This window comes from Rissa tridactyla, chromosome 2 (genome assembly GCF_028500815.1).
Source record: "Rissa tridactyla isolate bRisTri1 chromosome 2, bRisTri1.patW.cur.20221130, whole genome shotgun sequence".
NCBI lineage: Eukaryota > Metazoa > Chordata > Aves > Charadriiformes > Laridae > Rissa > Rissa tridactyla.
In genome coordinates, this window is record NC_071467.1 from 162,928,525 (window position 1) to 162,998,691 (window position 70,167).

The 70,167-nt window shown below is 48.2% G+C and overlaps 2 protein-coding genes across 3 annotated transcripts; one reads left to right on the forward strand and one right to left on the reverse strand.

The window, feature by feature from the left end:
* Positions 1-4,910: 4,910 nt before the first annotated feature.
* GARS1 (glycyl-tRNA synthetase 1) lies at positions 4,911-32,764 on the forward strand. Its single transcript, XM_054192022.1, has 17 exons — positions 4,911-5,160; positions 8,676-8,777; positions 11,685-11,787; positions 12,625-12,766; positions 13,755-13,843; positions 15,307-15,383; positions 17,129-17,274; positions 18,346-18,495; positions 20,109-20,271; positions 21,164-21,328; positions 23,964-24,076; positions 24,541-24,681; positions 25,867-25,952; positions 28,134-28,243; positions 29,637-29,730; positions 30,620-30,810; positions 32,418-32,764. Exons 1-17 carry the CDS (start codon positions 4,981-4,983, stop codon positions 32,541-32,543), a joined length of 2,178 nt encoding a protein of 725 aa, XP_054047997.1. The 5' UTR covers positions 4,911-4,980; the 3' UTR covers positions 32,544-32,764.
* A 24,308-nt stretch (positions 32,765-57,072) lies between these two features.
* Positions 57,073-63,551, reverse strand: LOC128906360 (zinc finger protein 252-like). 2 transcript variants are annotated; one of them, XM_054193486.1, is made up of 2 exons: positions 63,423-63,551; positions 57,073-61,419 (listed from the first exon to the last, which is right to left on the reverse strand). In XM_054193486.1, exon 2 carries the CDS (start codon positions 61,122-61,124, stop codon positions 59,214-59,216), a length of 1,911 nt encoding a protein of 636 aa, XP_054049461.1. In that variant the 5' UTR covers positions 61,125-61,419; positions 63,423-63,551; the 3' UTR covers positions 57,073-59,213. The 2 variants fall into 2 exon arrangements, with proteins under 2 accessions (XP_054049461.1, XP_054049462.1); XM_054193487.1 differs by lacking the exon at positions 63,423-63,551 and adding an exon at positions 61,836-61,880.
* Between the last annotated feature and the right edge of the window lie 6,616 nt (positions 63,552-70,167).

Below are 70,167 nucleotides of genomic sequence, written 5' to 3' on the forward strand. Positions count from 1 at the left end.
AGCGGGGGCGGGAGGGAAGGAAAAAGGGAGGATTTTGTCTCGGCGAAAGGCAGCCTGGAGGCGTCGGAGCCTTGGAGGACCGTCCTCGCCGTCTCCCCGCATTGCGAAAGACCCTTCTGCTTGGGCTCGGGTGCCCCTCGGTTTTGCAAAGCATCCCGGCACGGAAACTCTGGCCCACGCTGCGCCTCCCAAAAACCCAGCGGGAATGCTGGAAAGCCGGGAGGCCCCGTGGCGGGGCCGGGAAAAGCGCCGGGGCTGCGGGGAGTGGAGCGGCGAGAGCCCGGCTGCCATCTAGCGGCACCGGGGCGCGGGGTGCGCGGGGTGCGCAACCCCCCGGCAGCCCAGGCAGAGGAAAACACCCCAAAGCCAAGCCCAAACCCCTCCGACACCCTTTTGGCCCCCCATCCTTCTGCACGCAGGGGGGTCGGTTTCCGTTTTGGGGGGGTTTCGAGGGGTTTCTGCCAGCGGGGTCTTGTGCATCTGCCAGGAAAATGTGCCGAGACGAAGCGCAGTGGAGCAGAAATGTATTTGCAAACCGAGGAGCCAGGCTGAACCCAGGAGCTATGGGCTCCTGCCTGTGGGTATTTTTTTTTCTCCAGCTCCTGCACAGCTCCTGTCCCTCTCCTTTCGCCTCTGCAGGGGATTTCTTCCTCCTTTCCCTCCCTTAAAAGAAATCCCCCGTGGCTGGACCAGGGCTCTCCCCTCCTCTCCATCCCTTCCCATCTCCTCCGGCCTCCCTCCTGCCTCCCATTTTGTGGCCTCGCCGCTCCTCCCCTGTTGCCAGCTCCGATGGGGACCCAGAGCAGGGGGGACACACAGCCACCCTTCTATTCTCCCTTTGGCGACCCTGTATCTCGTTAACATCCCCCAGACCTTCCAGGGGGTGCTGATTCCCCTCTGATTCTGCACCCAAAAGTTTGAAAGCTGAAGGGGGGCGGATGCCTGAACCCCGTCTTCCTTTGCCTCTTCCTGCAAATTCCCTCATGCAATAAGTCCCCCGTTGCCGTTGTGCTGGGGGCTTGGCTGTGCTGTGCCACGGGGGTGACATGTCCCATTTTATCCCCACAGCATAGGCTCTGGGAAGGAACCCTAAAAGAGGATGGTGTAATGCGCTCCCTGCGGTCCCAGCCTGCCCCACGGGGTCCTTTTGGGGGGGCTGCAGACCAGAGACCCAACATGGGCATCCTTAAACTGCCTCTGCAAGGTGCTTATCGAATTTAAAGAGGTACAGAGCTGGGATCAGGTTTAAAAGGAGGCGAAAAGCTGGGCTCTGGACAACCGTGAGATGTTAACCAGCCCTGGGGGCGCTGGTGGTTCACCCACCCACGAGGGTGCCAGAAATGAAGCCAGCGCTTGGTCCTCCTAGCAAATCAGTGCGAGGCACAGAGTCCTCTGCAGCATCAGATCAATGGAGACCCTCTGCGCTGGAGGGGGGCTGAGAAGTTTGGCAGCACCTCGGGACCCAAGGGAGATGGGGGAGATGGTACAGGCACATACGTCAATGTGCGCTCACAGCCTAGAAAGCCAACCACATCCTGGGCTGCACCAAAAGAAGTGTGGCCATCAGGGCGAGGGATGGGATTCTGCCCCTCTACTCTGGTCTAGTGAGATCCCACCTGCAGTACTGCGTCCAGCTCTGAGCCCCCAACATAAAAAAGGACATGGACCTGTTGGAGAGGGTCCAGAGGAGGGCCATGAAGATGATCAGGGGGCTGGAGCGCCTCTCCTAGGAAGACAGGCTGAGAGAGTTGGGGTTGTTCAGCCTGGAGAAGAGAAGGCTCCATGGAGACCTTATAGTCCCTTACAGTATCTGAAGGGTGCCTACAAGAAAGCTGGAGAGGGATTTTTTACAAGGGCATGTAGTGATAGGACGAGGGGTAATGGCTTCAAACTGGAAGAGGGTAGATTTATATTAGATATTAGGAAGAAATTTTTCACTGTGTGGGTGGTGAGACACTGGCACAGGTTGCCCAGAGAAGCTGTGGATGCCCCCTTCCCTGGAGGTGTTCAAGGCCAGGCTGGATGGGGCTTTGAGCAGCCTGGTCTAGTGGGAGGTGTCCCTGCCCATGGCAGGGGAGTTGGAACTAGATGATCTTTAAGGTCCCTTCCAATCTAAACCTTTCTGTGATTCTATGATTCTATAGTGGGCCTGTGCCCTGGTCCACAGACCCTCTGTCAGCAGTGGATGCATGAAGTCCTTCCATGCAGCTCTACACTGATATAAAGCTTTATTTTTAGCTCCAATATTAGCTTCTTGGTAATTTCCAGAAATATGTAGCTCTTCCCAAGGAAATCAGCTTGGAACAGGGTCCAGCTGACCCCGGGTATGACCCACTTCTGGGGGTCCGGTTTGCTCACGGTCTCTCATTTGCAGCTATGGTTTGGTGCAAAACACAGCCTAATTTTGCTCCCTTCCTGCACAACCTAGCAGGAATCTAGCAGTGTCCCTGGGGTCTGAGGACCCTAAATGGTCTTCAGCAGTACCATTGCAAAAGGGATGGTCGGGGTTTCCTTGTGTGCTTCCTTCCCACCTCTAACCTTGCTCAGGAGATGTGTCCGCCCTTCTTTTTCTTCTCTGTTTTCTTCTTTTATTGCTTCATTCCTTTTTGAATATTAAAAAACAACACAACTCTAGAAGTTCAAGTTGACTTCACAGTCCAACCCTCGTGCGAGCCCAGAGCATGGGCAATCAAACGTGTCATGAAGGATTTACTCACAAGGCCAGGTCCTGCAGCTCAGTCTTGCTCTCAGCCAGATGCTTTTCAAAGTCCTTTGGGGGAAGAGCTGCACCCCAGCTGGATGAGAATGGGCAGGGGTTGTGTTGAGGTTGCCGTCCCCAGCACTGGGAAGCAGTCCCAGGCATGTTTCATCTGCAAGGAGAGACATTGGTGGGGCTAGCAGCGTGTGTGGGGAAGGATTTTATCAGGGAAAAAGGCTCAAGGCACCAGCCTGGCCCATCTCCATCCTCAGCTGCAGCTCCACAGTGCTGCCCTCAGGATCAAGCCCACTCTGCTACGGAGAAAGGGAGGAAATCTAGCAGGGTGAAAAAAAGACATTTTGGTCCTCCGGGTTGAGCACAGGAGAACCAAGCTGCTCCGGCCACGGGGTTTTCCTGTTTCTCTGGATCCAGCCCACATTTCCTCCATTTTCCCAGCTGGTTTGCCCTCTCCCGATTCCTCCACACGAATCAGTTTCTTCTGGGGCTGATTCCACTATCTTCACATCTTAGATCACTGGGACAAGATAGAAGTGGGTTGTGTGTCCTTCCACTCTTATCCACATTGGATTAATTAACAAAAATAATCAGGAATCGAGAGAAGCTCAGCATTAACCTCGCACTAGAGTGGTTTCCAAGTAGGTATGCCAGCGAAATAAAAACAGCAATTTGCAGCTAAATAAAAATAACAATTAAGCATTTGAAATACAAATATACCATTCAGAACAAGCAGATAAATATTCAGATGCGTTCATTACGAGGTTGAGGCTGTCTCTGAAATGAACAGACAGGTACAAAATAGCAGCCTGAATACTCCAATTAAGCCAACATGGCATCAGTGCCGATGCTCCTGGCTCTGAGAGGTGGGAGGGAGCAAAGGGGAGATGGTGAGGAGGATGGGGGCAAGCGTGCATGGAAAGCATTGTTGGTTTTTTTTTAAATTGGTCTTAAATTTTGTTTTATGTAACCAGCGTTTGGATTCTCCCTCACGGAGGGCTTTAATTCCCAGGAACGGGAAGTTCAGCCTGGAGAAGAGAAGGCTCCGGGGAAAACTTATTGCAGCCTTTGAGTACTTAAAGAAGGCTTATAAGAAAGATGGGGACAGACTTTTCGTCAGGGCCTGTTGCAATAGCACAAGGGGTAATGGTTTTAACCTGAAACTCTGTCCAGAGATGTTGAAGATGGAGGTTCAGAAATGTTCCCTGGAGGTGTTCAAGGCCAGGCTGGATGGGGCTTTGAACAGCCTGGTCTAGTGGGAGGTGTCCCTGCCCGTGGCACTGGGGTTGGAACAAGATGATCTTTAAGGTCCCTTCTAACCCGAACCATTCTGATTCTATGAAAGAGGGGAGACTTACACTTGATGTAAGGAAGAAACTCTTTACTGTGAGGGTGGTGAGACTGGCCCAGTTGCCCAGAGAGGTGGTAGACACTCTCTATGTTTCCATCCCTGGAAACATTCAAGGTCAGGTTGGATGTGGCTCTGAGCAGCCTGGTCTAGTGGGAGGTGTCCCTGCCCGTGGCACTGGGGTTGGAACAAGATGATCTTTAAGGTCCCTTCCAACCCGAACCATTCTATGATTCCATGTCCCTGCTCATGGCAGCGAGGTTGGACCGGGTGACTTTAAAGGTCCCTTCCAACCCCAAACCGTTCTATGATTCTCCTGTGTCTCTGGCGCTCCTTGTGGCTCCTCATTCTGACATGGGGTTGTCCTTCCCCCCAGGGCAGCCCCACCACCCTGGTGCCTGCAGGGGAAAGCAGGACCTGGCCTCCTGCCTGCTGCCCTCAACCCGGCCCGAGGGGTCTGGCGGTGGAGGGAACGCCGGCGGCTCAGCCAAAATCAAAACACCACCGAGCCCAAAAGCTACAAAAGCTTTTTGGCGCTCAAGTGCTGCGGATGCTGGAAAAAATAACACACCCTCCCCTCAGCGCCCCAGCGCATGGCGGGGGGGAGCGGGGGTGGCTGAGGGACAAGGGGACGCGGTGAGGCGGCCACGTCTCTCTGTGGGTGAGGCGGCCATGTCTGGGTGAGGCGGCCCGCGTCTCTGAGGCGGCCATCTCTCTGTGAGTCGACCCGTGCCTCTCCGTGTGAGGCGGCCGTCCCCGCGCTCCCCCTACCGACCCGCCGCCGCCTCACCGTGCCGAATCTGCGGTGGGGCGGGCGGCTACTGCCCGTGCGGAAAGTGCGGCGGCGGGGCGGCAGGCCGGCTTTACCCCGGCCGGGATTTCATCATGCGGTGGGGAGGGCGGCGCGCCGCGCCTCTCCATGCCGCTGCCGCCCCGTAGCGCCCTGCCCGCCTTGCCGCTGCTGCTCCGCCGCCTGCTCCGCCTCGCCTGCCCGCCCGCCGCCCCGCTCCGCTCCCGGCCCGCCCCGGCCGCGACCCCCATGGACGGTCCGCAAGCCGAGGCGCTGCTGGCGCCCCTGCGGCAGGCGGTGCGGCTCCAGGTAACCCGCCGCGGCCCGGCTGAGGGGAACGGGGGGGGGGTCCCGCTGAGGCGGGCGGCGCCTGAGGGGGGACACCCGCCGGGGAGGAGCCGCCTGAGGAGGGGTCCCGGCGGGGGGACGGGGGTCTCTCTGAGGGAGTCGGGTGTGTGACAGGCCCGCCGGTGGCCCGGGTCTGTGGGGAGGTGGACGCTGCGTCGCCCCCCTTCACCCCGAGCGCTGCCGGCTTGCGTGGGGTGCGCTCCGGGGGGGGTGTTTCCCCCCTCTGGTTCTGTGCGCCGGGGTACTGCAGTGAGCCCACGGTGGAGGGTCCCCCGTGGGTTTGCCCGGGGCTTCTGGCCAGCAGCCGGTTCCCTCGGGTGTCCCCCCGCCGGTGAGCCCGGCCCCGCACCGGGGGAGCGGGCTGGCAGGCGGTGCGGCGGCGGCCGCCCGTGGGGGTGCCCTTTCCCCTCCCCGAGGTGGCGGTGTGTGTCAGGGCTGTCTTGCAGAACTGGATCCCTGCGTCAGTTCCACCTGGCGCTCCTCTGCTGGGCTCCATGTGCCTCCTGTGCCCAACCCAGGGCTGACTTTGTCACGCTTTCCGGGCCCCGCTGCTGGCTCCTTCTTCACATTGTCTTTATGAAACAGCCTGCATAGGTTTCTTCCTCCCACTGGGTTACAGAGCTGAGTTTGTGCTGGGTTTTGGAGGTAAAAGATATTCTTTAGAGTTGCATATTTGCCCGATGCAGTAAGGGATATTAATTCCTTTGCACGTTTTCCATTTCATCATTCTTATTTGTCTAGCTGTCTCCTATTAGCTGGGACTGCATCATGTTCTCTTTCCATCTCCCTCACAGATGAGGCTCTTATCTTCCTTCTCACCTGAGAAGGATTCGGTTGCCGCTTTATTTCCTAAGTGAATCTTGATCCCCTTGCAGTGTATGTTAATGGCAGTGGAGTCCTGCTTTAGCAGCAAGACCTATGGCTGTGGGTTCCCCAGGTCCTCCTCTAAGTGGCTGAATCCATGGCCTTCTGCTTAGCTGCACACATAGCTACGTGCGTGTCCCATGTATTTTTAGATTTGTGCATGTGTTTTCCCATTGAATGAGTGGGATTTATGGCCCTCTAATTATACCAGCACCAGCACTTCAATGAGTTTTTATTATGAATCATTGTAGAGCATAATGCCTTGGCAAGAGGGCTCCTTGTAAATAAAATTATGACCTCTAGAACTAGCCAATTTATTTATTTTCGAATCCTGTGCTGTCATTTGCTTTTGAAGCATCGATGCACCCCTTCTTCCTGGCTGCCTATGTGATTCAGACAAGAGCGTGGGGTGCCAAGGAGAGGTTTGTGGGTAAATTTGTGTTGCTGGGACCACAGATACTGTGTCCTACAGCTGACAGTAGTAATTCTCTGAGATCTTTGCACAAGAGGAAAGGGAGGGAGTAACAAAGATTGGGGTAGTTGATACCTTAAGATGCAGGGGGCCCTGCCTGTCAGCTCGTGGTGAAGCGGTTTAATTAAACCTAAGGGACACAACCTATGGAGAGGAAATTGAGCAGCGTATCTTCCTGCAGCAGTGCCTGATGCAATAAGCTGCCGTGATCCAGGGGTGGATCCCTCTCTGCTTTACTGGTCTATGGGACAAAGCCGCAGCAAAATTTGCCACATCGAGTGCTGCTGTGCACTCCTCCTCTGGGTTGGGCTCAAGATCGCAGCTTTAATTAGATTGAGTCCTGTCAGCAAACATAATTATTTGCTTCAGTTGTGTTGTTTTTTTCCTCCTTGCCTATGTCTGAGGACTCTGTTACTTATAGATCAGGACAAAGAGTTGCTGTATGCTGCTTTTAGATGCTCAGCAATAAGCAGGGCGATAGCTGTGTTGAGTCAGCAGTAGCTGCTTTGCTGCTGCCTTGATGTTTTTCCACTGCCGACCCCCTAGCTCAACAAAGACAATTTAGACTTACTACTTTAAAAGAAAAAAAAAAAAAATCAAATCCCTCCCTCTGCCACGTTACCCAGGAATGGCAGTTGAAATCCTCAGCCCTAGAGTGAAACTTTCACGTTTTGGTATAACTAGTTAACAGGAAGGAAACAGCAGATTTGTTCTGTTCTTGTAGCTGTCGGGGTTAGGGAGCTTGAGAGGATTCTTATTTTTCTTTCTTTTCTTGGTATGTTTGTTTTAGTGCAGTCTTTTGAGTCTTCCTCCCTTTATTAATAAAATTAGCCTTTGAGCCCCTTAGTCTCTGGAGCACTTTTAGCTTTTCTAATCTGATTACTGAATGGCAATCTGTGTATTCTCTTCTCTTTGTTTTCTCAGTTACCTGTAATATTAATGTCAGAAAAGCTCAGAATTTATGAAAAAGCTAGTACTGTGGAAATGTTCTTATCTCTTTGTTTTGTTTTTGTTTTGTTTTTTTTTTCTTTTTTTTTTCTTGTTATTTAATGGAGAAGTGCAAGATGCAAGAAAAATGCTGAACTTGGAGCATCTCATTCATAGAACATCCCACTTGAGAAGGCATTGACATCTTTGTGCTTTTTCCTTTTGGGTCACCTTCTTTGTCCTTCTCAGTAATTTGAGATAGACTTGGTTTTGACTGAAGAAGAGTGGACTGAAACGAAGGCTTTGAATGAATTTATCTCCAAGAGCAAATTGGGCATGACTGCTGAGGATCACGTTCAGAAAAGCCTGCTGTTGGGTATTTAGGGGTTGAGCACTTCCCTGGGGATAAAAGGGGAAAATCGTCCTCACAGGACAAAGAGGCCTTTGTGGAACTGTGACAAGGTGATGGTGGTTTGACCTCAGTGTAAGCCCACTGCAGGGTTTTGCTGCTCTTGCATATTTTGGCATATTTTTTTTCATGATTGTTTTTTATTTTTTATTCCATTCTTTTCTGAAGTTAGCCGAAGTTTTAAAAACAATAACAGTTTTTACAGATAATGCCATGCCTTCTTTGCTTAGACATTGGGCTATAAATGTCTGTCTTCTGTGAGACATTCTTATAAAAAATTGTGTACTTACTGACCATTTTTGAACAGATATGACAGAGGAAAAGAGGTGTAAAATGGTCATAAATTTTGAAGAAAAGGGAAGGGGTAGAAGGAAGAGAAGCCTTATTACCGAGATAGAAAGCACAAAGCCTGTTTATAACCAATAGAAAGCACAAAGCCTGTTTATAACCATCTGAGAATGCACTCAGTGCATCCTCAAAGACAGAAAACTAGGATTTGTGGAAATCTGCTCTGAAGTGGTACATACAGGAGTATATTTGCACGCTGAGATTTAATAACAGATCTGGGATTTAACAGTAGTGGGGGGGGTGAATTTCTCTAATGATGTCTAGTTCTGTTGACTCTCAAATGCATAAGTGTTTCTCGCTTCTAACAGTTCAAGCAGCCTCTTGAGACCCGCATGGAGAGTGGGAAGGCAGGACAAACCCCTCCTTTTGGATTGCCAGGAAGCTGAAAGAAGGAGACTTCTCGTCTATGGCATTCAAAGAAAGAATTATATCTTGTGTTTTGTCTCCTTCTTCTAGGGAGAACTGGTAAGGAAGCTGAAGGAAGAGAAAGCTCCTCAGGCGGATATAGACAGAGCTGTAGCAGAGCTCAAAGCTCGGAAGAGGGTCCTAGAAGCAAAGGTGAGTCTGGAAATTAAATTGGAGTTCCACAGTTTTGTCAGAAAATCTTTGAAATCTCTACTTAACGCTTTTTTACAGTACTGGTTTGGGTTAAAGAGTCATAGCAGGATAGACTGGTTCACTTCTGAAATAGTTTGCAAGTTTCCAACTAGCGGCGATTTCATTCCTTATGTTACACATACATCTGTTAGCGTTAAATCACAGCATATGAATGAATAAATATGAGGTCAGGTTGTTCATAGTCAAAGTTGAAAGTCAATGTATATGTCGTTAATCTTTGTTTATTGTATAGTTGTTTTTTTTTGTACAGTGAGAGGACATGCTGTTCACTGTAGTGAGTTTCATCTTCAGATTCTTTATGCAGCATTTAAATTCCCAGGCTGGCATAGAACATGTTTCTTTGGAAAACATTTTATTTGCTACAGTTTAAACAAAGTTTCTGGAGATGTTTCAAATAGCCTATGGTTTTCCTCAGCCGTAAAGAGAGGGATGTATTGAAATTGTGCCCCCTGTTTTGAACACGATTGCACTCTGAAAAGTCTTTCTGCAAATGAAATGATGGAACTTCAAGTTTATTTTGTCTCTAGATCAATAAACAAGTAAAAATATACTTCCTTATCCTGGAAGCTTCCCTCCCCTTCTCAGACTGAAACAACAAAAAGAAACTCCTGCAGCTTAAAGGCAGTCAGGTGTGCATATTCACCCAGGAAACTGCGAGGCTCTTTATAATTTGTATTTCATATAAAAATTACTGTAGTTGTGGTTTGGTGGTACTCTTAAAAATAAATGCATAAATAAATAAATAAACTAGCACTTGCAACTAACTTACTGTGAGAATGTGAGCAGAGATGAACTGAAACCAGTTGACCCTATTTGTCCTACAGAGTCACGGGGGGCAAACAGTTAACTCTCTCTGGCAGGCCTGGCATTATGGCTAGCTATTTGCATACATTTAACCCAAGTAAAAAAAGATGTCATTTTTACTTAGTATTCAGCATAGAACTGTGCTTTGATACCGGTGCATGAAACCTGTACTGATAGCTAGGTTGTCCATGAGTAAATAGTTTCTAAATGTTTTCTCAGTTCTGTTTCCCAGCCCGCGGAAGCTTGATGTAGAGAGATGTAGCAAGGCAGGTTCAGAGTCTTGGTATCCCTGTGAGCCCCACCTTTCTGTTGGAAGGGTGCCTGTAGGATGCAGGCGTGCTTGCCAGTTACACAATTTGTGTGGGCTGTATCCCTGTCAGTGCAAGAATGACCTTGCAAACACAGCGTCTGCCCTTGTGAGCGCAGCACTCCAATATAGCCTTTCTCTCTTGACGATGTTTCCAGCAATGCATCACAGTCTCTTGCAACTTTTGCAGAAGGCAGCAGTGTGAATGCTCATTAGCTTTAGCAGCTGCTGGTGCAGTTTTCATTCCCTGTGATTCCTACTTAAAGATAGCAGAGCGGCTGTGAATTTGAAGCCTTGAACAGGGCAGAGTGATTGAGTGTTTAAAATTCCATGTCTTTATGTCCTCAAATTATATTGTAAGTCAGTAAATGATTCTGCTCCTATACAGGGTCTTTCTTCCCCTTAAAGGCTAACACAGGCACTTTTCTGCCTTCTGTTTGTGAATATACTTATGTTTATGAATATATACCAGGTAGAAGAGACTGTTTCTTTGAATTCTGCATCAGTTCATTAACTATTCTCTTGGGGCCCTGCAGAATTCTGTACCTAATCCAGTTACTACCGTGCTGCTGGCAATTTCTCCCTGCAAGTTCAGAATTGGGCTGTGTCACTGTTGCTCTCCTGTCCATCTCTGGGCAAAAGCCAGCCTTTCTCTTAAGAAATCCAGATCGTTGTGAAATGTGATTCTATGTTTTTAGGCAGAGCGTGCCAAATGGATTCCCTTTCCATGCTTTAAAAGTACTGTTCTGGTGCTTGCTCTCGTGTGTGTGCTCTCTGCCTTTTTGTTTCTCATGCAAAGTTACTCCTTGGCTTATGCTAATTCATGAGATCAGCAGAGGTATGGTGCTTTTAAAATGAAACCACGTTTATTTGTCTTTATAGATGCTCAAAAAAAGAAAAGTTTGAAATTATTGGTCGTACAATACTTTTTGTTACCAAAAGGCTGTTCAAAATGATAGTGTTAGCCACTTGGCAGGATCTGAATTAATTTATTGAACTTTCTGGCTTAACTCTGCTTTAATTATCAAAATGTCTTTGTTGAAGAACATGTTTCAAGTCTATTGACTTCACTAATGGGGTTGGCTGCAAAAATCATAGGTTTTCAGATAAAACAGTGAGTCTGCTGTAAAACATTTTCGCAGAATCTAATCAGGGCATTTAGATACTCTGTAACTAAATTTTCTGTGTGCACAGGGCCATATTTGTGAAAGCTTGTGTTTTGCAAATAGATATTCTTCATACAACTAGCTAAATACACACCTTTGGCAGAGCACAAGGATGATGTTCACAATCTTCATGGTAAAAACTCGTTCACATGAGGAACACTTAATTGAAAGCTTCATATATTCTGAGAGTTAGATGTTTGTAGTCTGAGATAGTCACTTTAAGCTTTTTTTATAGTTGGGAGAGGGAAATAGGTCAGGATTGCTTTAGAAATGGCCATTTCTCTCCACTGATTGTAAAGAAAGCTGGGGATAACTAGCTCAGACTTAGTTTTCTGAAAGTTAGGGCAGATGATTCAACCTAGAGTTGTAAAATGCTGCATTCAGACAATCCCGTTTATCATTGAGTGCTTGAATGTGACCAGTCCTCTTTGGAAAATGAGCATGTTGGCAGGATACCTTCGCTTCAAAATGGTCTTTACAGACTTTTGACACATAGTGTTGAATGGAGAAGATTTGTCCTTCTGCCAGAAACTGGAGTTATTAACTGTTTTTGGTTCGCTTGAATTACAGGAGCTGGCCTTACAGCCCAAAGATGACATTGTGGACAGAGTTAAAATGGAAGACACCCTGAAAAGGAGGTTTTTCTATGATCAAGCCTTTTCTATTTATGGAGGTACAGATTTGAAGAACTTTACATTTTGATCCCTTGAGGCTAATGTTCTGGTCTTTCTAGCTGTGTGAAATGCTGTACTCTTGCAATGTTATATTAATGCAACAAAAAATATTATTATTTTTTTAAGATGGCTTTAAACTGTCCTGCTGGAGTCTGTAAGCTTTTCAAAAGTTTCTCCCTTCCTAAAATCTCTGTGTCAGGAGGTGGTTCAAAGTTTGTCTTTTACGTTCTGAATGCAAATGAGCAGACTTTAGGATGCAAGTTCTGAGCATTACATTGTAGAAGATGGTTTCTTTGCAGAGGGGTAGGATGTTTTGGCGTTCAAAGACGATCAGCTTATTTCCTCATAACCATTCATCTCTATCTGAGCTCTCCTGGGCAAGGTAATGCTCAAAACTACAGTGAACTTTAGAACCTGTTAACTTAATTGACAATGAACTTTATTGAACAGGTGAACAAATGTGGCTGTTAGACCTCTTCAGATAGCTGATTTGAGGCAGCTTGGGGTGGGTGGGGGCAGCACAGTGCCTGTGTAGTTACTTCTCTTTCATGTAAAATACTAAAATGTGTATAGGTCAGTGTCCATCTAGGTGCTTCATGGAGTTTACTTTCAACTTTATGTCATGGGTCTTTATGTGAAAACCTCTCTACACTGAGACACGTTCCATATTCTGTTTAGCACAGAGAAGCTGATGCTTCATGCTCAGAAAATGACCTTAACGAACTTAAGCTTAAACGAACTGATGGAAACACTGAGAAGGGAGGACGTTTCCTCCAAATAATGCAGGTTCGTACAATCTCACACCTACCATGTTTTTTTATTTTTTCTCTTTGCAGGTGTCAGTGGTCTGTATGACTTTGGGCCTGTTGGGTGTGCTTTGAAGAACAACATCATCCAGGCGTGGAGACAGCACTTTATTCAGGAAGAGCAAATCCTGGAGATTGACTGTACCATGCTCACACCAGAGCCGGTTCTGAAGTAAATATGGGTCTTTTTTTCTGCAGCATGTAATTTCTGGTCTTCTGTAAAATTACCCACAGGGATCTTGAGACTGGGTCACCCAATTTCATACCCTGTTGCAGCACAAAATAATTATAGATGTCAGTGCGCAGGTCTGTGTGAGAAACTGTTGTTCCATAAATCAGGGAGAGCAGTGGGACTCGTGTCTGAGAGTCTAATTTCTTAATGTCTCCTAGCAGTCCCATTAGGTAAGAAATTGCCATTATCCCCTTTTCTAGAAGATCAAGATGACAAGAAAAAGGATTGGGTGGCTTGCCTAAATCTGAGACACGTGGGTCGTAGTTTAGGACAGTAGACAGGTTGCTTGACCATCCTTCCTTTCTCTGTGGAGGGACGGCAATATGCAATGTGTTAATTGAGCTCTGAATGCAAATGATGCTTCTGTAACCCTGGGGATTGAAGCTCTCTTTTTATCCACAGACCAGGTAGAGGCACCATCTTCCAGGATGAGAGCATAGTTCAGACTCTTCACCTCCATGTATCTCCGCTAAGACTACCCACAAGTTTGCTAAATATGTCAGGAGCTTTTGGAATGAGAGTTTGAGCTGAGTCAACTGCGTTACTTAGTATGGGCCACGGCATAACGGGCAGTAGCTTCCATGGATCACTGGTGTAAAATAGTGGGAATCTGTCCACCTGAACTACTGGTTACTCCTCACAACTGCATCTATATCTTGCTTCAATCACGATGCAGTTCCTAAAGGCACTAATTGTCATCTTAGTGACACATTTTTTTAGGTGTATTGATACTTTCTCACAGATGGGATTTTCTGTGGGATGGTACTGCTTAATGTGAATTTATAATCTGAAGCAAGAGCGAGCCCGCAGTTTGGGTGCGTAGTTTGAAGTGCTTCTCTTTGATAATGGTCTGTCTGCTGGGATCACCCAATACCCAGGGTTGTCTGGTGGCAGCTTTCATGTTCCTTTTTTGTATCATCTTTTCTAGGACTTCTGGCCATGTAGACAAGTTTGCTGACTTCATGGTGAAAGATGTGAAAAATGGGGAATGTTTTCGTGCTGATCATCTCTTAAAAGGTTTGGTTTTGTTCCAAGGCTAGGTGGGCTTGGGGATTTCTTGCAGTGGTACGAACACGGGAAAAGTGTCTTTCTCAGGGAAGAGCAGTTGGTGTAGCTAGTCTTTCATACCTGTGTTTCTAGTTCATTAGTCATACGCTATTAAAGATGCTGTAAGTTGTCAGTTCCACCCAAATGCTGTGTTAGTATCTTAAATGAGGTACAGGATCTCGAGTGAAAACATAGTTGGGTCCCTTTTTATGAAATCCTGTGTCATCAGGCCATAAGAGGTTACTGTGTTGCCTAAGCTGAGGGCTCCCTGTATATCAAAGTTCCGGTTTTCTGCCATGGTCTGGTCTTAGTTTTCTTGAGTTTCAGTTGCTTTTTGTTCAGAACTGAACAAATGATTTAATGGTGATCAAAGGGGACAGTGCATGCTTTCCCTATGCAAAGGTCAGTTACATGGCAGCTGCTGACTTTCGTATACCTTAGAACTCAGCTGGCTTTTGGGAAGGCTAAGCAGACTTCAGGCATTTCTTAGGTTTGCAAAGTCCTCACGCTTCTTTCTGGTTATTGATTAAAATTTGTTTAAAAAACAAACCAAAAAAATTCACATGAAGGAATCTTAGAAATAAGAAACCTGTCTGAAAGGCTTTTCATATACAGCTCCATTGGGAAAGGAAGGATTGTTCTGCTCTTGGTTTAAGTGGGTTGTGCTCTCCTAGTTTTCTAGCCTTCTCCTTGGAAGTTAAATATGTAGAACAATCATAGAATCATGTGATTGGCATATTGGCATTAAAGCTGTTTTCTTAATATTCAGTTAGTATTTTTGTTTTATGAAAAAAAAACCCAAAAGAAGCCCATCTAACATCTGCCCACTTTGCACACTGAACAGCATCATAAATGAGTGTCCCTGTCTTTTCTGCAGCCCATCGCTGGTGAACAGCCACCTGCTGTTACTGCTGCTAAAAAGTCAGATTGCTTTTTTTGAATGAGTGGGAAGTCTTGGCATCACTGTCTGCCATTGTATCTCATGGAGGATGTTGTGCTTCAAAGTGGGATGCAGTCTAACCCTACTGTACCAAGTCAGTACGTGCCTCTGAGTGCATTTGGATAAAATTAGCCTTGCTGGCTTGGGATCAGTGGTTGCTTTTAATTTCCAGTCTGCATAGAAAGAAAAAAAGGAGAAAGAGACTACAAAGCCATTGCTTGGGTTTAGAGGAATGAGTATCGGAAAGAAAGTAGGCAAGGACCTGTTGTTTTCCCTGTGGCAGGCCAGTACAGCAAACTGGTGTGGCTCCTCAGCTGTAGATCAGCATTGCCCTGATGACATGAGTGGAATTAACCTGATAGACACTGGCAAGAAAACTGGTGGACATACACTTACGCTCATGCTGGAGGATCCTCCTGAGTTTTCTAGCTTTAGGCTGGGGTCAGTGATGGGGTTGCTGTATAAAGTCACTACATTCTTTTCTTGCTTACAGCTCACCTGCAAAAGCTTATGTCTGACAAGAAGTGCACGGCAGAAAAAAAGGCAGAGATGGAAAATGTTCTAACACAGGTAGGTGCCTGCATGGGGAGGTGAATGCTTCAGGGATGTGTGTGTAACAGGAATTGTGATGCACTGAATCCAGAGGCAGTGTCCCTTCTGTGTCTCTAAAGATGCTCAGAAGTCTTTACCTCAGAGAGACTTGTGGGCTGTATGCACTCCTAAATGCCGAAAACTTACTTGTTAACAAATACGATAAACTTGCTGGTTAACTGCATCTCCCTCCTTCTGCTATTTTGAGGAGTTATTGCTATTATATTAGCCTCTTGAATGTTGGATTGGTAGGGCTGAAGCTCTGTCCTTGGAGATGGTCTGCTCTGTTCCACTTCACACCCTGGCAAAAAGCCTTTTTCTTCTGAATCCCCCCTTTACCTTCGTAAATCCCTTGCTGCAGGATTATGATACAAAGGAGCAGAGGCAGATGAGAAGTTTTGTCAGGGTTTTACTGAATCACCTCAGCACTGAATTGGTATGTTTTAAACTTGTCTCGGCTTTAAAATTGGTATGTCTCAGCTTTGAAGCACTTGAGACCTGTTCCTCTGTCTCTAGCAGCCCGCGCAGATCTTTCCTGTGTTTACTGTGAGAATAGTTGGTGCTCCAGGCTGACATTCCTGAGCAGCTGTGCAGACATTTGCCTTTATTTTTTATTTGTTTTTCCTGCTTTGTTTTTAGTGTTTTTTTTCTCGTGACTTCTAGGGTAAATGCTTCCAGAGCCATGCATAGAATTAATAACTCCTTCCAGAAAGAGCAATGTTTTTTTTTCAGTGTATTGTGTGACTGAACAGCTGTCATTAGCATTTCCACACTGTAACACTGAACTCTGACCATTCTTTAGGGGAATTCCTCTATGAATAAACCCTTTTTTATCTCCTGTCTTGAGTTTTCTCTGATATACGAAGGATCGTGACAATTAATGCTAGAATCGGCTCAGCTGATTTTGAAGTTGAGTGTTATATCATTGCTGTACTGTTCATTGTAAATCTTTTATCGTACTTAAGTCTAGAAACTACATTTATGTGTACATATGCAAAAGGCTGGTACATAAAGGCACAAAACAATGCCAGAAATTGCGGCTTTTTTGCGGTTAGGTTGCAGTTAGATCTGTGGTTCTACTACTGCTTGATTCCCATCTTCTAGAGAAAAAGGGAAGGTAGCGGCCTGGAAGATTATCCCATTTGTGAAATTGTCCAGTCATTACCCAGTTGTTTTCAGAGAAAATGGAAAATATTTTACCAAGAATCCCTGTGCTGCAGATTTGCTCTAAAAGGGAGCACCTTCTGCATAGCTTGAATATTGTGTTTCATGTAGCAGAAAAAAGAGAAATTAATTCAGACAAAGCACTGCAGAAATTTTAGCTTTCTTCTCATTGCTGTGTTTCTTTTCCTTCCCAACACGCTGCTCCCCATGTTTTAATTGAAACTGTTTAAAAGAAGCTGGTGGTGGGTGGTGATGCGGTCCCAATGACTTTTCTTCTTCTTTACACCCACTCTTAGGCTCAGTGCTTGCATTTCTATTTAGACTTCAGACTTTCTGTGGTTGAGTTGGGGACCTATATTACTAAAATGGCTTTGCAGATGTACAGTGTTTTCTTCTACCATCGGTTCGAGCTTTACCGTGCTTGAAAATTTAGGTTAAAAGTAAATATTTTGCATGGGTGATTCAGAGCTGTGGATCATGTGCAGTAAAAGATGAAGAGGACATAATTAATTCATGTTATCTTGCCTAGTAATTCAAGTTCTCCTGTGTTTTGATATTAGTTGGACAACTATGGCCAGCAAGAACTTGCAGATCTCTTTGTGAACTACAATGTGAAATCACCTATCACTGGGAATGACCTGTCCCCTCCTGTTTCTTTCAATCTGATGTTCAAGACCTCCATTGGGCCTGGAGGAAACATGCCTGGGTAGGTATTAATCTCATCTGCTCCCACTCTCCCTTCTTCATTGATCACTTGGAATAAAAATGAAGTCTCAACAGGATTGAAATATGCAATTTCTTCTTGAGTAGCCTTCCCTTGCCTTTCAGTTCCAGTCTTGTCTGGCAGGTTGGCATTCTGGCAGGTTGATGAAAGGTAGAAGAAAAAAGGAGCAGTTGCAGAATCACAAAAATCCTTGAAGCAGCCAGACTATGTGGATCACAGCAATGCCTTTACTGGTTGGAGTTGTTTCCATAAAACCAGTTAATGTTGGGTTCCCAATTGTCAGCGACTTCATGGCTATAAAGAACCTGCTTCAGTGTACCTGTTTCAGAATGAAGTTACTTAGCAGTGTGATGCAGTGGTAGCATCATTTACTAGGTGTTTGTAGTTAGCATGTGAGAATGTACAGGCTATTGTCTTGAGTTGGCATCTCTAAAACTAAAAATGAAATCCCCGTTGAGGAGTGGAGAATAGGATTCTTGCATATCCTCTGGGATGGCATCAGAGATACGTGTAATATGTGTTCTCCAGAGTAGTATATTAAGTAGTCTGTGTAGGTGGTATCCTCTGTGGAAGTCTCAAATCACTGTAGGGGTCGTAGGGGCCTTACACTAAATCCACTTCACAGTTTGTAACAGCAGAGGTGTAGTCATGGTTTGCCTGCAAAATCCACATTTGTAAGCAGCCTGGTACAGCTCCGGCCTACATAGGAAGGGCAAGGGGGGATGCATTCCCTCTGAGCTCTGTGATGTAACTGGCCACTGTATTTCATTTCAGACACCTTTTTCCATTCTGCGTTTGCATCTCAAAAGCAGCCCAAATCATCCAGTTTACTTTTGTGAGTAACTATGGAGTGCTGTGTTTGGGCTCCAGCTGATGTTTGGGGTTTTTTTTCCCCCTCAGTCTGTTGCTTCATTGTTTTGTGTCTGGAGTTAAAAGACTCAAGAGATAAAGTAGCACCTTTAAGTTTTGTAGTAACCATGTTTTTCTTTTCTCACTACTTTCCCCACCCTTTTATCTTCCTGATTTTTTTTCTTCTCCTCTGTCTTCTTTCAGCTATCTGAGGCCAGAAACTGCACAGGGAATATTCCTCAACTTCAAACGTCTTCTGGAGTTTAACCAAGGCAAACTGCCTTTTGCTGCTGCCCAGATTGGAAATTCCTTCAGAAATGAAATCTCACCCCGCTCCGGCCTTATCAGAGTGAGGTACTGCAAATTTCCTCTTTCAACAGAAGGGTGCCTGAGAGCATGTAGCACCTCCCTTTTGTTCCAGTGTTTGCACATGACTGTTTCACATTAGTGCTTTCTCCAGAGGACTCCTGATAATGTGCCCAGTGAGTCTCAGGGTCACGGGCAAAGAACGCATTTAGTTAAGGTTTTAACTATGGGATTCTATCTAAGCCTGGCTGGTGAGAAGTAGAATCGCTGAAATAGCTGTTGTATTAGAAACACCTAGATTAAACTCAGTTTTACTAACAAAATTTGGCTTTCATCATAATCTAAACAAATCATATTAAAAGTAGCTGTGTTCTACAGGACATGGAGCTTTGCTTGTTTAATTATGTTAATGTGATGTACTTTAAATCTGTACTGAAATCTGGAATCCAAACGTGATTGACTTTGCAGCAGCATTTCCTTCTCTCAGGAAACCTGCAGATTCTGCAGTTCTGCAGATTACTACAAAGAGGAAGTTGTGAGATAACTTGACTCGGGACATGTGCTTGTGTCCCAAGATCAGTCAGGCAGGAAAGCTCAGGGTTATTGAGAATTACTTTCAAAGCTTTCTATCTCAGGATAGAAGTGATTATTGCATTTCATTAAGGATAATACCAGTATTTCAGCTGAAGTATTCTGAACAGAAGTCTCTTCCATCTAATTTGGAACAAGAGCTTCTGTGTGGTCAGTGTGGTTGTGTCACACACACAGGCAGTATGTGTTGTAAACTTGGTAATTGATTAATGTGGTGCCATAAATGTCACCAAAAGGCAGTAGCATCATTAGCACTGAGGGAACTCTTTGGCATTTTCTCAGTCCTCCTATTCTCTCTTGCGCATCTGGAAACAAGAACTTTTCTCATTGAAATGCATTTTCAGTCAAATATAAATTATACGCTTGTGGCACATTTATTGGAGACTGTGTTATTATGCTATCATAGCAAATTACATCCTGATGCCAGTGATTTAAAGTTAATGATTACCTAGAGCTTTTTTTAAAGGTTCTTGATAACAAGCTAATTCAATGTAAAGGGATTTCAAGGAAGAAGGCTAAGAATCAATGTATGAATATAGATGTATTAGAGACAAGTTCTTAAAAGAGAATGTACGCTATTAATGAATGTAACAATATCATTATCTCCAAGAAATTATCACCTCATCTGGCTATTTTAGGCACCTCTAATATGCGTTAAGGCTATTGAGTTAATCAGTGGATTAGTCTTCAGTAACCCTATACGTAATGTGTACTTCTAATATGGGCATCCCAGCAGTCTGGAAAAAGTCCAGAGAACTTCTGGAAGTATTTCTGAAGGTGGTATTCTCTGCCCTGAATCACAGTGGTGATGACCATGGCCTGGAAATCTCATCTACAAATTCATTTCTAGATGAATTTGTAGAAAGTTTTATTAGGAATTTTAAGATGAAACTAAATCCAGCGTCGAGACTGGTTCATGTTCCAGTCTGTACATTGTCTTGGCTTTGGGTTTGTATATGTTTTTAAACTACTGACTTGCCTGTGAGAGGCTAAAGCATAATCATTTATTAAAGGGGCTGTGGCTAACATATAAAATATTTAATACAACTGGTTGTTTGTGTTTCCGTTAGGGAATTCACCATGGCAGAAATCGAGCACTTTGTGGATCCCAGTGAGAAAAATCACCCCAAGTTTGAGAATGTGGCAGATCTCAACATCCTGCTCTACTCTTCCAAGGCCCAGGTCAGCGGGCAGTCGGCACATGTAATGCGGCTGGGAGATGCTGTCCAACAGGTAACGTTCTTCTTGCCAGCACATGGAGCTTGCTCTTTTGAGTATTGCTTTCAAGGCTAAATTAACGCACTGTTGTGTTGGTGCCAGCTGGAGTTTGCTCCCAGACATGAGAGTCGGTTGTCTTTAGTCAATCAGTGTGACTGAGATCCAAGCCTGGCCCTTGTTATCAGTAATGAAAGGCTGTGGGTGGTGCTGGGATAGTGGTTAGAGGTTGTTTCACACTTAGCTAATTGGAGAGAACAGTAAGGAATACTAATATCTGCCAAAAGCTCAGCAGTGACTGGGTATCTAATACTCAGCTGCTGGCCCCATCAGTGTATGGCTTTCACGTTGGGGTTTCACTACCTAATTCTCCATGCGTGCAAATTGTGAATGAGTAGGTTTACTAACCCCCTCCACCTCACCCCTCCAAAACCCCGAATAAAAAACCAGCAAAACGCTGCCCCCAAACCGAACAACCATCCCCCCCAAAACAGCCAAAAAAAAGAACACCACCCCCCTGTTGTATTGCAGCTGTGAACTGTAGGGTACAGCTGTCGTGGGGTCCTGGGCCATAACTGCAATTCCCATGCACTGTTGTAATACCAGTGACAGCACTGCCAGATACTGCAGGTTATTTTCAAGTAGATGATCTTCAGAGACAGTTAGTGATGAGTCCTAGAGTAATAATAACTTACTATTTTGTTCAGATGGAGATACTGCCAGGGGTGCTAGTTGAATTTGAAAAGATGTAATAGTTTCGGGGGAGACATAGTACTTTATCACAGGCAGCTGCAAGAAGTTTGTTTGTAACGTGTCAGGTTGTCTGCAGAAGTACAACAAATCATGACTTTGCTTCCTTAGGAATTAATGTCTGTGTGGGTTTTTTTCTTCCTGCCTTTTCCCTTTCCAGGGCGTGATCAATAACTCCGTTCTCGGTTACTTCATTGGCAGAATCTACCTCTTCCTTACAAAGGTTGGTGTATCCCCAGAGAAGCTGCGCTTCCGACAGCATATGGAGAATGAGATGGCTCATTACGCCTGTGACTGCTGGGATGCAGAGTCCAAAACATCGTATGTAAGTGGCAAAGTGAAACAGCAAGTCGCACTCCCTATCAGATCTGTTGATAATGCGGAAAGGGGCTCCGTTTTATTTCTTCTTATTTATGAGTCTGATGTTTCTGTTGAGCCCCACGTTGGTATGAACACAGTTACTGCTGTTGAAATATTCTGAATCCAGGGCTAAAGGGGCAGGTCGGCTCCCTGCAGTGGGCTTGCACAAAAGTTATGAACTGTTCATGCTTGTTTGTAGGTCCATGCTTCAGACTCCTGTGGTGGAGCCTGAAGTTGCCTGTGGACATTGTGCTGGTCGAATTTCATCTGAAATTAAAGGAAAGGTCCCAGTGCTTTCCAAAGACTCTAACCCCTGTAACAGCAGTGTGAAGGATTTGTTTTGCTGGAGGCGTTATTCCTGATCAGATTTCTTCCTGCTAGAATGCTTGCTCTTCCTTTCCCACTTCCAAGCTGTGAGAAATGAGAGTTCACTCCTGCCTGTTCAGACAGCTAGTGCTGGGAGAAAAATTTCCCAAGGATTTTTTTGTCTTCCTACTGAGTCAGTAAGAGCTTTTCAGTTCAGGCCTTGTAGGGCGCTTTGTTTTTCTCTTACATTGTTGGCAGGATTTTGAAAAATGTGTCATTTTTCTTTCAGGTAAACCAGCAGTAGGTAGTTGGCGACAAGGCTGTTAGACTCATTTTAGATTCTCTTGGAGAGCTTTCAGCCTCTTCAGTAAGTCTCAGCCAAGTATATCAGTTGGAATGATAGTTTCAAAAGAAATGTATTAGAAGGCATAGTAACTCGACGATATTGATTATGAAGTCATTCCCCTCTTTAAGGGTACGGAATCTACTTTCTAGGTCAATTCTGAGTTTAAAAAAAAAAAAAGTTATTTCATTATTTTTCCCTCTTGTGTAGTGAAGCACGTGTTCTTCTGCCTGCTTAGCCTTTCCCAGGACTCTAGGTTATGTGCAGATTGCTGAAAATATCTAGAGAACTCTGTGTGGTCTAGTTCCAATAAAGGGTCAAAAGATGGAAGGGATTTTGCTGAGGTCTGTCGCAGTGACCCTAATATGAGCAGACCCCATCCACGGTCCTGCCCAGTTTGATAGCCAGACTGGTAGCGTGCTCAGCCCAAATCGTGTCCACACAGGGAATGGGTAAGACTTCATATGGTTCAGCCAGCCTTATTTATGGGCACGGAGAACCTCCAGCAACCTAGGGCTGAGGAGGTTGTGTGTGGTTGGTGGGTTTTGTCCATGTGGTTTTTTTTTTTTGTTTGGGTTTTTTTTTGTTTGTTTGGGGGGTTGTTTTGTTTTTTTCTGTTTTCTTTTAAGGAGCTGAAACAGGCTAGTAATTTTTCATTACAGCTAGTTAGAGCAATAGCAGCCAGTAAAATTCCACCAAACTTAAGATGAGAAAAAATATTCTGCAGCTCAGATGAGTGATTTGTCTTCATATAGAAAAGACTTGAAAAGATTGAAGGAATGGCTTCCTCTGAATGTAGATAGCTGACTTCCATAACTTCACAGGCTCTCTTCCCAGCCAGCCCAAAGCAGGCTGGACATGTGTGGGTCACACCATGTGAATAAGATTAATAAACTTTGCAAGCCTTGTCATGGATCAGGACGACGCTCACAGAACAGTACGTCCAGCAGCTTAAAGCAGAAGTGAAGACAGCAATCCCAGGGCCATGACAAAGCCATGCCAGACTCAAGCTGTGGTTTGTCACTTGACTCTGACCAAAAATGTTTATACCAACTTGCAGCACTCAGTAGGAAGAAGTTAACGGCTCTGAATAGCTTCAAATCCATTCTGTGAAGTTATTACATAAACCTAGATTTTGTGTTTTCTGAGTAGCTGTAGTATCCTAATGGTTTAACTTGTATTAAAAATTCCCCAAGATGTTCTGGAACACCGTGATTTTTCAAGCACAGAGATTTCTTCTGTTCACATACCTTTCCTGACACCTTGCTATATCACTGCAAACTGGAAAACCAGACGGCATCTGGCTGCCTGTATATCCATGCTGATGTGACAGAGTGAATGGAAAGCAGCTGATGTGCCTTTTCTTATATAGGATTGCCTTTTAGAAGGTCCAGGTGGTGGTTGTATTTGCTGCGTTGGAAGGCTTCATCAATTCTGTGTGTGTGAATGGCGTTTTGAGATTCCTCCTTGCCATACATGCTGCAATACTGAAAGAAGTCCTTCCGTTGCATATGATCTGTGTCTTACAAGCTCGTACGCCAGGCTTTTGGCTATTCTGATGTGACTGGTTGCCTGCTGTCTATTCCGTGCTTGCAGAGCAGCAAAGCCCCGAAGGCATGATGTCTTTTTTTGTGCCTGTAGCATGTGATAGAACTGTGTGCTCTGGCCCCAGCCCCAAGCTATTGACACAGTGCTGTGTTCTGCCAAGCCATGTAGAAAACCGGCCCTGAACACAGGCACTGGTTAGATAACTGATTGTTTCCTCTGGAAACAAACGGAATCATTCAAATGACGGGGCAACTAGTGAGTGAGTGCGGCTTATTGTAACAGAGCTAATTACGTAGAAAAAACAGTCATGGAAGTAGGGAGGGCTTAAGGGCGAATAAACATATTTGATGGTTAAGTGGACAAAAAAGCGAGTTGGTGAAAGCTTCCACTTTTGTTTTTTCAGGGTTGGATTGAGATCGTTGGCTGTGCTGATCGTTCCTGCTATGACCTCTCCTGCCATGCCCGTGCCACCAAAGTTCCTCTTATAGCTGAGAAGCCTCTCAAAGAACCTATATCCTTTCAGAATAAACCAGATTCTCTTGAAGTGGAAAGTGATTTGACAGTGAAATGTTTTGGAGAGCTGTGCGGCTTTATTTAAAGTTACATCTGTAAATTTAACAGGGAAACCTAGAGCTACAGACCAGCAGGACTGTGGGAAGTAACCTGGGGAAAGGGGATTTACTGTTATGCTTGGTTTTTTCTAGCTCTGTTTTGACTGTGAAGCATGGTTTAAATGTGGGATTACTGTCCCAGGTTCTACTACTAGCTGTACTTGTAAAAAAACAGTTGTATTCTTTCAAAATTTGTGATCTTCTGCCCTCCAGTAATTTTTACTGTTCTTTTCCTTTCTTGGAGGGAAGTTCCCTAATCCAGTAGCAGAGGAGATTTCTTTGTGTTGTGTAGCAATTAGCTTTGACATAGAAAAAGAACCAGGCCCTGCTTTTTGTCTTCTCAAACTCCTTAACTGCCTCGTACAGAACAGTCAACATTGTTCAGTTTGAGGCAAATAAGGGAGCCATTGGCAAAGCTTATAAGAAGGATGCAAAGGTGGTGATGGAGTACCTTTCCGTGTGTGATGAGTGTTACATCACTGAGATGGAGCAGCTGCTCAATGAGAAAGGGTGAGCTGGCTGTGTGTGCGTGGTACTCTTCCCTGACACCTCTGATGAGGGTTCCCAAAGTGCTGCTGGGTTAATTTGAGCCACCTGAAACCAGCTCTCTTGTGAGAGTAGGCTGAGTGGATTGCCTGAAATGTTTAGCGCTCAAAATGGGGAGAGAAAGTATTGCAGAATAAGGTGATGTGTAGACTCATCGAAAGTAGAAGAAAGGGAAATTAGTTCATCCAGAATCCCACATCTATTGAATAGATGAGTTATAAGCAGTATCCCGGGTTTGAATTGATAGTGGACTGCAAATCATGACTGTGTTTAAACTCAGCATCCATTTGTAGCTGCATTCAAAGCAAAGCCTTTATAAATCTCAGCCCATTTGGTATCAGGTCCAAATGCAGGTGATCGGCACACACTTTTCTTGAACAGGTTGGGTTTTGTATTACACCAATCTGAATGCTCAGCAAGGAGGGTACCATTGCTGAGTACATGCTGACAGCGTCAGTATGTTAGACCTGCCTTTCGTATGACCATCTTCGTATAAATCCATGATGTGAAGCCCTCAGGTTTACAGCAGCAGTTTTCTGTTAGGACGCATAATAACAAAGACATTTGCTCCCTGGAAGTGGGATAGGTCAATACAGCCTAAGTCCTCCTGGTCAAGGAGTGTGTGCTAGTTCCAGGTTAGCAAGGAGCAAGAGAAAGTGGTTACAAGATCATAATACCGAAAGTTTTAGAAATAAGCAATAAAATAACCGTCCTGTATCTTCCCCTTTGTTTGTCACCTGTGAAAATGCACGGTGCCTTCTAACACAACTCAGTTTTCCTGAGCAGTCTGTACACTCGAGAAGTTGTACAAACTGCAGCAAGTGCCTGTTTTGTGTGCTTCCCTTTTTTTCTTTTGGTGTATATACTTCATCCTGAGATTCTTCCATTTCCTAATTGAGTTTGCTTCAGGCCGTTAACAGCAATTAAGTTCACTGTGATTACGAAGATGGTTACTTTTAATGTAGATGTAGTAATTTTATTATTAATGTAAATTTCTTTTAATGGGTATACCACTTGTTTCTTTGATCTCTGGGATTTGCCCTGGCTTCTATCGCCTCACTCTTAAAGTCAACCAACCGACACAATTAAGGAAATATAACTTGTTTATTTGTTACTGTAGCTTTTAAGTGACTTCTTTTTCCTTTGCAGGGAATTCACTGTTGAAACTGAAGGGAAAACTTTTAAATTAACAAATGACATGGTTACTGTGAAGAGATTTCAGAAGACATTACATGGTAAATTTGTATCTTTGTTGTTTGATCATCAACAAGAAGAGGCAGATTAGTTGCATTGTCCTGTTAGCATTGTACAGTGGCACAGGAAAAGTGCCAAATGTTATTTCCAATTTGACAATTTAAGAGTTGGAAAGCTTTCGCACAGCAGTGGGATTTCAGTGACCATTGATGCAGACCTGTCTGCCTGCTTCTCACCTGGTTTGTTCAGTATCCCATTTTAATAGACTTTGGGTGGCGTATTACATTCATGCTGCTTCAGTTGTATATTCTAGGATTTGTAAGGTCCCACGTGGTGCTAAGAACTGGCTGTTGTAGTGATGGAGGAGCTGGGGAAGATGCACCAGCTTTGGGAGCTTTCATCTTCCATTGCAATGCAGCAGATGGATTGTGGCAGTCTGTTGGTAGGGCTATGGGCAGATCTCTGTCCTCAGAGCTCCTTTTGTCACTCCACTGCCTGAAGTCAAGCCTTGCAGCATCTGCCAGCTCGCCAGGCTGCTGTGCTGACCAAACTCTTTAAGCTGACAAGTCCAGTTGGTTCCTTTGGTAGTCGCTAATCATATCAGCTTTGGTCAGCAACTGCATCTCCACAGAGCTTTTGTCCTGATGTGGAAATGGGGCTGGAAGGTAACTCTCCAAAATGCATGGATTTAGTTCCTCAAAGAAGTCTTGTCTTTCCAGCCAGCTCTTAAGCGCCTCACCTAAGGTCATTTGTGAAGTCTTTGACAGAGCTGGAGACTGAGGTAGATTTTCCCCCAGTTCATATTGTAACTAGTGGATCATCCTGCCCGAGGTTGGGAACATGATAAATACTCCTAGACAGAAGTAGAGCAACATGGAGCATGTGCAGAATGTATTTTTTTCTTGCAGCTGCTGAGCCTTTGAGATGTCCAGGTGTCTTTTCATTCAGCACATGCTGCTGCTGCGCCAGGCTTTGCTTTGTCACAACGTCAAAGAAGGAATCAGAGTTGTAACTGTTAGTGATTGTAGTATTGCTGGGGGTCAGCAAGTAAAACCCCAGTTAATGTTTTTCATTTAAATTTGTACATTTGGCAGTTCGGCTGCTGTCCGCAAGCGGGAGACAAAGCTTATGATTTCCCCCTCTCTTGCTTGAAAACTGGTTGGTCAATGCACAAATAAAACAAGACCGTTCTTTTGCAAGGTTAAGTCCCATGCTGGGTTAGGTGCTTAATTGAGGCACATAATGTAGGCACATAGAGTGGGAGGCAAATCTGGATGCAGTGCTGGAGAGCTGGGTTCTACCTTTGATTTTCAAAAGCAGCTGATGTCTATATTTGTTGTTTCTTCACCAGTTGCTATCTGGGCTTTTTCTAAAAAGCTGCATTGTCTGAGCAGGGCCAGCTGTCCACTGAGCTCCTTTCATACACAGAGAGGAGAAGGAGGAAAAAGCCTCTTTGACAGACGTGTAGCAAGGGTTGGAGAGAATGATGGGTATATAATAACATAGCACATCACGTCTTCTGAGATTGTTTGCAAACACTAACTGGTTGATCCTCTTTCTTTCCCGCTCTCATGATGTGTTGCAGCGACGTGGAGAATAGGGAGGGGTAGCAGCATTGAAGCAGGCAGCTGAGCGACTCAAGAATAGAGAGGGGGTCTTTGCTGGAATTGGAGTTGGATCTGAAGCTCCAGACTTCTCTGCTTAGACTGGTGGATGCTGAGGCTGTGTCTGTACATTAAATCAAAGCGGGTCAGAGATTGAGCATTACCGTGCCATCATCCAGGCTGCTTAATTGTTAGCATATTCCCTGGCACAGTTTTGGCCTATGCCAAGTAGCACTCTCCCAGACAATGCCTGGAGATAGTTTGTGGCTTGGTGTGGAGCAGGGGCTGTTCCCAGTGAACAGTTTGGATGAGGCTTCGCCGTTGTGAAGTGGAAGAGGATTTATCTGCGTGGATGCAAGTTGTGCTGTGCTGTTTGCTCTCAGGGGCAGAGGAGGGGCCCTGACTTGTTATTTACAGCCTAAATACATTCTGTATGTGGACTAAGTCCAAATCTGTGCTTCAGGTATTTGTATTTAGAGCAGAAATGTTTAACCTTTTATTTCCACGTGCTCAGCTACATGTAATAAGAACTTCTGAGCAGAAAAGCAGCTTCAGTAAACATCTTTTTTTGTGTATAAATTCTTATTTAATGATGATGTGGGTTCTTTTGTATTCCAGTGGAAGAAATAGTCCCAAATGTAATTGAACCCTCATTTGGTATTGGGAGGATCATGTACACAGTGTTTGAACACACATTCCGCATCCGGGAAGGAGACGAGCAGAGAACGGTGAGCTTTCCTGTGGCTGGGCCTCAGCTTGAAACCAGCTGCAAGCATTTGCCTTTCCCTAAAATCCAGGGGAAGGACTAAAATAAGACTGCACAATACACAGTAGAGATGGAGAAAACCCAGGTGGGCTGTTGAGTTGCCGTTTTTGCCAGCATACGTGTCGTTTATACATGTGTGTGGACAGCATTATGGGGCTGTGTGTGCATGAGGCTCTCAATATATTCCTGGCAAGGGGGTGAGAAATTCCTCCTTCTGGATTCACACTTGGCAATGTCCCATCGCTCAGAAAAAGGCATCTCTTCAGTGTTTTATTTCCTCTCTCTCTTTCCTGCTTTTCCTGTAATCATAGTTCTGTGCAGCAAGAGGGACAATAGACTAACTGTTTCCTCAGTCCCCCATGAAATTCAGCCTTCTCTGATTCTGGGCATCTCTAAAATCTTGGCCTGAAACTTTGCTGTAGCAGGGGCCAGAGGGAAGTGTGTGTTACATACAGACCGCCGGCCTGTTCCAGCCAGTGCCCAGACTGTGTTGCTCTGCACCATTGCTGGTGGCCCATGGGAAGCTGGCTGTAAACTTGTTGCTGGTTCCCGTTTGTTGTTTCTGGCTGCTAGACTGTTTATAGAAAAGAAAAATAACAGTGCTCCTTAGTGTCACTCGTTGCCACAGGATGTGATACAGTTATGAGTGGGGGGAACAGGATTCAGGAGCCCAGAGTTAGGACACGCAGACTTCAGTCACAGACCGCTCATGAAGTCTAAAATATTGGTCTTATCTTCCTTCTAGTACCCATTGATTTTCTGTGTAGCCTGGTCTGCTCTGTATTGTGGTACCTCTCAGTTGCATTACTTCTGTACCCTTACAGGCCTTGCTGATTGCCAGGAAAGATTTTTATTCCCCCCGCACAGTTTTTGCACATTTTTCTGAGGGTGTCCGTGGAGGGTTCTGAAAACCTTTGAGCTGCATATGCTCCATGTGTGTATGGAGTCCCTGGGGAAATCAAACAGGGAGTGAGATGATTGTGAGAACGCTTCCCTTTAGGCTGTCCATAAGACTAAATTTCCTGGAAAGACCCCTCTACCCTTCATTTTTCTGTAATTCAAATGAGGTTCACTTTCTTCAGGGAGGGCTCTGGTAGACCACTTTTGGTAGGAGGTATCGTTTAGCTGTCAGGAGGGAAGGGGGAGCGGAGGACAGCTGGAGAAAATCAAACTTGCTTCATCAATGTGAGGTGTTACTGCTGGAGCTCTGAATGCTAATGTCTTACAGAAGGCCAGGCACTCCCTTGGAACAGTCACCCCGCTTCCAGCCTCAGTCAGAGCTTATTCTCACCTCTGAAGAATCTGGCCGAACTGTTAAACTTGTATTTATTTGTGCTCTTTCTTTTTTTCCTTAGTTCTTCAGCTTCCCAGCTGTTGTAGCACCATTCAAGTGCTCCGTTCTTCCTCTAAGCCAGAATCAGGAATTCATGCCTTTTGTCAAGGAATTATGTAAGTATATTAAGCACTGTGGGTTTGATGGGGATGTGCACTGGGAAGAGAGGTTTCTTTTCCCAGAAAACAGCATTGGGATCACATGGTGCTCACACACGCACAGGGAGAGCCATCAAACTAAAGCAGCTGAGTTGGTTGGTGTCAGTCATCTTTGGGTATCTATCAAACCCTTCAGTCTAGCCTCAAAAAACCCAACTCCCTGCCCTTCCCTGTGTTGGTCTGCAGTGTAAAAGATGTTTCTTTTTTTCCTCATGTCAAAAAGTCTTTCTCACTGCTTGTGAGAAGCTGACAGAAGCAATGTTTCATTTACTACTTTATTTAATTAAGTTATTGACTCTTGATGGCCAGCTAATTTATTGAATCGGTCCCAGAGCTGCTGAGCCTCCAAGTATTCTGCCAGAATGCCCACTGGTACCATCTAAAGATGAGTACTTAAAAGATAGGAACATAGACTACACGTCAGACAGTGTCTTTTGCTGTCGGCAGCAGTTCTGCTTGGTACTTTGCCTTCCCGTGCTGGACATGTCCCTGCACACATGTAAGGCTGGTGTGTTTTTGAGTTAAAAGCGGAGTTCTGGGACCGTAATGACAGGTTGAAGAGGTCGGTGACTTTGCTCTTTGGGTGAGAGTTGAGCGACGCAATATGGAGAGCTGTGAGTGCGGCGGCGTACCTGCGGGGTGGGTGTGAACTTGTAGTCTTGGCAGGGACTGGAACCTTGGCTCTTCTGTCAAAATAAATGAGGGTCTGTGATGCCTCTTGAAACCGAGACACGTGGTGCCTCACGTCAGGGAGTGCCATGGGGATGTGGGAGCCACTGCTAGGATCACGTTGCCTGCTGAGGATGTAATGAGTCCTGGGGATTCCCCCCTTCTCTGCTTCTTGCAGCTGAAGCACTCACCAGGAACGGCATCTCTCACAAGGTGGACGATTCCTCTGGATCCATCGGCCGGCGCTATGCCAGGACTGATGAGATTGGCGTGGCCTTTGGGATCACGATCGACTTTGACACCGTTAACCGGACACCTCACACCGCCACCCTGAGAGACCGCGACTCGATGCGCCAGATCCGAGCCGAGGTAAGGGGCAGGCAGGTGGATCTGGCTGCTGACAGAGACGAGTCTGTTTCTTATGGGCTAGGGGAGAGCATTAGCTGCTGTTTCTGATCGAGCGATGACTCTGGTCTATGTGGGAGCTGCCTCCAGCTGTCGTGGGCAATTTAACTATTCAGAGAAATCCCCAGGGAAGAGATATTGGTCAAACAGAAGATTCTGTCCCTGCTGCTAAAGTGAGGAGAGGCTTTTATTTTTCTGGGATGCAGAGGTGTTGATCTTACTTGAAAGCCATGCCTTGTGCTGATTGTGCTGCTCTTCTGAGTGCCTTTTTCCGAGTGAAGGCTGATGAGTAATTGCATGTGCTGGCTTGTGTCAGGCTTTCAAAGGCCGGGCTCCTCTGAATCTACAGGCACCAAAAGCAGAAGATCTTTTGCTGCTACAGGCTGCCTGGCAGAGCATACCACAGCCATAACTCCTCAAAGCTTGCTTCTCAATTGTGTTGCCTGTGCAGCACCAGAGAAGCTGGAGAACCATTGCTCAAAAGCCATGTGGGCCTTCAGCTTGCTCTGCTAGTACGGCCGTAATACAGAGACTGGACTAGCAAACCCCTCCCTGTGGTGGTCTCACTGCCTGCGGGCAGAACCTGCTCAGAGCTGTGAGGGACAGTCTTGGCACCTTACAGAATCACAGAATGACAGGGGCTGGAAGGGACCTCTGGAGATCATCTAATCCAACCCCTTGCCAGAGCAGGGTCACCCAGAGCAGGTTGCACAGGAACGCGTCCAGGTGGGTTTGGAATGTCTCCAGAGAAGGAGACTCCACCACCTCTCTGGGCAGCCTGTGCCAGGGCTCTGCCACCCTCAAAGTAAAGAAGTTCCCTCTGTCGTGCCCTTCTCTCCCTGGCCCCCACCAGGAACAATTTGGCTCCTATAGGAAGAGGCCTTAGTGCTGATCTATGAGGCTGAGTTGTACTAGCTCCGCTCTGTACAAAACCACTTGTACTTTGGGGCTGTACAAATACTGCTCGGGGCTACGGAGCTGGCTGTGGGTTTGGTTCAGTGTTAACAGCCAGCGCCGGCTCCTCACAGCACCCATCTGTCTCTATCACCTGCGTGACCTCTCACTGCCGAGCCGCGGAGACGAGACTTTGTTATCCTTCTATTTCTGAAAATTTTCTAGTTTCTCTAGCTGATCCTTCGCACCATGACAGTGCGCTATGAGGAGCAAAGAAAAGGCAACCGGCAGCTTCTTTTATGCTGGTCTTACAGTAAATAGGGCTTGGCTAAATCCTGGCTTGCAGCATCTTTTGGATGTGTGTATTGTTTTCTTTCCTTTCCAAAACTGTAACATAACACTTCCAGGGATGAACCGTGCTGTGGTCCACGAGGGTGACAGTTGCATTTCCCCCCATGGGTCACCCTGAATAACTGAGCAGTCTTTGAGATGACACAGACTGATTTAAGATGTCCTCCTAGTTAGTGGTTTTTCTCCCCGGAAATGATCTTGCAGGAAGACACCTTGCCGCTGTTCTGTTTCCAATGTAAAAATTACCCGTGTTGCCCAAGTATCCAACAGAGCAACTTGATTGCGATGGCTTCGTGTTTCATACGTCTTTGTGACTTTGCTTGCAGATCTCGGAACTTCCTGCCGTCATTCGTGACCTGGCCAACGGTTATCTAACTTGGGCTGACGTTGAGGCAAAGTATCCACAATTTGAGGGACAAGAGACTGGTAAAAAGGACACAATAGAGGAATAAAGAAAAGGACCTGAAGTAAAATCCTGTCAAATGTCCACTTTTTACTGTTCATGTTAATATGAAATAAACTTATCATGTATTATTCAAAGCTGCATTGTTTGTGCACACAGGGACTATTTGTTTTTTGTTTTTTTCCTCAATTGCTGCCTGAATTTAACTTTAAAAAATGAAATAATTGCAGTTCAAATTAAAGGTGTTATGAATAAAAACGCCATTATATATGCCTGCTTCTCTGTGTTCATGCAGCCTTGCACTTTCTTCAGAAATGTCTTTTTTTTTCTCTCTCTTTTTTTTTTTTGTTTTTTTTCCTTTTTCCCCCTCCTGCTGATGGCTGTGTGTGTTACAGGTTTATTACAGCCCCTCAAGAAGGCAGGGACCATACACCTTTCGTCTGGATTCAGATCACCTCGGACTCCGGTGCAAGACATTGCTAGTTGCTTGGTGTCGTGTTTGTGAAGGGGTGATCAAGGTTCTCCTTTCACCACTGCGCAGTGCTTCGAGCAGATGCTTGAAGAGGTGCTTTAGTGCCTTCTTTTGGCTGCAGGTGTTTAATACCTGTTTCTGGAGAAACTGGGAGCATTCGCATGCAGGACAAACAGAGAGGAGGTGGAAAATCCTGTTCCAGTTCTTGTTCTTGCTCGTCATGGTTGGTTTGCTTGGCTGAGGGAGCGAGCAGGTAGGAGTGTGGAGAGTAGGAGTGCCGGCAGGGTCTCTCGTTCGTTAAATGTCTTCTGGCAGCGAGGAGTGGAACTGGAGACTGCCCAAAGCAGGTGGGAAAAGAGCCAGGTACCCTCTGACTTCCCTGGGCACTGGGGAAATTCAAACCTGTGTGCTGTCAGAGCGCCTTGCTGCAGCCGGAGGTGGGAACGGGACCTTGGTCTTTGGGGAGCACCAAACCCCACCCCACCAGTTTGAGCAGCGTCTGGAAAGTCAGGCCAGCTCCTCTTCTTCCATCTCCCCATCCGTCTCTGTCCATGCTTGAAGAAGGTAATTAAACACCCCCACACTGCCAGCAAATGTAATAACAGATAAAGGTTCACAGCCATCCGTAGGAAACCATCACCGGGGAACTAATTAGCCAGCAAATTGTGTCTTGACTTCACCATTTGGCCTTCAAAGGGGAGCGTTAGCCCAGGTGAGCCCCGCAGTAGTAGTTAAAAACCTTGTTAATTACAATCCAAACAAGCCCTGGGACCAGCTGCCCTGTGTTAACTGTTCGAGTGGAGACCTGACCAACGAGCACCAGCGAGGAGCTCCTGCTGTCGCAGAGGGCAGGGGAGGAGGCCGATTTTGGAGGAGGCGGAATCTGGACCCCAGGCAGAGGGATGCTGATGGTGGCTGCCCCGGTGTCCCCGGGCAGCTGAGCTGCTCATCCCCTTCTTCGCTCACAGCCCGTGTCGCTGTGAGATGTAGCCGTCGGAACACGTGTGTTCTTGTCCTCTTCTCCCAAGTAACAGGCGATAGGACAAGAGTAAAAGATTTCAAGTTGCGCCAGGGGAGGTTTAGGTTGGATATTAGGAAAAATTTCTTCACCAAAAGGGTTGTCAGGCATTGGGACAGGCTGCCCAGGGAAGTGGTGGAGTCACCACCCCTGGAGGTATTTAAAAGATGGGTAGACGTGGTGCTGAGGGACCTGGTTCAAGGGTGGCTTTGGCAGTGTTATGTTGATGGTTGGATTCGATGATCTGAAAGGTCCCTATGATTCTAATATGCACACGGTTTGGTAAAAGGTGCTCGCTCACCTGCGTTTCAAGCAAACAAATAAAAAGGCTGGGACGTGTCTGAGGACATAATGCAAAATTTTGGGGCAGTCCTCACCAGGACAGCACGGATTTTACCCGCTGCTCCGGCAACGCGAAGCAGCGATTTGCCAGGTTTTCACGGTGTCTGCGCCGATTCCTGGCTGCTGGGAGCTGCGCCCACCAGCTGCTGGGTACCGAATAACCGGGTGCTGGGACTTTGACTCCATCACGCTGCCATCTTCACACTCCTTCAAAAGGAAGCGGAAAAAAATAGCTCAGAAGAGACCGTCTCATGCCACTCTGCTTAAATTCGCCCCGGAGGGCTCTGTCTTTTCCTTGGTGGTGCTCAGGATGGGATGGGAGCGGAGCAGGGTGCACCCTTCAGCGAGCAGCACCCGCTTCCCAGAAGAGGGTGCTGTCAGGCAGAAAATAGCGAGCACAAGGAAGGTATTTAGACACCGAAAGCCGTGTATTTTATTTTCTTTTTAACTCTTCAGGGTGTTCGGGCTGCGCTGCAGCCCTGGACCTCCAGCGCTGCGTTGCTCCAATGCTCGCTCTTTGTTAATCGAATGGCTGCAAATTTTAACATCAGTGAGACGACGGTCCTAAAAAAGTCTTAAAAATGTAATTGATAGTAGTTCATCTTCAGGGGAATGCATAACTGGGGTGCAAGAGTGACGTTTGGATCCCGCTGCCATAAGCTTATGGAGTTGGGGGGGATCCATCTGATTAAATTAGGTTGGACTCGATGATCCGAAAGGTCCCTCCCGACCTAGACGATTCTGTGATTCTATGATTTTAAATGCACTTATTTGCGGCGCGGATGGTTGCAGCCTCTGGGGCAGCTTCTGTGATCAGCTGAGCCTAGGGCTGGATTTGTCTCGGTCTGAAGTGGGCGTTGCAAACAGGCGTCCCGAAACCACTGGTTTTGTCCCCGATGGAGGGGGACGCCGGGGAGGGGAGCGCAGCCAGCGCCCGGGGGTAGCAGCGTGCCCCTTGCCTAGCCTGCACCTGGCAAAAATCCCCCTGATTAAAAAAAAAAATAATAATAAAAAGCTGAAGGTGACGGGCTTGTCCTAACAAAGACGGCTCCAACAGATGTACTTTGGAAATTCATCTTAAACCTTTTTGATTCCTATCTTTGCTGTGACCCGCAGTTCACCTTCTGCGCCGGATCGGCAGAGTTGAGTATTTATAAGCGGGGGCTGCTGGACCTCAGTCTAACTCCGCGTCGCTCTGCCACGCTCATTTCCATGTTCCCGTCCGAGCTGATCACGTAACGCCCCGCTTTCTGCTGTAATCTGCAGCTCCCTCTCTCCCCTGCGAGGGGATGGGAGAATGTTGCTCATTCGTTGCATAAAGCTGCAAAAAAGGAAAAGCGCTGGCAAAGCCCGTCGGTCCTTTCTAAGTAGCATCTTGGCTTGTGTCGCCAGGGCTCTCGCTCCGGATTTAGACAGTTATTTAGGGTCATCCCCACATGTAGGATGTGTGTGAAGAAGGGCAGTAGAAAAGAAAGGTTCCAGGGCTTGTTTGCAGGCTGAGGGGAGACCTTATCGCTCCCTACAACTCCCTGAAAGGGGGGTGTAGTGAGGGGGGGGTCGGTCTCTTCTCCCAAGTAACAGGCGATAGGACAAGAGGAAATGGCCTCAAGTTGCACCAGGGGAGGTTTAGGTTGGATATTAGGAAAAATTTCTTCACCAAAAGGGTTGTCAAGCTTTGGAACAGGCTGCCCAGGGAAGTGGTGGAATCACCATCCCTGAAGGTGCTAAAAGACGGGCAGACGTGGTGCTGAGGGACATGGGTTAGTGGTGGACTTGGCAGTGTTAGGTTAATGGTTGGACTCAATGATCTTAAAGGTTCCCTCCAACCTAGACGATTCTCTGATTTTCTCCTCTAGGACAAGTGTGAATAATCAACAAAATCGGCAGGTGACAGCTTCAAAACAGGTACTTGGAGGAGAGATCACTGTGTACTCGTGCAGTTCTTCCTCTCTTTCCTTTGCACCTTCTGGTGGCCGCTGTTTGGTCTGTGAAGACTTGGAGGAGTGGGAAGAACCAGAGTCGCAATCAGTTGTTTTCCTAATGGTCAGCAAACAAATCAGCCCACACAAGCTAAATCCGTCTATGCCACCCTTTAACTGATAGAGTGCAAAGGGCATCGCTCAAGCCAATTACTGTGTAATGGGGTTAAACAGGCACTGCTTCACACCGGACCTCTACGTCTGCATCTATGAACTGACAAGAGATGCAGCTGCTTTGTAGCAAGAAAAGCGAGAAACCCTCAGCTCCTGTTCCCCAAAACCCAGAGCAAAGAGAGCTTGCCGGGGACTTCCCTTTTCGGTTTTCAATTCGGGCACAGAGCAAGGCTCGGCTCTTTCTTCAAGAGCTTCACGTTAGTGAAAGGGGTATTTACATGAGACCTGTTGTTACAGCAGCTGGACAGGAACCCAAGAATAAGGATTCCTGATCCTCCCCCAGGTAAATAATTCCCTATTTCTGAGCTCTGGTTTCCTCTAGTGTTCGGCAGCAACAGCAGGAGAGTTTGGAAAGTGCCTTCAGGGCTGGTTGTACTGGTGGGTATTTGCCACCCTCCCACTACCCCCAGCAGGTCCTGGATGAGGTCCCACACTGATTCGCGCTCATCCAGAGGGGGATTCCTCATTGCATCGTTCTCAGAAGACATAAAAAGTGAGCAGAGGTCTCGTCCCCCCTTTGCTAGCTGTCCCCCCTCTCATCAGGAGCCCCTCGGTAATTTTCCAAATCCCGCGACCCCATTTGCAAAAATATAATGACGAAAAGAAAAGCCCACGATTGAATTTTCTGCCTCTTGGGAGAAATCAGATATGAAATAATAAATATATATTATATTCTCCGGGCAAAACCCTGCTGGTCACTAATACCTACAGATTAGTTGTACTAATCCAGCGCGATCAAGGGGAGATGGTTGGCTACTTGGCACTGTTTTGGTCCCTCGCTTATGAAACTCCATCTCCGTGTTTGAAAGAAAAGTCTTTACATAACAGTAATCACTCAGATAAGAAAAGGACTAAACTGTCCCAAAACATTTTATCTTCTGCACAGATGCTGCCTATGAATTTTGACTTGATTAAATAACATGGCAACATAATATTTTGTTCTGAATAACAAACGTCCCTCTGTAGGAGGGAAGGAGACAGTCTGCTCTCTTGACCAGCTCTTTGGTGCAAGCAGAAACGGGGACTGATGGAGGCTGGAGGATCCAGCAGTTCACCTGGTCCGTGAGAGCCGCTCGGAAAATAGCTAAGGGACATTGGAAAGAAACATCCCGTGGTGTCACCGAATGGCCTGTGACACCCGTCTGGCTCAGAGACATCCCCAAATGTGTAGTCCAGGTGCCATCACAACCACGAAGCAAAATTAAGGTCTGGGGCAAGCCGTGGGAAGGGAACAAGAGTGCCTGGGGACCAGCATCTTAGCTGAGTGCACCCGCAGGGGATTTGTTAAATACAAGTAATTTGTATCTTTTCATAGAATCATAGAATCATTTAGGTTGGAAAAGACCCTTGGGATCATCGAGTCCAACCATCAACTCCACTCTACAAAGTTCTCCCCTACACCACATCCCCCAACACCACATCTAAACGAGTCTTAAACACATCCAGGGATGGTGACTCCACCACCTCCCTGGGCAGCCTATTCCAGTGTCTGACCACTCTTTCTGTGAAGAATTTTTTCCTAATGTCCGGCCTAAACCTACCCTGTTGCAGCTTGAAGCCATTCCCTCTTGTTCTATCACTTTTTTGATAACCATGTCTACTTCCTACTTCCTAAAAAAGGGTCTTCTCATGTCCCAGGAAGCAGGGCACTGGGCTGGCATGGAGAGAAGTGGTTTTAGGATGCTCATGATGCAAGGTCTTGGTCTGGTTTCCTGCCCTGCTGCCCATTCCCCGTTGACGAGCTCCTGTTTGCAGAACTACCATCACCAGCAAACAGTAATGACCTGAGCAGGAGAAAACCAGGATGGCACCAGACTCCTGGAGACAAGATTTCTCATCAGTCACAGATTTCAGATTTTTTTTGCCTGTTTATGACTTATTTGAACTTTGAGCAACCAGGTCTAGTGGGAGGTGTCCCTGCCCAGGGCAGGGGGTTGGAACTAGGTGATCTTTAAGGTCCCTTCCAACCCGAACCATTCTGTGATCGTATGATTTTTGCAGACTGAATTACACCAGGATGAGTGAGGACCTCGCAGGTACTTTTCCAAACATTTATAGAGAGACTTGGAAAGTTAAGTTCCTTCTCAGTGACTCCTACAGCAAAACCTCAGTCTCACACAATCCGCCCTTCAGACCCGCCATGGGATGAAGGGTTGAATCCAGCTGGGGATGCTGGTGTCCTGGTCCCAGGTGGATGCTGCCATCCTAAGCTCTCACCTCCACCACCTCCACCCCATTCGGGGTGACTTGAATCCAACAGCACTCAAGCACAGCTTTTTTTAATACAGCTTTTTATTAGAAAAATAGAGTCAAACTATCTGCAAAGCAGAAGAAATACAGAAAAAAAAAATAGGGAAAAGAGGTGAATCTCATAGCTGGGGGATCCTATACAGCAAAAGTATGCTGGGACGTGATGCTAAAAAGAAGGACAATTGAAAAATGTAATTTATTTTGGTTTGTAAAAAGAAAGGTACGAAAGAACAACAAATTACGTTGGATCATATGTTAATATTTCAGGGGGTGTTTACAACGCGTGCTAGTTCCTCTGTCTCCTGCACGGCTCCCTTCTGCCTACCAATAAATAAAAACAAAGTCGTAAAAAATATACTTGGGAAATAATCATCTCCCTCTGAGTGGATGATATTGGCCTTTCCCCACCCCCGTGTGGACCAGCTCGCACCCTCGGGGAGCCACTGGCAGCCGGGACCGTTTGCGGGCAGAGCTTCGCCAGCACGGCGCAGGAAACAAACTGTTAAGGGCTGGGACTTTTTTGCCTCAGAGGCACCTGCAGCGCTGACTGCGTGTGCCAATTAGAATCATAGAATCACAGAATGGCTTGGGTTGGAAGGGACCTTAAAGATCATTTAGTTCCAACTCCCCTGCCCTGGGCAGGGACACCTCCCACTAGACCACGTTGCTCAAAGCCCCATCCATCCTGGCCTTGAACACCTCCAGGGATGGGGCATCCACCGTTATGTCTAAAACTGCCGGCTGTTGCAGCCTCTGTCCCTACAGCCCCTGCTCCTTCCCCGAATAGATTGGCTGCGGTGGGCTAAAACCCCCATGGACCAGTGGGGATGTCTCCCTCTGAGCCCCACTCCCCTTTGCAGCCCATGGAGATGTGGCCAGGAGAGTCAATGGAGTCTTGTTCCAGACTGGACATCTAAACAGGACAGAAAAATTACTTTCTCCATCTATCCTTTTCTCTTCTTTGATTTTAAATGGGGGCGGACCGGCTCAGACATTTACATCTGTGCTGTAGAGACATGAGTTCAGGTGAGATAAAGCCAGCCCCACAGGATGGTGGACACACAACCACTGAGATAAGGAAAAAATAGATATATTCCTGATTTGTTTCATTTTCTTACTTGGCATTGGGATGATTTGCAGATGAGAGACTTTGTTAGATGAAGAAATCATTATCATTCACCCCACGCGGTCAAACTTTTCTAGAAAGCCAGTGGAAAACTCCCCAAGCACGGCTCATAAACACAGAGCCGCTCCCGTTCCCCGAAGCAGAGTCCAACCGGGCTGTGCTCATGCTCTATGATTTGTCCTCCTGGGTCTTGTATGAAAGATGCTTCGGCAAAGCGTTTTCTCCTTGCATCCGTGCTCCAGTAACACGATCTGTTACTCACGACTCACAATCCCCCTGCTCAGAAAAGCGGTCACCTAATCAGGGCAGAAGTTTTGCCATGTGATGTACGTAGCCGCTTCCCGACCATCCCCAGCTCGAGTTTGTTTCCATGCGGTGGGATTATTAGAAAGACGTAATGTGACTTAAAGAAATCAGGATGAGTTAGAAAAGGGGAGGTGGATAACGTATTCCTCGCTGTCATTTAATTCCTGGGAGAAAATCCCCCAAACAAAGGACAAGGCGGGAACAACCGGCCAGCAAGGGCTGAGCCTGCCCGCCAGCTTGCTGCCTCTTTGCTAGAAACAGGGCAGAGCTGTGCAAAGATTACTGGAGCAAGAACATCTTGCGCGCGCACACACACACACAAAAAGCAAGCTTGAAAGGATGCAAAGCTTTCAGGCAACAGCAATCTTCCAGCAGGGGCTGTTTTCCAGTGAATGACTCAATTCTCTGCTTTTTATGTGATAGTTTAGTGTGCTGTTATCAGGGTCTGTTATCATTCTACCTATTTATGGGTGATGAATTTACCACCAGCAAAACAAATGCGAGGGGAAAAAAAAAAAAAAAAAAAAAGCCGATTAAAACAACAGAAGTGCTGAAGGAAATCTTCAAAATCGAACAGGGGGAAAAAAAAAGAACGAAATGAAAACGATCCTTAATTTTATGTCACTATCCATTTGGCTCGTCTCACGACCACGTGGGGGTTTGAAGACAGCCTGGCCCAGTTTTTGCAAGCTAATAGTGGCGTATCGAGCCTTCCTTCGGCCCCTGCCGTTGCTTCGTGGTGTCGGAGCTCTTTGCCGTGGCTAATGGTGGGGTATTAATTTAATGGGCAGGAGGGAGAGCAGCGGGGGCTGTGCCGGTGGATGGAGTGCAGGGAGCATGCCGAATCCCGCAACGGAGAGTGCTGCTAAAAGCACGGAGGGAAGGGGATCACTCCACACCGGGTCATTTTAATTATGGGGGCGCTTCTTGAGCTCCAGAGGCACACGCAGGTGCTGAAAGCTGTCACGGTGTTGTGCTTCACCGCCTTCGTGCAAACTGGAAGGCAAAACCTGGTGTCCGAGGAGGGAGCGGGAGGGTGGAGGGTGCTGCTGGGGGCGCGGGGAGCACCCAGCTCCCTGGGAACCCCCTTCTTGCTGCCGCTGAAGCAAACTCTGGCGGTAACATCCAGGATGCAAAAGCAGCCAACCCTCCCTCGCAAGTGCACCCTCAGCAAGTTTGCCGACGACACCAAGCTGTGTGGGGCGGCTGACACTCTGAAGGGAAGGGATGCCATCCAGAGGGACCTTGACAGGCTGGAGAGGTGGCCCCATGCCAACCTCATGAAGTTCAACAAGACCAAGCGCAAGGTCCTCCGTCTGGGTCGGGGCAATCCCAAGCACCGATATGGGCTGGGCAGTGACTGGCTTGAGAGCTGCCCTGAAGAAAAGGACTTGGGGGTGCTGGTGGACGAGAGGCTCAACATGAGCCATCAGGGTGCACTAGCAGCCCAGAAAGCCAATCGTCTCCTGGGCTGCCTCAGGAGAAGCATGGCCAGCAGGTCGAGGGAGGTGATTCTCCCCCTCTACTCCACTCTCATGAGACCCCACCTGGAGTACTGTGTCCAGTTCTGGAGCCCCTACTACAAGAGAGATATGGACGTGCTGGAACGTGTCCAGAGATGGGCCACGAGGATGATCAGAGGGCTGGAGCACCTCTCCTATGAGGGCAGACTGAGAGAGTTGGGGTTGTTCAGTCTGGAGAGAAGATGGCTCTGAGCAGACCTTATAGTGGCCTACCAGTATCTTAAGGGGGCCTCCAAGAAAGCTGGTGAGGGACTTTTTAGGATGTCGGGTAATGGTAGGACTAGAGGGAATGGATTAAAACTAGAGATGGGTCGATTCAGACTGGACGTTAGGAAGAAGTTCTTCACCATGAGGGTGGTGAGACACGGGAACAGGTTGCCCAGAGAGGTGGTGGAAGCCCCACCCCTGGAAGTTTTTAAGGCCAGGCTGGACAGGGCTCTGAGCAACCTGGCCTAGTGGGAGATGTTGAGATGTCCCTGCCCATGGCAGGGGGGTTGGAACAGGATGATCTTTAAGGTCCCTTTCAACCCTGACAATTCTATGATTCTATGATTCTAAGTCTGAAATGGCACTTCAAGTGATTGCCCAGCAAAGCCCTTCCGTCTTCTTCCCCCAAACCACCTTGAACAGCAAGTTGGCTGTCTCAGGTGGCCTTGGAGGTGCACCTTGGAGGTGGCCTCCGAGTGACTAAGCTGGGTCAGAGGGGTCCCATGGGACAGCGCCGACCATAGAGCCAGAATCTCCACGCCAGATGTGGGAGGCTCATCCACAACCATGGTGGGAACAGCCTCTGCTCACCCCCAGGTCTACCAGGGGTGGTGGGGCCCTAGGAGCAACCTATCGCATCCTTCTCTTGGCAGAGCAATTAAACACGCCTTTTGCTGGTGCCACACTGTGGTAACGACTGCAAATAAGTGACACAGGGGACGTCTGCAGAGGGTTTCTCCCTCCCTCAGCACAGAGCAGTGGTCTTCAGGTTTAGGAGCCACATCTTGACTTTGCGACTTGTCCTGGTTCCAGGGGGGACAGGGTTAATTCTCCCCACCATCTGAAGCTAAACCACAACAAAACTGAGCATGTGGTGCAAGAAACAGGTCTGGAAAACTCCCAGGTGCTGCTCTGAAGCTGTGGCTGTGCAACGAACGCCCTCAACTCCATAATAAATGTGCCCAGGGATCACCCTGCACCACCAACCCATGTGTGAGGTTATTTTAAACTAGGAAAAGTGATATCTTGGTATAAACCCTGCATTAGTTCCCAGCCAGGGCTTTTATTCTGCCTCTGCAAACTTGGCCATGTGGGTGGGTGTTTGCCCTCCATGAGGAGTGTTACTGATCTCAGTGGCCCTTCCCTGGTGGCCAGTGGGGTCCCCATCCTCGAGTCCTTTGGCCACGACGTCCTCCTTTATTTCTGGCTGCAATTATTTCCCCGTGCTGCTCTGCATGTCTGCAGGACGGCTGGTGCTGGTGTTGGCTGCTGGAAGGTTAGGGAGCAATGATGGTCTGCTCTGACTCCTGCTGGGAAGCTGGTGATGGCAAGTCTTATAACATTTAGTGAGATTTTTAGTCCTGTTTTTTTTTTAAAAAAAAAAAGCTCTTGGAGGCATGTGAATATATCCAAAATCACAGATTTCATTTACTTGCTTAAAAACCTGAGCTTCTGAGCCTTCCTGTTAGCAAAAAAAACCCCAGCCCCTCTTGAAATGGGGAGCCATATAAGAAATAAAAAAGGAGCAAAAATATGATTTATATCCCTCCCCCGCCCCCAAATGTCACATTTTTTGTCAGCCAGGTTTGATGGAGGCTTGATTCAGGGATTGCTGCACGCTGAAGTCCAGATCCTTGCAGGTTTTGTGTTCCTGGCTCCCACAAAATACTGTGAGATATTCCCAAGGGAGCAGCACCCACAGGACCATGGACCTTTGTGACGGTCACAGCACCCCCATCCCCAAGCGAGCAGGCGTCAGCCCTTCCCTCCCTGAATGCTTGATGCTCGCCATCATTGGACCTGCAGGACCTCATAGTCATCAGCATCAGCCTCTGTCTTCACCACGATGATAGGGCTGCTGTGACCACTGATTGGCTCTGCTGGCACACAGGTGGTCGCCAGGTCCTCAGGGGACTCCTCTCCCTCACCAGGAGGGCTTTGCCTCTTGAGGTGGTTCTTCTGGTGCCTCTTGAAATGTCCAACGGTGGTGTAGCTTTGCCCACAGTCGGAACAGATAAATGGACCCCGGAGGGTGTGAGTGACCTGGTGCTTCATGAGGTCGGGGCCTTCTGTGAGAAGCTTTTGCTGCACTGAGGGAACTGGAAGGGCGCATCTCCCATGTGGACCCGCTGGTGGGTAATCAAGATTTCCTTCCTCTTGAAGTCCTTCCCACCTGTGGCACACTTGAATGGCCAGTCCTCAGCTTGGGAGGGCTGGTGGAGCTGGAGTTGGGCCCTGTTGGGAAAGACATGCCCATACTTGCTGCAGCGGTTGGGTTCATACTTGGTGTGGACCCGCTGGTGGGTGATGATAGCAATCTCCTTGCAGAAACCTCTCCCACAGATGGCATACGTGAAGGGCCGCTCCTCACCATGGGGTCCAAGGAGAACTGGGGCTGGTGGTGGCTGGTGGTCTTGCGTGTGGACCTGCTGGTGGGTGGCATCACTGGGGGTCCTCCTGGCCATCACCACCAGCTTTTCCTGCCTAACAGAGATGCTGGGAGGTGGTGATCATGGGAAAATGCCAGCACTGGCTTGAGTTACTCTTCTTTAGATGAAAGCCTATGTTATCTTTCATGAGGGCTGAACCTGAGAAAAAAACAAAGCAGGTGTTATTGTCACGGACAACAGGAAAAATCCCCAACAAACAAAAAACTTTTAGTGTGGTAAGCTGTTACGTGGGAAAGAAAATCACAAATAAAAGCCCAGCCAACCTCAGGTAATTCTAGTAAAACCAAAGGCCAAGAGACTGCAAAATCTAGGAAGGGATTGAAGGGGGTGGCTGGAACTGCATGTCACAGGCTGGAGTTTCTCCACATCTCCATGTAGTCACAACAAGAAACTGATGGTTTGGGAGACTCCTCCTGCTGTGTTGATCTCTGAGAAGGAACGAACACCACTTTACCTTCCAGGGAGTGGTAAAGGCTGGCAGTCATAATCATCGAAGACCAAATCGTGGTCATCATCACCTCTAGAAGGAAATCCCTCTCGGTAAAGAGGGATGGGGATGCAGCCAGACCCATTTCTGGAAGATCCCTGGGGTGGTGCAATCCCTGCTCTGAGCCAGGATGGTCAGAACAGGGTCACGGCCAGACATGTCCCATGTGAAGAGTGGTCACAGAGACCATCTGTGCCTCCTTCACTGGCAGAGAGGGACCTTCTGGAACCACACGGAGAAATGTTGAGGATGAGCAAACAGCTGTTCGTCTCTAGGACATATCAGGTTGTGCTCTCCGGCCTCCAGGCAGCACCAAAATCTCACATCTGTGAAGCAGAACTGTCCGAGTACTGTCTGAGGCTCATCTATCTGCATGAACCCTGGGGATGCCTCATCCTTTGGCAGGTGCCCATTTATTCCTCTAGAGATTTTGTGTCACATCCACCTTGGTGAGGGGACAGGGACATCTGGGTCACAGCTGCAGTGAGACAGGCTGGAGGCAGAAGTGAAACTCACATCGATGTCCTCAGTTCCTTGTGCAGCACCAGGGCAGATACTGGACCCTCTGCAAGGCTGCTGGGGCTGGTGGCCAGGAATACAACTGAATGGACAGACAAGTCCTCCTGGTGTCCAAGAGGACAGCAAGGACCCAACTGTTTCCCCTGTCTCCTTGCCCTGTGGTTGGACTGCTGAAGGTACAGCTTTGCCTTGGTCCCAGCTTCAATTTGCAGGTTATCATGCCTGACCCATGAAGGGTGTAGCCACCAGCCACCAGCATTATTGACTCATCTGCATGAAAAGTCCAGGCTGAAGAGGAAGCCCATTTGCCATAGACTTTCTTCATGGGAGAACCAGCACCAAACTGCCTCAAGAATTTCTCTGGGGCAGTTCTTGGGGAGGGGTCCCTGATGGTGGTCCAGCCAGACAAAACTCTCTCCTTCCCTGCTCCTTGACTCCCAAGTGCCCCAAAGTGATGAGATGTCCTGAGAAGCCCCTGCCTGACCCCTCAGCTGAGCAACGGGAGCCCTGACCCAGCCATCTCAGCAGGCATCCAGCACCTCTGCTCCTTTCTCTGAGATGTTCTCTGGGGACCTTTCAGTTAGGTTGAGAAAATGATGTTGCTTTTACTTTCTGTGGCAACCAGCTTTTCCAAGCCCAGAGATGACTCCGGGCAAACTTTTCTCTCTGGCTGTTCCATGCTCTGGGCTGTTTTTCACAGAGGTGGCTGCACGTCAGCTCAGCTGCCTGAATTTTGCTTGTGAGACACGTAAATGGGAGGAGCTCCTCAGCTGTTGAGTTGCTCCTTTCACTGGGAGTTACCCCACCACCACCAGCACACAGGCACAGACACAGGCAGGCACAGTGCCTCCTTGCAAGGCAGAAGCTGGACCTATTAACTCATTCCCACCCATGCCTCCATCACTCCTGAAAGCACTTGTGGCACAGATGCCCCAGAAGCATCGGTTTTATGCAGACTTTAAAGGATGGGTGCCCTTCCCGTCTTGTGTTGCTGTTCCCGCTCCCTGCATTTAGCCAAGCCACCTGCTCCCACGCTGAGCAGGACCAGCTCTACCTCGGACTCCACCGGTTACCTCCAGCCAGGGGAGCAAGACAGATATCTCAGGCAGGATTCAGCCTGAGAAGGACAAGCAAAGTGATTTATCCCAGACGGGGCAGTTTGCTCCACCACAGCCAACCTGGTCAAACACTCCAGCTTCGTAGCCGTGGCCCCAACTTCCAGAGATGTCCTGGTGCTGCCCCGGGATGCTGTGGGACACATGCAGACACCAGGGAGGGGTTCAGCCCTGAGCCTCCCATCCTGGCCCCAGCCATTGTACTGACCTGTCTCCCATCTCCCTCAGCAGCACGTGGGGCTGGAAGCGTCCAAAAGTCATTGGCCAAATTTTCTTATTTCTACCCACTTTGAGCTCTTCTTCTTCTTCCAGCCACGTCGTTCATGCCTGCTGGTGCTGACTCACAGGAAGTCTGTGTCAGTGATGTAAAAACTACCGGGGGAGGAGAGACGGAGAGAGAGGAGCTGGGTGAGGGAGAGAGGGGCTTGGGCAGTAGGAAAGAGCAGCCCCCAAACCTCTTGGGCAGTGGTGGGGGGATGCCCAGCCAGTGCTGCCTCCCTGCCGGTACCCCTGCCTGCTCCCTGCTCAGGAGCTGCCGGGGCTGCTGGATCCTGGGAGCTGTAGCCCTTGGTAGGGAAGCTGCTCGCCCCTTCGCTTTGGAGGATGCCTGCGTTTGGTGGCTGGGGGTTGTTTCAGGCAACACAGTGCCCACACACTGCAGCAGGCTGGAAATAGCTTTTGATTTACCTCCGTTCTCTTTTTTAATTGCTATTTTTAGGTGGCCGAACCACACTGCATTATCAGGCCCCACTACGTATCTCCGAGCCCTCACTGCGGGTGCTTTCACCCTGTTCATGTGGCTGACCCCCCTTAGAGCTGCACGAGCAAGTAAAGCCATCCTGTTCTCCTCTTCCATCCTATTCTCCACTTCCATCCTATTCTCCTCTTCCATGACCTTTTTTTCTGTGGATCTCAAACCGCTTTGCAATTGGGAAATGCAGTGAGGCGACTTGAAAGAGGACATCTGATGAGACAGTGGCAGAGCCCAGGTCTGCATCCTCTACTAGACACGGTGGAGGGGGTCTCCACCTGGTGGGTCCAAGAAAATTGTTTCCTCCATGTGGCTGAGAGTCTCCTTGTGAGTCTCCAGCTCCCAGGGGAGGCTGGACTGCCTGCTCCCGGGTGCTTTGTAGCAGTGAGTGTCTGGATTGGGCTGTGGCTATAACCAGGAGCACTGATGCCTGCAAAACCCCACACTAAATCCATGGTACTGTGAGTCTGGGTCATGTAGCAGGTCCTGGAGCATTTGGTGGCTGCTGGACATGTGCTAATTCAGGGTGGTGGAAAACCCAAGCCATGTCTCTGAAACAAATGGTGATGTTCCTGGCCACCGGAGTGCAATTTTCTCAACTCATGACTTTACCTGAAGCTTTTAGCCTGAGTCAGAGCTGGAGCCAGGGATGGGTCCCAGGGCAGAGCTGGGTGATGCCATCCTGAATGGAGTTTAGCTGTATGGATGCAAGCCAGCTTGGTGCCCTCAGGGCTGGAGAACTCTCCTTGGCTCGGTGGAATTACTTGTGCAGATATAGACATGGTGCCCAGCTGTTTGTCACTAGCACCTTGCAGGCAGCATCTCGGGTAGTACAGGTTAAAGTGCTGGGGGGACACACTCTCAGGGTTAGGACTTTGTAAAAAAATAGTAATTTTTAAAAAATGAAATGATTATATGGTAAAAAAGGAGTTCGGCCTGTGTTGGTCATTTCATGTTTGGTGCGCCTTGTGTTTTCTGCTTTCAAATATGTGCTCGCTGGTGTCACTTAGAAGACAAACCGATGTCTCCCGACATCATTCAGCTGAAATGAGTCCACAAGTGTTTCAAGGTGTGACATGGGGGAACAGGAAGGAAGGACGAGGGTGTGCAGCTGACATGGGTTGCTTGTGGGATTTTGTGTAGACCCGAAGTTTTGCCTCAGTTTCCTCATCTTTAATAACAGATGAAATACTGTAACTAATATTTATGTCTTTTACAGGAATTTAGTATCCTCAGGGAAAAAATGTTATTATATCCTATTTTTGAAACCTTGGAAAAAGCAGCTCCAGTTTTCCTGGACCTTTTGGGTAGGAAGTCGGACCCTCTAGATTGCCTCATGTCACACCGCTGGCTCAGAAATGGTTTTCCAAGTGACCGCAAAAAGGACTGATGCTGACATTCTCTTTGGTTCTCTTTTCCCAGTTACAAAATAAAGAAGAAGGACAAAACCCAGGAGAAAGTAGATAGTTTTATGTTCTCTTTTTGTTTTGTTTGTTTGTTTGTTTGTTTTTCAATTAAGGAAGTGAGGTGACACATGCAGATTAAAACACCCTGAAGAGGAAGCCCCAGGCAAAGGAGAAGTCAAGTCCTCTGATATCTGTGACCTTATGCCATCGCACCAGATACCTTTCTTGTCCGCAGTGGGGCTGATATGTGGTGACCTGGTTGGCAAACTGTCCTGGTGAAGACCAGGTATGGAGACATCATCTGCCCTAATGTGGGTGGATGGGGAGTAGCAACTTCATGCTGCTGTGACACTCAATTAACAGTGAGGAGCCTTTGAAAGTGGGGGTCCTGCTCCTTGCCACCATCTGATCCCATGGCCTCTTAGGACTGTGGGTGCATGATGAGTCAATTTAGTCAGATGGCTTGGGAAAGCACCCTGGAAAAAAAAAAAAAAGAAAAACAAGGTCTGAAAGGGAGCAAAGTCCCATCAGCATCAATGATTTTCACTACCCCAGGACAGTGGCTGCCAGCAGGGATCCTGCATGACTTTTACATTTGTGTTCACCCTGGCCATCCCCAACCCGCTGTGGTCACCCAGATCCCATGACCACAGAGAGGTTCTAGAAAGCACAGCCTCTTGCAGAGATGAGCAGCCTGGTGGGTATTTTAGCCCGCCATATCCCCACTCTCTTCTGGGGACCTGCACCACCTGGTAGACCACAGCAAAAGTCTCATAAGGCTTATCTTTAGCATGGATCTCCCTGTCCTGGGATGGCGCCTCCTTGACCTTTCTTGTCTTGCTGCTTGCAAAGGATGCTGCTTGGTCCTGGTGCATCTCTTTCCAACCCTGTAGACAACTTTGGACCTTCCTCTGGTGGGCTATGGGATTTCTCTTCTTCAAGAAGCTCTTCTCACTTGTACCACACTGATGATACACTTGTGTGTCTTCAGGGCTCTGTACACACAACACTCGTTTTTTTTTCTTCTCATTCTTGCTTTCCCTCCACCGTTTTTTTCTGGTGGAGTATCCTTCATGCATCCTTGCCTTTGTTTTTCCCATGTGGGGTGTACGGATCTGGGTGGGTGTCTGAAGGGTCTGGAGTCCACATGGACATGTTCTTCGTTCCCAGCTTTCCCCAGAAGATTGAGCTGATGTGCAGAGCCAGGTGCTTTGCTGCCAAGGAATGAATGTTTCCAGCTACTGTGTTTCCAGCCAGCATATGTTTATTCTTGTCTTTATTCAGCTTTGTTGAGATTTTTTTTTTTTTTGGCGGGGGGGTAAGTTCTCACTTCTCCTTCCTCATTTCAGTTCCTGGTCTGGTGCCTATTTTTAGCATCCTTTTCATGATGCTTCTACTTTCTTCAAACCACCACACCGCAAATCTTCTGGGCAAGACATGAAATAAAACTGCACCTCAGTGCCATAGCTGGAGAAAAACCACATCCCGAGTTGTCATTTATGGAGTAAGTGCTTGAATTGCCCTAGCTCAAGTAAAGAGCAGGAACTGGAGCTTGATATAGAAAGCACCAAACAGAGGTTGATATCGGGACCCCTGTGTTCAGCTCTGGGCCCCGGCATCTGCTCCTGCTTCAGATAATTTCCAAGTTTTGCCAATGTAAAGGATTACATATTCATTTTTATTTGGAGGACAGGGCATTTGTTTTATTCCCTCTTCCATTCCTGACTGCTACTTTGATTACCGCCGACCATGGGAATACCACAGGCTTGGTTGCATCCACTACCCTTTCTCGCTCTTGCACTCTTAGAAACATGCATGCTGTTATTTCCATCAAAAGCACTTATACCCCTCACTCATTCACCCATTTTAATTTAAGCACTTAGGAAATCTCAAGAGCCCTTTATTTAAAGCAGATCTGGATGAATATGTGGTAGTATCTGATCTGCTGTCAAACCAAGAGTTTATTCCAGGTAAATCTAAAAAAAATATGTTTTCAACCTTCTTTTCCTGAAAAAAAACCCTCTGACCCTATAATGAAACATTTTGTTTTAGGATAGAGTTGGCTCCTTGTAAGGGAAATAAAAGCACCTCCAACCTACCAAAATGTAAAGCTTGCATTTTTTTTTTTGAAGTAAGAAGATTGAAAACATTTCAAAAGTTTTTGCTGGGTTTACAAATAGATGTCCTGATTTTCCCCTTTTCTGTCAGCTTGAAGAATTCACAAATTCGTAGCAAAATGAAAAAAAAAAATCCAGAGGACTGGAAACTTCCATCCCTCCTTTACATTTAAAAATGCTTCTTGACCCCTTTCCAGCTTATGGTCAAAGAGGCTGCCTTGGCTGGGATTCAGTTCAGAGTTAGGATGCTCAAATTATGCACCTAAATTCAAGTGTCTCCAAATTATACTGATGGGAAGAGGAGACAAGTGCTTTAACCCCAGTTTAACCCACCGTAGCCTAAGCCATGACACTGCCGAGGACCCAGAGCCATTTCCAGGAAGGCAGGTGGAGCTGGGATGTCAGCGATGCTCCCACACATCCGGAGCTCGATGACAGTCCTTGGCCACACCACCGTGCAAGAGGGTCTCTGGAGGAGCCTGACCCACTCTTTGTGGTGGTGCTTCTTAACCAGAATTAAATACTTGTAGACAGCGGGATGAGGGATTCAGATTAGCAGAGCTGCACACGGAAGCATGTGGGTATAGAGGGAATACTCAGACTGCCCAGATGTATAACGCTACAATTACATACCTGCTGTCCCAAATTCCCCTGCAGACTGGGGCTGAGATCTGGGAATCGTCTTGCTGGGGGCAGCAGGATACCTTCTGTCCTCAAACTCAGCGTCTGGCTGACCGTGCTGGGATGCAGTGCTAGCACAGACCTGCACAGCCCTCTGCCCCTTCCCGTGCCGGGGACCTGGCTATCAATTTTTGGAAAGCAAGCAGAGCGGAGTTCAGCAATATTAGGCCGTGCATTAGCAGCTGAGCTGCTTTGAGACCCCGGCATCTGCAAGTAATTTTGTGAGCAGAAAGGGGGCCCCTTACGCTGAGCTAAAGTGGGATCAGGCTTATTATTATTAGGGTGGAGACGTTAAAATGAAAAGCACGCTGCTGTTTTCTTTGCTGCAGACTTTGTCCGATATTTAACAAGAAAGGAGGTAAGAGATGCCCCATTCTGACAGACAACTAATGGCAGGGTGTCCTGGTTAATTCATCCCTGGGAAACACAGCGGTACTTAGCATAAGCATAAAACCCAAAGCAAATACACTCAAGGAACATTCCATGAGGACTGGGAAATACCCCCTGGAAATGTTGCCTGGAATATGTTCTCCTATTGATGAGAAATATTTCCAGGCATCAGAGAATCTCTCCCTCCCCTTTTTCCCTCCCTGCTGACTCCCAGTGTCAGTGTAGCAAAGGACAGTGACAGTGAATGTCCCAGCTGCAGGGACAGCCCTCTCCAGCCCCGTTTACCTTACCTCCACAAAGAGTTTCTCAAGCAGACAAGGTCTTGGCAAAGGCAATCCAAGCCTATCTTCCTCAGGAGTGCAGGCATCCAGGACTGCGCTTCCCTGGCTTTATCCATCCTCCGTGGGACCGAAGTGCTGAGCCACAGGAAGACCCTGTGAAAGGTTTGCAAAAACCACCCAGAAAAAGAGGAGATAAAGGAGCTCAAAGGGAGGGAGACAGACAGTGGTGCAGCAATTGAGCTCCTAGAACATCTGGGATAGGTGAGTCTGCTGTCCCTGGGAGCATCCCTCTTGCCCAGGACCATGAAAGGGACATGCCAGCAGACTGGAAAAGCAAAGGATGAACCTCTACAGGTCCTGCTTGGACGAGGGGCTCTCCATGTCCTGTCCTCCTGGGCTTTAACAGAGACAAGTAATAATGGACATCTATGGAGTCTGGAGCAATTTCTACCATACATCACTTTATGGACAAGAGGAAAGTCTCAGAGTTCATCTGTGCTCCACTTGTGCCTCTAAGATGCTGCTGCCTGCAGAATGAGCAAAGGAATGCTGCCCTGTGATTCATTTTCCCATCTTTCCTGTTACATCCATAGGGCTGAGGGGGGTGTGTGATATTTTGGGTGGTCCATCCAAGGCAAATCATCACAAACTCCTTAGCTTCGGATCACACCTGAAGCCTTAGCCAGGGACGGAGGCAGGCGTGCAGGGGGCTGGTCAGAGGGTGTTGCCACTAACGATCAGCTTGTAGCAATGGCCACGCATGGGCTGACACTCAGGAAAGGAGCTCTCCTGGTTTATCTGTCCTTCCTGCACTTCAGCTCCTGCGCACGGACGCAGGCAGAGAGGCTGACAGGTGCTTTTGGGAACACTGTGGTATCTGCGCGCCCACGCAGCCCCTCTCTCTCTCCTGCTGCGCCCCCCAACAGCCCCACACACCCTGTCCCTGTGTCGGGGATCAGTGAGGGATGGCAGCTCCCCGTGGGGTGGGGAGCCGTGGGGAGCCCTGCGCAAGCAGTGCCATGGGGTGCAGCCTCTCAGGGGCCGCACGCAGCAGGCAGAAGCTCCATCCGGGGCTGGTGGGGGCCATTAAGGCTTACTGGTGCCTTCAGGACCCCATTGCTCAGCCCAGGAAAACAACAGCAGGAGATGCTTTGAAGAGAAGAGCACGAACCGCTCATTCCTCCCTCACCCTGCCACGAGAAGCAAATGGAGTCATCAACCGCGTCACCCAACATGGAGCTTTATTGTAGCCTGAAGTCATTGATTATAAATTAACAATACAAACAGGCAAACCTGTGAGTAAGATTCGATTTGGATCTAACACTCTCCCACAGGGAAGCCCAGGTTCTTGTGGTGTTTCCCAGGCTCTGCGTCTCTCCTTCACGGTAGATGTGATGCACAACCCATTTTTGCCATCTGATTAGAGACTTTACAGCCACCTCTTCCATATTTCACGTTCCCCCCTCCTCTCTCTGTTCTTCAACCTACCCCAAGATAGTTAAAGCTTTTATAAGTTAACTCAACCTAAGTAACACATTCTTTGTCGTGAGGTTTTTCTACTTCTTTGCCCGTCCGCTCTGATGGGGAAGTTCTGGGTCCTGCAATGTTGGCTGAATAAGTGTGTGCCCTTGACTATGCACGATGCACTGCAGCTCATCGATGCGGCAAAAAGGGTCTTGGTAACCTCTGCCTGCAGCCCTAGGCTAACACCATGAGCAGTGACCACGAATAACTATTTTTTAGGGCTGCTTAGCTTGTAGTTCACAAGATCAACATTTAGTTTCCTCTCGTAAGTCCTTTCTCCCCAAAGCGAGCTCCCATCAGTGCTGTTCTCAGGTCTCCTGCAGGGACTGGCTTTCTGCTCTGCAGACGTGTCTAAGAGCAGGTGAACTTCAGCACAGGTACAATGATGGCTAATTCTTGCATGACTTCAAAACCCTGTGGCCCTCCTAGCATAAGTTGTCCTCTACGGTCAGACCCTCACTGTTGAGTCTGCTCTGTTCCTCAGAGGCCAACGCACGTAAAGAAACAAGAACAGTCTGTATCTTATTCCACTTGCAAGGCATTTTATCCCATTTTTGAGAGGATGAAAAAGGAGAAAATCTCGTGACTTGGCAGGGAAGGATCTCCACATCTCTGCCTCCTACTTCTGCCTTCGGTTTGCAGTGACTTGGAGGAGGTTGGTGTCTTTGAAACAGCAGCTCCCCAGGGAAGATGCCAGACAGAAGCAGAAAAGACAGAAATCAGCTTGGGGTGCAAAAACAGAGTAAACAGCAGGGCTCTGAAATGTCCCCATGGGCCAGCAGTCCTTTTGCAAAGGGCAGCAATAGGCTGTAATCGCCTCCCGTGCAATTAGCAGAGAGCTACAGGCCTGCACTGCCCACCTCACCCTCCCCGTTGCAGGGGCTGCTCTCGTTTTCAGGCTAACGCTGGCCCTAGAAAAGGAGATCACAGGTCTTTCTATGCCCTTGTTTAGAAAATCTGCAGGTGGGGAACAGTCAGAAGCTTCAGTCCTTTGAGGCAGATCTCTCACGTTTCCTTTGTTCCAGCACAAGAAATCACGTTCAAGGAAGGAACCGTGCTTTGGGTCAGGAGATGTGGACAGTGGCTCCAAGCGTGTCTTGGCTACAGGCAGTTCAGGTTGATAACCTGGTCCCCTGTGGTGCTACCTGGTTGCATCACTTTGGCCCTGGATGTGATGAGAGGTACCTAAGGTGGTAGTCGTGGTGAGTAAATACTCATTCCCCATGGAGGTTGCTAGTCTCCATAAACCGTGTGTAGAAGTATGTGATACTGAGTGGCCTGTTGCTCACCCAGTTTTCACCCTGGTCTTTCTCCTCTCCTCAGTCCCCATCTGCGGTGACACCAGGCTCCCTGCAGCCTGGGATTCTCGAAGAAGTTCTCATGGGAACTACCACGTTCTGAAAGGGCAAGTAAACATCCCAAGGCACTTATGTTGGAGCAGATGTTTGCTCTGGCTCCAAAGACCCTCTCTTTCCCACCATACCAGAACATGCTGAGCGCCAATCTGCTCCACTCGTCCCTTCGAAGCGTGGAATATGCACTCTTGCTCAAGTGCTCCCCAACACAGCCTGTCTCCATCTCTCCTCCAGACATGTCGTGCTGAATGCTGGAGACAGAACTGATGCTGAGATGATAGACACAGATAGTCAACGAGTCAACGAGGTGATCAAAAAAAGTCCCACAGCCAAATCCCTCCTGAAATCCACAGAAACAATGTGCATGGCTGGAAATAGGACAGCAATTACCTCAAGACAAGGCCTATCTGACCCAGTGTGCAAGACCAGAAGATTTCTTTATAAAAGTCATCAGAGCGTGGATGTCTCTTCTTCACTTTGATTTAACTCCATTGGTTTCAGCTTGACCACGCTGAATTTACTGTATAGACCCAAAGACAAAATCAGACCTTGTGGGGCACCCTTTTCACCTGGTGACTGAGACTGCTCAGTGAAGGCTTACAGATGTGGTTTTCTGCATAAAATCTGTGCAGTGGAGAATGGGGCAATGATTTGCATTCTAAGCATTTTATTATTATCTGGGAGCCCTTTTAATGGGTTTAGGGAGTGTGGGAAAGCAACAGAAGCTCGGCAAGGAGGATTGTAAATATGCCCAAGTGACTCGCACCTGGGGTACTGGAAAACACATATATCACACTAATTGTTATTCAGTCTCAGGTGCTTGCAGGAAAAACACTTGCACTTAGATGACATAAGTCTGTGATGGACTCAGGGACACCTTATCCAGCCGCTTGAGAATCCTGGCGTGTTGTTGAAGAAGATCAAAGCATAGTGGGAAAACTATGCCTGTTTGAACCCTTTAAATACCAGCAAGAACAGGGAGTCCGCGTGTGCTCTCGCTAACAAGGACTCTCTCGCTGCCAAGGACTCTTGCTAACAAGGACTCTCTCTCACTCCGCGGTGCCTGCGGCCCCTGCTTGCGTGCCTCTGCCCGGGTGTTGCTTTGGAGATTCCCTGGTCTGTGAGGTATCGAGATTAAACTTGTTCTTTGCCTTTCACCCATGGTTTTATGGTTGTTCCTGCGTCCTGCCTGCATCAGCTCAGACAGGGAGAAAAAGATGAAGGCTATTTTGCTACTGGGAAGGGTAGGGAGTAAGGATTTGGCTTTCTTCAGTCCACAGATAATCCATTTTGAGTCTAGGAGCTGGGATTATTCTGTAGTCTTGATTCAAACCCAACACAACCATCAGCAGCACACACCAGAGTTAGCAGCCCGAACTATCTGCAAGTCATCTCTTTGGAGGTGCCTTGAGGAAGTCACAGTGTAGTGTCCCAGGCAGATCCTGGTGGTACCCAAGGAAGACTCCCTTTGTGCTTTGAGCATTGTGCTGCCACAGGTGGGACACTGAGGGTGGAGTTTAGCTCATGGATGAAAACACCCATACTTAGGGCATTGTTTCAGTTTCTCATACCGTGGTGTCTGGTGCCATTTGAGATGCCCTAAGATGCCCTTCCTGGCCACCAATTGCTCATCCATAAAGGTCAAGGCCTCCCATTAGGCCTGTGTCCTAGCCCTATGCAGACACCTTAGGCCGCTTCACACGATACCTACGTGTGGGTCACTGATGGGACCCCTGTGGTCAGTATGTGGTGGTGTGAGCTCTCAGCCCAGTCGGTGGAGACCTACTCAACACAGTCAGCAGAGCCTGGAGGGCTCTTCACCAACAACACCCATTTGGTTACCACTGGTATGCATCTTGCCCTGGCATTGTTCATCTGCTTCGTCATGGACAGAATGTACTGTGGTTCTCTCACTGTTAGCTCATGAAAAAACCAACCAACCAGAAAAGAGGCTCGCTGTTTCTTTTTTTCTTTAAATATTTTATTGAGGAGATATTACAAACTATCAGTCCTGATTTTCCCCAGAAGCTGGGACATCCACACTGGCCGTGCTCAACGGTGAGAGATCCAGTGATGTCCAGGAAAACTACTGACATTGACTCACTGCACTCTTTATGTGCAGGGACACAATAATACAACTGGCAAACCTCTCGTTCCTGTTCCCCTTGCTGGTAAAAATCTCTACAGCCCTACGTCAGGCTAATGAAAGGGAAATAACCGTCAGCCATTTGGTGATTACTTTCTCATTGAAGGGCTCTGCTATACCTCTGCCCCTCAGCGCGCCTAACAGAGGCTGTTTTGCTTCGTCCCTTAGGCTGCCCTCAAACATCCTAAGCTTATTGTTTTCCCCTATACGTCTGTCTTTTCTGCTCCAGAAATGAATCTCCACCCGGTCAGAGGGACTTGAGAGGACGCTTCATATCAACCAGTTTGCCTACAGGTTATAGGCCGGGGCTTGGATAGATGGAGACAGAGATAGGCTCCTTCAGATGCTGTCAGAGCTTGCTCTGCTGTTTGGAATCATATCCTGGGCCTGATTACACCAAAGGCTGAGGAAGTCTAAACACCAAAATTACTCTGTGCTTTTGGGGTTCGGCAGTTGTGCTCCGTGTTGGGCTTGAGTCATCACAAGAAAACACCTCCACCCAGTGGTGTCCAAGTAGCTGGTAAAGGCAAAGCTCAAACACAATTTTCCCTGTTCCCTTGCTTCCCTCCATGCCTCAGTTTCCCTGCCTGGAGAGTGGCTGCTCCAAGTAGGCAGTACAGATAACCATCAGCCTGGGCTTGAAGCACCACAGCAGGTAGTTGCCCCACATCATGCTGCAGACTTTCAGACACCTCCAAGAGGCATCTGCCTCCATCTGCAACATGGCCAGGGAAAAGGAGGAGGTGTGTGTCTCAGGGATGGCGAGAGGGTGTCTTTTCCTGGACAAAGCCAAAGAGGTAGAGCTACCTTTTCACCATGGAACACTTTTCTACTTGTCTCTTGTACTCCACATTTTACAGCAACACAATGAACCCTAATATGCGTCTTTGCTCTGCAGTGCCCAGGAGGCCACATAGCAGTTGGTGCAGAGAAATCTTGGGGAGTGGCTCAGGGGATTGTGGATTCCCTCCACATCTCCACTTCACCAGGGTCTTTCAAGACACAAAGATCCATCTGACTTGGGAACACTCAAACAAAATCATCAGCTGTGAGCAATAAAGACTGCTGAACTGCCCATGCTTTTGAGTAGCTGCACAGTCTGCTTTACACCAGGGAGAGGAAGGAAAAACATCCCAACAAGGAAAGATTTTCCAGTTCTCTAATCCATAAAGTCTGAAGATTTTTTCAACTATTCCTGCTTCTTGGTTTGAATTCCCTAAAAAAAGTCAATATCCCACCAAGAGCTTCACAGGTAGGGAAGGAGGTGACTGAGAACCAGCACCAGTGTCAGCTTAAGCTGTTGAAAACACCAATGCCTCTGGGACTTGTGGTGGCAAAGCCGCCTGCTCATCAGAGATGTAAAACTCCATGCTAAGAAAAGTCACTCTCATTTACGTCCACACAGTGGGGTTGTGGGGGCAAAAACCAGAATACAATCTGCTGGCCTCTGGGCTAGCTTTGGAAAAACAGTCACTGATTTTGCATAACTTACTTTTAGGGACCTGGTTTAAGCCAATCTGGGAGCCTGGTTTGGGGGATTCAAGGCTTAAAACCCTGGTCTGGCTGGCAGTAGTTTATCCCAATACCACCCAGTTGACTAGAGTCCGTCAGCCCAGTAGGATCAAGGTGTGGATCAGAGCTACAGAAGGGGGAGAAGACAGTTGGCCCTTGCTTTAACCCTTGCCTAGATGGAAGTGGTTCCCTTCAATTTTCTCAGAAACACGGCAATATAATAAAAATAAATCCTACCTGGTCCTCCGGGCTACGTATTGCCCACAGAAGACAATTTTGGCACACACAACTTTGGCAGGCTTCAGAGGCACAAGCATACCATTAGGAAAGATGCCAAGCTCTTATCCCTGCATCTCCAAGTGCTCTGAGGAGGCTTGGCTCTCCAGCCCCATCTCACAGCTGTGAGCAGGTGGTACCCTGAGGGTTGTACTCTGAAAACAGCAGCAGAGGACCAATTTCCATCAATACTCTGTCCCCTCAGGTTGACCTCCCCACCCCCAGATACTGCACACATAAGGCCAGCAGAGTTTGTCTCCATCATTCCCCTTTCCCGAAGGACTTTCCCCCAGAAGCAGGCACCAGACCCCCTCAGCTCTCCTCTTCACTCTTCATGGTGGCAAGAGCTGTCTGCTCAGTGTGGTGGGGTTCACCGCCGGTCCTCGTGGCCTCCCCCTGTTTTGCACAGGGAGCAGTTCCTTCCCGTGTGTGGATTTTCTGGTGCCTCCTCAGGTACTTCTTCAGCCGGTAGCGCTTCCCACACACCCCACACTTGTAGGCCCCACCTCGGGAATGGAGAAGCTGGTGTTTAATAAGATGGCGCTTCTGAGGGAAGCATTTCCCACACTTGGTGCACTTGCAAGGCCCCATGCGGACATGGATTGTTTGGTGCCGGAACAGGTTGGCCTTCTGGTTGAAGGTCTTCTCGCACTCAGGGCACTGGTAGGGCTCCTCCTTGGTGTGAATCCTCTGATGCCGAACCAGGTTTGACCGCTGGGTGAAGCTCTTCCCGCACTCGGTGCATTTGAAGGGCTCACTCATGTGGACTCGCTGGTGGCAGATCAGCTTGCGGTTCATGCGGAAGCTCTCCCCGCACTCGCTGCACTTGTACGGCCCCTCGCTCGTGTGAATCTTCCTGTGTCTGGTCAGGTTTGATTTCTGATTGAAACTCTTCCCGCACTCAGGGCAGGGGAATATCTGTCCGCCCTTGGGAGCTCCTTTTGCTGAGGGATCTTTCTTGGACACAGATTTCTCCTGGTTCTCCAGCATCCCCTCTTTGGTAGGCTGATAGCATTTCTTCTGCTTCATCTTTGGGCTCTGGGTCTCCTGGTGGTTGGCCTCCACACCAGGTTCCTCTTTAATTTGGATCCCCTGGATAGCACCGAGGTTTGGCTTCTGCCCATAATACATCCCAAATTCAATGCTTTCCTGTGGTTCTTCCTTCATATGGAGCACCCAGTTACTGGCTATAGGGACTTCCCGATCATACTGCCCATCAGCATCTTCCTTCTTAAACCGTCTCCCCTGGCCCATCAGTGGCATCTTTGGATCCAAGAGCTTTCCATAGTCCGGGTTTTCTGGTGGCTCTTCCTTGATGTGAAGTTTCTGGCAGGCTATTGCAGTAATGTTTGCTGTGTCATCAGTGGGTGGGTCTGTTTGCTCCTTTATCTGGGTTTTCCAAGGAGGGCTTTTTGGATTAGATGGGTTTCTAGGTATGCTGCACCCCTGGGCTACATCGCCTTCCCGGGACATATTCTCCAACATATTCTCCTCTGACATGAAGGCAAAATCAGGCTCCTCTTTCATCTGGATGACCTGGAGAGACATGCCATTGATGCGTCCCTCAAGTAGCTTTTGCTTAGCATGGTTCCTCTGGTGGACGTTGAAATACCGCTTGGTGCTCAAGCTCTTCCCACACTCCGTACAAATGAAAGGTCCCCCGCGGAGGTGTATCTTCTGGTGGGCCAGCAGTGTGGCACTTTGTCCAAAGCACCTGCTGCAGTCAGGGCATTTGAAGGGCTTCTCTCGCTTGTGGATCTCCTTGTGGGCCGTGAGCGTCCCCTTCTTCACAAAGCTTTTCCCACACTCGGTGCAGGCGAATGGCCTCTTCTCTCTGTGGGTCCGCATGTGGATGTTGAAGTAGATCTTTGTGCTCAGGCTCTTGCCGCACCGAGCACAGAGGTAGGGACCACCCTTAGCATGTGTCTTCTGGTGGGCGGCCAGGCATATCTCCAGGCGGAAGCAGCGCCCGCACTCCCCACAGCAGAAGGGCCTCTCTCCTGTGTGGATGCTCTGGTGGGTCACGAGGTGGCCCCGGGTGGTGAAGCGCCTCCCACACTCCCTGCAAGTGAAGAGCTCCGCTGCTGTGTGGATCCGCTGGTGTCTCTTCAGGTTTCCCTTCTTGCTGAAGGATTTGCCGCACTCCTGACACGGGTGGGTCTTTAGCACCACGCGCTTAACCAAGTCCTTCATGGCAGCAGTGCCTTGCACCCAGTGGTGCATGGTGGGGCTGCCAAGCAGCCGGCAGGTACAAAAAAGCCACAATGTTATGGGGATGGACTGTCTGGGCGGATACAAAGACCATCAGGACACACACATTAAAGTGTGCTGCAATGGATGCACTTTGCTCCCCGTAAAGGAATGGGTGCTGCTGCTGTACGCCAGCTCTGGGCCCACAAGGAGTGTGCGGTCTTCCTCATTTCTCAGCCTCCTTCCACCTCAGCTTGCAGATGCAATGTCTGTAACTCCACCTCCTGCCTCCTCTGATCTGGCATTCCTGGAGACTCGGATAGCCGGCCTGAAAAAATAAAGGAAAACTATTAAGTCATTTTTTCTTCTCCACCTCCTGTGTTCGCTGTGTAAACACAACGGGTGGCACCTTGGCTGCTCCATGGGAGACTGAACCTGAGACCTTTGAAGCCACAGGCTCGCCTGGACTCCAACAGAGAGCAGGAACAGGCTTGTTTCCCCTGGCGATGGGGGGACCTGTGACACGCTCACTGCTGCGGTGACACGGAGGTTTCGGCTCTACTATTGCTGCACTAGTGACTGACTCTCAGAATAGTCCTCTGTCCTTGACCAAGAAGATTTATAAGTAAATCAGTTAATCAATTAATGCACTTTGCCGTAATTGCTGTAATTAGACCCATTTTTGATGAGTGACTGTGCAGCAACCAAACTCCCCCAAACCTAGAAGAAAACCAGACTGTGTACCATTCGCAAAACTGGGATGTGCTGCTCTGTACCGGCAGACCTCCATGCACAGGGGAAGGAAGTGGTGTCCTCGGTGGGCAGTGGGAGAGGTGAGATGCAGAAACCTGAAGTGACTTTGTCCTCCTCAAGAGGGTTCAACTGACAGCCGGATCAGGGTCCTATGTATTTCCATTAGAAAAATAACCAACAAACAAACAAAAAACAGGGCCAACGGAGATGTGAGCAATGTCTTCTAGCAAGACAGTGAGTTACAACATGGAGAAGAGCCAGAAAGATGACAGGGAGGAAGACAGTGGTGCTGGAGATGACTGTCAACAAGAGTATACATGGCTGGGCAGGCTTTTACTGGTGGTACTGATGGCTGAAGGTGCTGCTGCCAAAATCACCAGTTATGGGGCAAGCTGCCAGGGAGGACACAAGCTGTCAATGAAATCGGTCCCTGGTGGTCTGGGTGACTGGGAAGGCTGCGGGTGAGAAGATGAGTCCCTGGGGAGCCTGTCACTGAGGTGCAGAGGGCTGGGGAGGGGGGATGCCATGGGTCAGGGGACAAGCTATGGGACATGCGGAGCATAAAGATCCAAGAACAACTGGGACGCAGAGTTTGGAGCTACAGAGGAGAGGTCCAGTTTGGAGCTCCTCCTACAGTTTGGAGCTCCTCAGAGGAGAGAGGTCAGGGTGGTGAATGAAGTGGGCAGCTATTTCAGATTTCAGAGGGCAGTTATAAGAGGGAAACTGACTTCAGATTTAGTCGCGTCACTTGTGTTTCCCCTTCAGCTGACCCATCTGGATCCCCACCGATGCTGGTGAGGGCCACCACCGAAGCACAACGGTGATCCTGTCCAAGCTGGATTTTCCATGCTAATACAGAGGAACCACAGGAAAACAAAAACAAAAACAAAAAATAAAAACCCAGCTACCTGCAAAATTGTACTGAGCCAGGGGAGAGAAAACACACCCACTTGGAGCAGGACGTGGGTTTAGTGTCAGCCTGTGACAGACCCCCTCCCTGGGTGGGGGGGCAGCTGTGTGACACCTACACCAGCTTTTAATTCAGCAGCCAAAGCCTCAGCGTCGGCCAGGCTGGGAAGAGGACTCAAAAGGGTTCAACAGTGTATTTTTACCGAGGAAGGTGATTAACCCCCTGAGCGGGTAGTGGATTTAGCCTCCCCCCACCAAGGACCCTCCTGCCAGGTCTGGCCGATGCTGAGGGGACGCAGCCAGAGTGGGCGCCAGGTCGCTGCCGTGTCCATGGCCTCTCTCCTCGCCATGGATGCTTGCACTGGTCCCCCAGAGCAAACAACTCGCTGGCAGCAAGGTTTCAATTGCCACTGGGTTTTGGCAAAAAGGAACAAATCCCTGAATTCAGATCTGGGTAAAAGAAGAAATTCCTGCCTACTTTCTTCCTTTAATAATTTTTTTTTTTTTTTTCCACTATCCAGCTCCTACAGATCCAAAATCCTGCTTTTTTTCCCAGCTCCGCAACCCAGGTTTGAATCAAGGGCAGAACCAGATGCCAGGGAGTCGTGGATTGGTCTTTTATTTGGGCTACCGGGGCAAACGAAGGGCGGTTGGCGGAAAGCATCTTACCTGAGCCGACCATCAATCTCCGGCTGGCATTTCTCTCCGCCGGGGCCGCCTCAGCGGCACAACGGTCTTTGCCACTTGGCTGCAAGTTGTGTTGCAGCCGCAGCTGGGCTGACCTAAAGGAAGTCTGTGGCCAGAGCAGTGAGAGCTACCGGAGGAAGGGTGAAGCGGAGCAAAGACAAAGAGCGAAGGCTGGAGGCGCCCGGGGAGGGCAGGGGGATGCTGGCCACTCGCGCTCCCGGGAGGGATTTTCTCGCCACCGCCAAGGTGCTGGCGGGAGGGCGGGGAGGGAGAGGAGGGGAATTTCTCCCCGATGTGTCTTTCTTCTGCACCGCTAGATCGGTGGGAAGCTGGAAGGGTCCCCGGCTCGCACTGCCTTCTGGGAATTGTAGTTCTTCCCACCAGCTCTGGTCCTCCGTCCTGCCCTCGCCGCCCGGGCAGCCAGTGGGTCAGGATCGGGCCATTTCTCTCCTGCCCCAGCTGAGAGCAGTATTTTTTTGTTTGGTTGGTTGGTTTGTTGGGTTTTTTTGGTTTTGTTTTTGGGTTTTTTTGTTGTCTTTTTTTTTTTTTTTATTTGGCAAAGGAAAGCATCCCTCAGTGCTGCAAGCATCCTTCTTCCCTCCCAGGCTGTCTGTCTGGGACCTGCTCCAGGAAGCGTCAGAAGAGGGAAGATGCATTTCAGGGAGTATTTCTGTGTCTCCAGCAGCTTGCAATCCCCCTGGGGCGAGGGAGCAACCAAGGCTGGTGCCTGGTTACCAGCAAAGGATCACTTTTAACGCTCAGAGAAAGCAGAGAAAGCAAAAAAGAGAAAGCAGATTTGACAAGGGTGGACACTGATGGACCAGATTTGACAGAGTGATGACCACCACCTGGGAGAGGTTGAGCCCCAGCAGGACCCCGGAGAAAGCACACAGACCTTCCTGGAGATGTCCTGCACAATGAGGCTTAGAGACCCAGCAGGGAACTCTAGCCCAGGATGCTTCTCTGGGAGGGTTTTAGGAGCATGTGCAGGATGAAAAGCTGCTTCAGCATGACTTTTCCCTGGGGCAGCGATTGGGGGCTGTCCCATGTCTCTGAGGTTGGACAATAACACTCAGTCCTGCATAAGCCAGCACCTCCAAGCCTATCCTGAATGTGAAAACAAGGCTGCAAACATGCTATTCTCCCCTTCTTTGACTCAGGAAAACTGAGGCAGGGGATGGCGAGGTGCCTGGCTTAGATCACAGAAGGAAATTCAAGGTTATGGGTTCCCTGGAGTTCAGATCTAGTCTACACACTGTATGTGCCTTGGTTAAAGTCAGCTGATGAATTTCCCATTCCAGTACAAACCAGCAGTATGAGACAGCAACACCAGTATGAAGCCAGCCTGTATCGCGGTCCAGTGAAGGAAGAAGTCATACAGATCTAACCATCTTTGTACCAGTACATGCACAGCAGAAGACACACAAGCCTCATTGAGTTTGCCTTTACTGAAGGTCTTTGACACATGAAAATGCCACAGCAGGTCCTGAACAGACAGGAGAGACCACGATGGTAGTCCACAGTAGACCCCAGGTATGCTGAGGCAAGATTCCTTGTGTGCAAGACTCCTTAGACAACATGCCCCCCTTTTTCATCCTTCTAATTTCCATACTACTTTCCCACAAATCCTGCCTTCCTCTGGGACTCAACACTTTGGATGGTGCCATTGAGCAGTTCCATCAATTGTCCCTGTCTTGGTGTGTGACACCGTGGAGGGAGAGAGGCTGAGGTGGGACATGGATGAGCGGCTCACCTGGAACATCTTGGGGGAATATTTGTGTGACTCCTTTGCTGCCAGAGAGTTCTGGAGGAAGGGGCCAGGATAGTGCCGTTTCAGCTGTGGCAGTGTCCATTTGTCCACCAGGGTACAATTTACCTTATTCGAAATTGGATGCCTCTAGTAGGGCAGGTGACCTGCGCCCTCAAAGCTCCTGTTTCTCTCCACTGACATCTGCATTTTCCCAGGGGAGTCCCACCACAGCTCACCCTCTCCTTCAAGCAGACCAGATCTGCTTGCTGTTCCCTCAGGCTCATATGGGACATGGTTTGACGGTGGTTTTGTCAGTGTTAGGTTAAAGGTTGGACTCCATGATCTTTAAGGTCCCTTCCAACCTGGATGATTCTATGGTACTACATAAAGCCCCAAAGTCCAAGAAAAGAAGAGACCAAATACATCTTGGTATGACCCAAAAGTTTTGCTTACGCAGTCAAAAATAGACTCGGCGAGCGTCATGCTCATCCCCAAAAGGACTCCAAGTTGTCAGTGCAGGGTTAGACTAACTATGTCCAAAAATGCCTCTTCCTAAGCCCAGTTTGGAAGCGGTGACCTCCCAGTCTGAACAGAGTCTCTGCTATCCTGGGGAGACCCATTTTGGAAGTGAAGCTATGCCATCAGCTGCAGTGACTCTGCCTCTGCAATGTACCACTAGATGCCAGTGAAAGCTCTTCCCAGCCTGCTCCTGCTTCGAAAATCTCACACTTTTGGCAATCTGAGTTGTTTTATTGTGGTTATTTTAAAAGATAATCCTTCACTTTTGATCTAAAAAGGCCTTCGTGCATCTGGGAATTTGGGTAGTAGGTATACATTTATGTGTGAATGTGTTTTGTGTATCTCCTCTCTCTCTGTTTCTCTTTCTCAAATACATGTATTTGCCTTTGTTTGCTATTATTTAGACAAGAACTTCTTCCCAGTGTCTCCCCAGACCAGGATCTCATCGCTATGCTTCTTTCCTCATGCGCCTTCCTATCAAACACACCTCAACTCCCCAGACTCTTCACCTGCCAAATCCTCTAGACACCCCATCATGACCTGGCATCCTGATGTGGACAGTCAGTCCAAGAAAATATAAGTGCTGGCACGGCATGTCCATACTCTGTCCTGCTCTGGGAGATGTTTCCTCATATCAGGCGACCAAGAGGCAAGATATAGGTCCAGCTTATCCAACTATGGGAATAATAACCTGGAGGAACAGACCTGCACAGAGCTGGGGTGGGGATCATGGAGCAGAAGCCAGTTAGTGCAGTAGTGCCAATAACCGGCTTGCACGTGTTTGGCGTTTAGTGGGACAGTGAAATGAATGAAACCTGTAGCCACTGCAGTACCAGGAAAAAACCTTACGTAAGGAAAGGGCAAAAAATAAATAAAGCTCACAGTCCTGTGCACCAGCAAGGTCTATGCTGCCCTTCCCTGGTGCAGAGATCAGTATAGGACTGAAATGACCTCAGATTTTGTCTTTGGCTGCCTGGAGTTCTGCACTTTGCAGAACATAATCTGTCCCATGTCACCCACTGATGTTTTCACAAGGTCTAAGCCTTTGAGCAGCCTCCAGGCTTTGCACACACCACTTGTTTCACCTGGCTGGTAAAGGTCCAAGGCAATTGGACAATCCTGTGGGCACTCAGAATGAACGCAAAGCTCAGCAGCTATCCAGGCTGCAGGAGGGATGTGTGTGGCAAGCAGGTCGAGGGAGGTGATTCTGCCCCTCTGCTCTGCTCTGGTGAGACCCCACCTGGAGTACTGGGTCCAGCTCTGGAGTCCTCAGCACAAGAAGGACATGGACCTGTTGGAACGGGTCCAGTGGAGGGCCACGAGGATGCTCAGAGGGCTGGAGCCCCTCTGCTGTGAGGACAGGCTGAGAGAGTTGGGGTTGTTCAGCCTGGAGAAGAGAAGGCTCCAGGGAGACCTTCTAGCGGCCTTCAGTACCTGAAGGGGGCTACAGGAAGGATGGGGAGGGGCTCTTTATCAGGGAGTGGAATGACAGGACACGGGGTAACAGTTCCAAACTGAAGGAGGGCAGATTTAGATTGGATATCAGGAAGAAATTCTTTACTGTGAGGGTGGTGAGACAATGGCCCAGGTTGCCCAGGGAAGTTGTGGCTGCCCCATCCCTGGAGGTGTTCAAGGCCAGGCTGGATGGGGCTTTGAGCGACCTGGTCTGGTGGGAGGTGTCCCTGCCCAGGGCAGGGGGGTTGGAACTAGATGATCTTTAGTGTCCTTTCAAACCCAACCCATTCTGTGATTCTGTGTGTGTGTGTGTGTCTCTGTGTGTGCCGGTGTGTGTGTCCTTCAGGTGCTGGGCTCAGCCACCCTCTCATGGCAGAGGACCACCAGGGTTAGGAATGTCTTCCCCTTTGGGCAGGTTGTGTTTTGGTGTTGCGTTCTCCTCCAGCGCCTGCTGCACCTCACACTCTCTGAAGCGCCCGGTGCTCGTTGCCATTGGAGACAAGACGTTAGCCTCGATGGAGTAAAGGTCTGATCCAGTTTCGTAATTTCTGTGTTGTTTTTTTCAGACAAATCCAACTCTGTGTTTGACCGGCCAACTATATCCAACAAGGTTGCATAGGAGAAGTGAGAACTAATTTAAGCTGAGCTGTCATATGCTCCAGTGCCTGATTAATTATACAATGAAATAAAAATGGAATTTGGCAAAATAAAGGAGGAGGGGGAAATGAAATCTTCACTCTGCTTTAGAAGGAAATATTGCCGCAGGTTTTATTAAAGATGCCACAGTTAATCACGTCAGGAGGCTTGAGGGCACGAGGTGGCTTGTTGTGCTGGGTACACACAGTGCAGGAGAGCTGGACAAGCGACAAGGAGAGATAAGGGAGCAGGAAGCCCAGTTATTTGTTCAGGTGAGTCCGTGATTGTTCCCCAGATTTGCAAACACGATAGGTGCCAGCTGAGGCCGAGAGAGCCCCTAGCTGCCTTACTACACTGTAGATTTTTATTTTTTTTTAATTAATTTAGGAAACAACTCTCACAGTAAGGCAAATGTGACAAAGGAGAATAAAGTGTTTAAATGACAAGTAATTTTCCGTGCTATTCCAAACCCCCCGCTTTTCTTTAATTGGTTTTGAGCGTCTGATTAGGAAGGAAGCTTTTCTTTTTTCGGCCCACATCTACGGCTTCATTGTGTAGCTCAAGCCCACTGTTTCCCGTCTTGCTGCCATGAAAATAATTGCTGTGTCTGTGGTCGCTTCCATATCCGCCGTTCTCAGATGATAAAGGCTTGAAAAGAAAAACTGGTCTAAGCACAAATGGGCCTGGCACTGATTTCAAGCCTGTCCACATCACAGCGACCCCTCTGCCTGTCTGTCCTACAAGCAATGGGCTTCTCGTACGTGAAGACTCAGTTTTGTTTCATTTTGTTTTCCTGGGGGCTGGTGACCGCAGGGCTTCTGCCAGGAGGGAGAAGGAAGGATTATGGCTATAATTCCCCTGAATCAGAGACCTCCTCCCTGCCCTGCTCACTGTGCCCCAAGTGCTGTTAGCGTTGTGGGAAGGATCAAACATCTCCAGGTCTTCTACGTGGTGAGCAGGGAACTGGGATGCTACAAGGACCCTGGGACCCACCCCTGCACCAGTCATCCGTTCATCCCCTACGTCCCCACTCTCTTCACCTTGGGTGCAACTTTCCTTCCCAAACAACAACCCCAACACAACTTTTAAAAACCTCGTAAGGGCTAAATGACATGCCCAAGGTTGAGCAGCACATCAGTAGCAGAGCAGAGAATCACAGAGTCACAGAATGTGTAGGCTTGGAAGGGACCTTTAAAGGTCATCTAGTCCAACCCCCCAGAAGCATGTCAGAAGCTGGTGCAAGGCAGCACAGCTCTGCTGCTTAACAGAGCAGCCTTCTGAGTGCCTTTCTAACACACCAGCTGCGATCCAACGCTCTTACTCTCCTGGCCTCCTCCTTCCTCCACAGACAAAACCCGTAGCTCCTCCCTGCCCATAAACACGTGCAATAAAGTTGTAGCTGCTTCAGTGGGGAGTGCTACTTGCCCTCTAATGTCTTTCATTCCCCACGTCCCACTGAGAGGGAACCAAATATTTATCCCTGGGACTGTAGGTGTCTTCCAAGTCCAGATTGTAGGAACAGAGGCTGGGCATGAGCCTGGCCTGTGCTATTGCCTCAGCTTCCCTGCCTGGAGAGCAGTGTGGGCAAACACTGTGGGGTTGGACTAGATGACCTTTAAAGGTTCCTTCCAACCCAACACATTCTATGATTCTATGATTCTATGAAACCCAGCTGTGGGCATTGCTGGGAAGGCAAAGCCTTTGCTTTCAAATACCTGCCGCAGAGCTAGGCTCCCTAGTAGTGAGAGGAGCTTATATTCAGTGGAGGAATTTCAACGGTATGATTCATCTGCTCTAATTTAGACATCTGCCGTAGGCTGAGATGAATCACACCCCAGAAATCACCCCTCCAACTTGGTTTCTTCACCCTACCTCGGAAGCCTGGCTCAGGCACAGATGTGCACATATTTCCGTGTAAATCCTGCTGTCGGCCGCCTGCCCGAAGGACCGAACCCTGACGCGCTGGCTCCCCTCTTCTCCTGACCCTTGCCCACCCCACTCCTCTCCAGGATTTGTCAATGGAGACTAAAGGAAAAAGGCAGGTGTGAATTTACCCACCAGGAGGCCAAGGAGGTGTTATGCCTCCTCTGATGCTGCCCATGTCACAAGATGCAGGGCTCAGGGGAACCCGCTGCATACAGCCCTGAGAGCTGTGAAGAGCTGCTGAGAAATGTGTAACTAAGTCCCCCAGGCTGCCCTCCTGCACTGATCTTTCTCTTTCTTCACCTTCTAGTGTAGAGGAGATCTTTCCTTCCTCCTTGAATGTCTTCCTAGATACATCCTCCATGTGGTGAGAATAGATCCCAAGAGAGAAGCATCACGCAGTACCCTGAAGCAAGGAAAATAGTAACCCCATACTGAAATGCT

Excerpts from the sequence above, each read along its gene's own strand:
- GARS1 (XM_054192022.1), top strand. The coding sequence starts at position 4,981 with ATGCCGCTGCCGCCCCGTAGCGCCCTGCCCGCCTTGCCGCTGCTGCTC. Across the intron at positions 12,767-13,754 it reads ACACCAGAGCCGGTTCTGAA|GACTTCTGGCCATGTAGACA; the intron begins GTAAATATGGGT and ends CATCTTTTCTAG. Across the intron at positions 18,496-20,108 it reads TCCGGCCTTATCAGAGTGAG|GGAATTCACCATGGCAGAAA; the intron begins GTACTGCAAATT and ends TGTTTCCGTTAG.
- LOC128906360 (XM_054193486.1), bottom strand. The coding sequence starts at position 61,124 with ATGCACCACTGGGTGCAAGGCACTGCTGCCATGAAGGACTTGGTTAAG.